Below are 72,089 nucleotides of genomic sequence, written 5' to 3'. Positions count from 1 at the left end.
CAGTAGGAAGCGACAAGAGGGAAATAAGTTATTCTGGTCTGGATGGAACGGCTGGGGCAGTATGAGATTTCCATTGTATTCCTACAATCGGAATATCGAAATGCAGAAAACACGGACTTTTTAGCCCACCTCAGTTACGTAAGTGTAGATGTCTATCCTCAAATATCCCCTTGGCCTGAATGGGTAAGGTAAAAATTATATACATGTGTTCATGAGAATTTCTTCAGTCATAGTCACAATGGCATGGCTGTGAGTAAAATTTGCTGGGGCAATTAAATTAACTTTCGGCAGAATAAGCAGAATTTGGCAGAATCCGGCACAGAGGGCGGCCCTGTAGCTCAGAAGGATAGGGATAGAAGAAAGAGGACCATAGTAATAGGGGACTCGATAGTAAGGGGTTCAGACAGGCGGTTCTGTGGAGGTGATCGGGAGTCCCGGATGGTAGTTTGCCTCCCTGGTGCCAGGGTCCGGGTCGTTTCTGATCGCGTCCAAGATATCCTGAAGTGGGAGGGTGAGGAGCCAGAGGTCGTGGTACATGTAGGTACCATTGACATAGGTAGGAAAGGGGAAGAGGTCCTGAAACGAGAGTATAGGGAGTTAGGAGGGCAGTTAAGAAGAAGGACCGCAAAGGTAGTAATCTCGGGATTACTGCCTGTGCCACGCGACAGTGAGAGTAGGAATGGAATTAGGTGGAGGATGAATGCGTGGCTGAGGGATTGGAGCAGGGGGCAGGGATTCAAGTTTCTGGATCATTGGGACCTCTTCTGGGGCAGGCGTGACCTGTTCAAGAAGGACAGGTTACACTTGAATCCTGGGGGGACCAATATCCTAGCGGGGAGGTTTGCTAGGGCTACAGGGCAGACTTTAAACTAGTAAGATGGGGGGGCGGAAATCAATTTGAGGAAACTATGGGAGAGGAGGTTAGTTCACCAGTAGAGCAAGTAAGTAGACAGTGTGTGAGGGAGGAAAGGCAGGTGATGGAGAAGGGATGCGCTCAGCCCAAAGATGTCGGGGAGAAGAAAAAATAGGATAATAAATTTGAATGCATTGCTAGGGATGAAAAGAGAGGAGGAGGTGGAGAGTATCTTAAATGTATCTATTTTAATGCTCGGAGCATTGTAAGAAAGGTGGATGAGCTTAAGGCGTGGAAAGATACCTGGAATTATGATGTTGTAGCTATTAATGAAACATGGTTGCAGGAAGGGTGTGATTGGCAACTAAATATTCCTGGATTTAGTTGCTTCAGGTGTGATAGAGTAGGAGGGGCCAGAGGAGGAGGTGTTGCATTGCTTGTCCGAGAAAATCTTATGGCGGTGCTTTGGAAGGATAGATTAGAGAGCTCCTCTGGGGAGGCTATTTGGGTGGAATTGAGGAATGGGAAAGGTGTAGTAACACTGATAGGAGTGTATTATAGGCCACCTAATGGGGAGCGTGAGTTGGAAGAGCAAATGTGTAAGGAGATAGCAGATATTTGTAGTAAACACAAGGTGGTGATTGTGGGAGATTTTAATTTTCCACACATAGATTGGGAAGCTCATTCTGTAAAAGGGCTGGATGGTTTAGAGTTTGTGAAATGTGTGAAGGATAGCTTTTTGCAACAATACATAGAAGTACCAACTAGAGATGGGGCAGTGTTGGATCTCCTGTTAGGGAATGCGATAGGTCAGCTTACAGATGTATGTGTTGGGGAGCACTTCGGGTCCAGTGATCACAATAGCATTAGCTTCAATATAATTATGGAGAAGGACAGGACTGGACCTAGAGTTGAGATTTTTGATTGGAGAAAGGCTAACATTGAGGAGATGCGCAGGGATTTAGAGAGAGTGGATTGGGTCAAGTTGTTTTATGGGAAGGATGTAATAGAGAAATGGAGGTCATTTAAGGGTGAAATTATGAGGGTACAGAATCTTTATGTTCCTGTTCGGTTGAGAGGAAAGGTTAAAGGTTTGAAAGCGCCATGGTTTTCAAGGGATATTAGAAACTTGGTTCGAAAAAAGAGGGATGTCTACAATAGATATAGGCAGCATGGAGTAAAGGAATTGCTCGTGGAATATAAAGAATGTAAAAGGAATCTTAAGAAAGAGATTAGAAAAGCTAAAGGAAGTTACGAGTTTGGTTTGGCAAATAAGGTGGAAGTAAATCCGAAAGGCTTCTACAGTTATATTAAAAGCAAGAGGATAGTGAGGGATAAAATTGGTCCCTTAGAGAATCAGGGTGGTCAGTTATGTGTGGAGCCGAGGGAGATGGGAGAGATTTTGAACGATTTCTTCTCTTCGGTATTCACTAAGGAGAAGGATATTGAATGGTGTAAGGTGTGGGAAACAAGTAAGGAAGTTATGGAACCTATGACAATTAAAGAGGTGGAAGTACTGACGCTTTTAAGAAATTTGAAAGTGGATAAATCTCCGGGTCCTGACAGGATATTCCCCAGGACCTTGAGGGTAGTTTGTGTAGAGATAGTAGGAGCTCTGACGGAGATCTTTCAGATGTCATTAGAAACGGGAATTGTGCCGGAGGATTGGCGTATTGCTCATGTGGTTCCATTGTTTAAAAAGGGTTCTAGAAGTAAGCCTGGCAATTATAGACCTGTCAGTTTGACATCAGTGGTGGGTAAAGTAATGGAAAGTATTCTTAGAGATAGTATTTATAATTATCTGGATAGACAGGATCTGATTAGGAGTAGCCAGCATGGATTTGTGCGTGGAAGGTCATGTTTGACAAACCTTATTGAATTTTTTGAAGTAGTTACGAGGAATGTTGACGAGGGTAAGGCAGTGGATGTAGTCTATATGGACTTCAGCAAGGCCTTTGACAAAGTTCCACATGGAAGGTTAGTTAAGAAGGTTCAGTCGTTAGGTATTAATGCTGGAGTAATAAAATGGATTCAACAGTGGCTAGATGGGAGATGCCAGAGAGTAGTGGTGGATAATTGTTTATCGGGATGGAGGCCAGTGACTAGCGGGGTGCCTCAGGGATCTGTTTTGGGCCCAATGTTGTTTGTAATATACATAAATGATCTGGATGATGGGGTGGTAAATTGGATAAGTAAGTATGCTGATGATACTAAGGTAGGAGGTGTTGTGGATAATGAGGTGGGTTTTCAAAGCTTGCAGGGAGATTTATGCCGGTTAGAAGAATGGGCTGAACGTTGGCAGATGGAGTTTAATGCTGAGAAGTGTGAGGTTCTACATTTTGGCAGGAATAATCCAAATAGAACATACAGGGTAAATGGTAGGGCATTGAGGAATGCAGTGGAACAGAGAGATCTAGGAATAACAGTGCATAGTTCCCTGAAGGTGGAGTCTCATGTAGATAGGGTGGTGAAGAAGGCTTTTGGAACACTGGCCTTTATAAATCAGAGCACTGAGTACAGAAGTTGGGATCTAATGTTAAAATTGTACAAGGCATTGGTAAGGCCAAATTTGGAATATTGTGTACAGTTCTGGTCACCGAATTATAGGAAAGATATCAATGCAGAGACGATTTACTAGGATGTTACCTGGGTTTCAGCACTTAAGTTACAGAGAAAGGTTGAACAAGTTAGGTCTCTATTCATTGGAGCGTAGAAAGTTGACGGGGGATTTGATCGAGGTATTTAAAATTTTGAGAGGGTTAGATAGAGTTGACGTGAATAGGCTGTTTCCATTGCGAGTAGGGATGATTCAAACGAGAGGGCATGATTTGAGAGTTAGGAGGCAAAAGTTTAAGGAAACACGAGGGGGTATTTCTTTACTCAGAGAGTGATAGCTGTGTGGAATGAGCTTCCTGTAGAAGTAGTAGAAGCCAGTTCAGTTGTGTCATTTAAAGTAAAATTGGATAGGTATATGGCATATATGTCAAACTCAAGGCCCGCGGGCCAAATCCGGCACGCGGTGGAATTATCTTTGGCCCGCGAGATAATATCTAATTACTATTAAAGCTGGCCCCAGTAATCGAAGCGCCTATGGCGTATGATATGGCTAATGCTGAGTTTATTCAGGTACCAGGTTTTCAGGGTTTTTAGTGTTTATTCGGCAGTCTTGCTCGGCAGTCTTCTTCATAAGAAACGGAATTTGTAAAGTGAAACACTTTGTAGTTATAGCAGAGACTGAGACACATGAGAGCAGGCTGAAAAAACGGAGGCAACGAAAGCTGCGTTCGCACGCGTCCGACTGATCCGGCCCGCATGAAGCTGCATTTTGCTCAATCCGGCCCGTGACCTAAAATGAGTTTGACACCCCTGGTATATGGACAGGAAAGGAGTGGAGGGTTATGGGCTGAGTGTGGATAGGTGGGACTAGGTGAGATTAAGAGTTCGGCACGGACTAGGAGGGCCGGAATGGCCTGTTTCCGTGTTGTGATTGTTATATGGCTATATGGTTAATAAAAACCAATTGCCCTGTTGTGAACATGAGCAGCCGATCACTTTCAGAAACTCCAGAGCGATCGATTCTGTGGATTTCAAAGAGAAGAGGGCTTCACCAGTTAAAAAGGGTTATTTAACCAACATCAGGTGGTGGAACAGGAAGAAGTAACACCAGAAAAATTCAAATAAAATAGGGATTACTTAGACCATTTTATAACGCAACGATTTTAAAGTATTTGTTTTTTCCCTTCAATAGGATGGCCAGAAATTCAACAACACCGATTTTACCTCGGACTTATACTATTTATTATCAGGCAATAACCAGGCTACTTGTCAACTTCTTCGCTGAATGCCTCTCTGTAGTTGTACAATCTGACCTTTCAATGAACTTTAAACACTCGGAAAGACAAATAGTCCTTATGATAATATTGTTGTTGTTGTTGTTGTTGTTGTTGTTGTTGTTATTATTATTATTATTTCCTATTAATATTTATTACTATTACCATTAGAACTAGTATAATCATCATTACTAGTGCCTTACATTGAGGATGTTGGATCATAGAAACGATACCACTGTTACACTCTTGGTTCAAGCAAAACCATTGGATCAGCAGGCAAACATTTCAACTATAGATCAAACCGGGAGACAATCTCGAGCGTAAAGTTACAAAATTAACAAAATAAAATTATAGTTGCTTACCAGGGACACCAATAATTGCAATTATGATATAATATATTTTCCTGATACTGTGGAACGTCTCCAGCATTTTCTGTGTGAAGGATTCGATCGTCGACTTACAAGCAACTACGCTGATATATTTGTTCCTGCTGTCTCTAGTATAAACCCCCTCCACATCCCCACAGGGACAGTCAGGTTACAACATCATTCACATTCAGAATTGTTTTAATTAAATTGTGTGTCAGTAAAGTTCGAAACCGCTTGCATGTACTTAGTGATGAATGCCCCAGAGTACCGACAATGCTAAATGAAAAGGCGAATTGCTTTCAATCAAAGATGAGGCTCTTCATTAAGGCAGGCTGCTGCTAATCAACAGAGACCATATTATTTCACTGTGGGCTTTTGCTGAGTTGCAGCCGATATTTAGTACTATTTGGTACAGTCACTTCTTATTCTATTAATACCGAATGTGATGATTGACCCTCTTTAACTGAGAGATTTCCAATTAAAAACGTAATTTCATCTCAAACATGAAACTATATTGGCCATAGCTTGAAATATTAATAGATGTCGTCAATTTTACCGGAGTTACACGGTTAATAATGTTTCAATTGTTAAAAAAATTGTCATTAATTTATTCCAGTATCTAACTTCCGATATAAACTTCAAATAAAATTTATTTTAAAGCCGCACAATAATACAACACGTCAACTTAGTTCCGAAAAGACACTCCTAAGAATGTAATCTTCAAAGTGGTTTGCTTAGTTAAAATAATAAAAACACTTCTATTAATATAATGCCTTAAATCACATCAACCATTTTAATACATGGTGATGTAAATATTTGAAACGGTACTGTCCTCAGTCATTACATTACTTTAAATAATACTGTTAATCACATTAATGGCGGGCTTCATAGGAATCATGCTCTGCACTCAAATCAACTATACTCCACTCGAACACCTCTACCACACATTTATACAATACTGACAGCTTTATAGCGGCCTGTTTATCCACAAACCCAGAGCTTTTTGTAAAGTGCAAGGATACTGGGATTCTCATCGGAAAACGAGTAGACACCAGAAATGTCCCCCACTCCGCGAGTTCTCTCTAAAATAGTCCTGAAGCTGATTAATGATTACCTAGCCTTACTAGTGGCCATTGTTTCAGTATAATAGTACTATGTAAAATAATGGAAGGCATTAAAGTAAATTGATATTTAAATTGTGTGTATATATATCTGTTAGACGTAAGGCCTGTAAATGGGCAGAAGACCCAGTTAACATGACTTGATATGGTGTTGTGTTAGGCTTTTTATATTTATCAAAATATTTTCCCTTTGCAGGGCTTTTATATTTTAGGGCTGTATCTTGTCTTTTTTGTAACTGGGGGAGGAATTAAGGAAAGCTTTTTAAAACCACTATTATAAAATGGGCAGCTTGCACAGTCTCTCTCTCTCTCTCTCTCTCTCTCCTCTCTCTCTCTCTCTCTCTCTCCTCTCTCTCTCTCTCTCTCTCTCTCTCTCTCTCTCTCTCTCTCTCTCTCGCTCTCTCTCTCTCTCTCTCTCTCTCTCTCTCTCTCTCTCTCTCTCTCTCTCTTTTCTCTATGGGGAGCCATTTCGGCTTATTTTCCGAATTTCGGGTTTTTGGGGTGGTGTGAGTATTGGGGTTAGTTTTGATTTACAGGATTAATTGTAAGATTAATTTTAGTTTTCTTTTTGGTATTTTTTCCCATTATGGAGTTCCAGACCATGCACATTTTGCATATGGTTGTATTTGTCACCGCCAGTGTTTATTAGCCTGCGCTGGTATGCGTCCATTTATGTGTTAAATAAAATATTTTTATGGCAAATAAACAGATAGACGTTATAAGTTGGAAAGTACGTGGTTGGAATCATCCTATTAAGCGGAAGAAGACTTTTAAAATCATTAATCGATTCCAACCCGTTACAATTTTTGTTCAAGAAAATGCATATCAAAACGGACGATCAAAATAGATTTTTTTAAATGCGGAAGGGCCTTGAATTTCACGCTACTTGTCAAAATAAAACAAAAGGAGTATCTATTTTTTATTAAATCTAATATTTTTATTTATCCATCAAGATATTGTGTCAGATATTAATGGTAGATTTTTAATTGTTAAAGGAACAATTTGTAATAGAAAAATTGTTCTGGTTACCCTATATGGACCTAATGATCCTTCAACTTTTTGAAAAAATGTATTTGCTTTATTGCCGGACAAATGAATATATGTTGTTAATGGGTGATTTTAACTGTTGTTTAAACCGTTTGATTGACAAGAGTTCAACCAATCAGCGGCTGCCGAGTTGTTCTGCATCACTTATTAACTCCTTTCTAATTGATTTTGGCCTGATTGAAATTTGGAGACATTTACATCCTAATGATATAGATTATTCTTTTTTCACACGTTCACAAAAATATTCGAGAATCGATTACTTTATAGTTGATCCCCGATTTTTGTCCAAAGTGCAGAAATGTGAATATGATGCTATAGTTCCTTCGGATCATGCGCCTTTAAGTTTAGCTTTTGAATTGAATGATGTCGTTATTGCAAATTTGCTGTAGCGTTTTCCAGAAATTTTATTACAAAGTCCGGACTTTGTCAAATTTATTGAGACTCAGATAAAAAGATTTTTTTCTTTTTAACAACACGGGAGATGTATCGAAATTGATTATATGCGACACGTTTAAAGCATATTTGCGCGGTCAGATAATTGTCTATTCATCTAAGCTTAGGAAACAGACAAAAACAGAGTTAGCTAAAATTTCTAAACAAGTTAAAGAGTTGGATAATATTTATGCAGTCTTTCCTAACATTGTTTTATTTAAACAAAGAGTTGAACAATCACAGTATAATGTATTATTAACTTATCCTATTGAAAGAAATTTACTTAAATTGAAAAGTCAATCTTATGTGTTTGGTGATAAAAATAATAAGCTATTAGCATCTCAATTAAAAGCAGCTAGAGCTAAAAGACAAATTTTAGAAATTCGTAAGGGAGATGGTAGTTCAGCATGCAATTATGAAGATATTGACAAAATGTTTCAAGACTTTTATATTGAACTTTATAAATTTCAGTTTCCAGTTGATTTTTCTAAATGGAATGCCTTTTTACAGAAGATTGATTTTCCCTCAAGTTTCTGCTGAAGATCAACAAACTCTGATGCTCCTATTGCTGAAAGCGAAATTCAGAAAGCTATTTTTCAATGCAATCTCGTAAAGCTCCTAGACTGGATGGTTATTCTGTAGGATTTTATTTTAAAAATTGAAAAATTGCTCTCTTCATATATGTTGGAAACGCTTAAAGATTCTTTTTTTTTTGATAAGAGAGTTAGCTCCTACATTGTATGAAGCCTCTATTTCTTCAATTATTAGGATAAAGTTTCTACTGGACTGTACTTCATATACACCTATTTCATTATTAAATGTGGATGCTAAAATGCTCTCAAAAATAATGGCTAATAGGCTGGAAAAAAATTTAGCTAAAATTATTTTCTCAAGATCAAACAAGTTTTGTAAAGGGCCGTTATTCCTTTTCTAATGTTCCGAGATTGTTAAATGCTATATATTCATCCTTCTCTAAGGCTCGCCAATGTGTTGTTTCCCTTGATGCTGAAAAGGCATTTGATAGAGTTAAATGGAAATACTTATTTAATGTTTTAGAGAAATACGGCTTTGGTATTAATTTATTAAGTGGATTAGAATGATATAAATAAGCCACGTTGCTACTGTATTACTAACCATTGCAGATCTCAATTTTCGGCTTTCCACGTGGTCTGTTAAGGATGTCTGTTAAGTCCTTTGTTATTTAATTTGGTGCTGTAACCCTTGGCTACTGCACTTCGCGAAGCTAAAGATATTCATGGATTTTTATAACTGAGGCTGTTGATAAGATCTCTCTTTATGATGACGACCTTTTAGTTTATATTTCGAATCCTGAAGAATCCATTCCTACCTTATTGAAACTCAAATGATTTTGGAAAGTTTTCGAGATATAAACTAAACCTTCATAAAAGTGAATTATTTCCCCTAAATGATTCTTCTTCTATATATGATGATATTGCGTTTAGAGTTACGGACTCATTAAATATTTATGTGTTATTATCACTAAAAATTATAAAGATCTTTATAAAGATAATTTGGTTCCTTTAGTGGATTTTATGAACAGGTTGACTCCATTATTTCATCTTTTGTTTGGAATAATAAAAGACCAAGAATTGCTAAATATCTTTTACAAAAATTAGAAAAAAAGATGGACGTCTTGTTTTGACTAATTTAAGAATGTATTATTGGGCTGTTAATATACGTTATATGTATTTTTGATTATATTAGGCAGATAGAGACGAACGACCACCTTGGGCTGATTTAGAACAGAATGCTGTGAAACAGTTTCATTTAACCTCATTATTAGGAGCTTCTTTGCCTGTACAACTGTCCAAAATTAATAATTTAAATTTATATCCTGTGATTAAGCAGTCATTACAAATTTAGTTCCAGTTTCATAATTTTTAATCTTAAATAATTTAAACTTTAGGTTTAATTTATCAAAATGATTTATTTAAACCTTTATTATGTGATCCTACTCTTCTTTTTTGGAGGAAGAACGGGGTTTATTCCTTCACGGATTTGTTCCAAGATGGCCGACTGATGTCTTTTGAGAAATTAGTCACTCAATACTCTATCTCATATTCACATTTATTGCAGTATCTTCAGGTCAGACACTTTTTACAAAAATACTTAAGTAATTTTCTATGTACAAGATTCTGGCCTGTTAGATGTTATTTTTACAATGAATCATTTTGTGAAGGGTTTTATTGGGAAAATTTATAATTTATTGTTACAGCAACTCAATTACCCTTCACTTAAGATTAAGCAAGATTGAGAGAGAAAGCTTAAACATGACCTTGATAGCAGAAGATTGGTTGCGGATTTTGAAGTTGGTCAATTCTTCTTCGATTTTTGCCAATTACTCTTTAATTCAATTTAAAATTGTACATCGTTACTATTTGACAAAGGAGGGACTGTCCACAATGTTCCCTAATGTTGATAGACAGTGTGACAGATGTAAAACTGAGACAGCCACACTGACACATATGTTTTGCTCTTGTTCCGTATTGAAACATTTTTTTGAAGTCTATTTTCTCTACAATTTCTAAAGCTTTAAAAATTAATTTACAGCCTAATAAATTGACGGTTTTATTTGGTATAATCCGTCAATATATTCATGGTATTTTTCCATCAGACCAACATGTAATTACGTTCGTTACATTATTGGCCAGAAGGGCTATTTTGTTGAAATGGAAAGATACTTCTGCTTCTACTTTGATATAATGGCTTTCCCAGGTGATATTATGTCTTAGTTTGGAGAAAATTAGAAGTCGAACTTTTCATCCTCGATTCGATTTGAGAAAAGGTTCATTCGCCCGCTACTATCATCTGATTTGAGTTTAATAATATGGTTTCCTTCCGATTTTTCTCTAAGTAGATTTGAGCTGGGGGATTGATGTTTTTTATGGAAGCTTGTATGATGTATAGCTCCGGGGTTGTGCTCACATGTTTTTTTTTTGTTTTGTTTTTTTTTAGTTAGTAGTGTTCTTTTTTTTCTTCTTCTTTCAAAGAAAATATTCTTAAACACTTATTTTCTCTTATTATTGATATATTGCTTAGCTTTGTTAATCAGTTATTTTCTGTCAATCTTCTATAATAAATAATAAAAAGATTTTTGAAATGAACAATACGTGGTCTGTTCATGGTGGGGGGTCCTGACGGGGTAACGGGAGATGTACATGGTCTGGGTGGTGGGGTCTTGATGAGGTAACGGGAAAAGTACATGGTCTGGGTGGTGGGAGTGCTGATGGGGTAACGGGAAACATACATGGTCTGGGTGGTGAGGGTCCTGATGAGGATAACGGGAAAAGTACATGGTCTGGGTGGTGGGGATCCTGATGGAGTAACGGGAAAAGCAGATGGCCTGGGTGGTGGGAGTCACAATGGCGGTAACGGAAGAGTACATGGTCTGAGTGGTGTGTGGTTCCTGATGATTCACGTTCGTTTCCTGTGACAGCGCTCTGTGTAGAAAAATGGCGTAGTGACAACCATACACATTGTTCCAAGGGGATCTCACCAAATCTTTTGTAACTGCAGTATAACATCCTAACTTTAATATTTAATACTCTGACTGATGGAACGCCTTCATCACCGTTCTGTCTGATTTTTAAGCTACTGTAGGCCAACTATATTCTTGTGCTTTTGGTTACCTCCGCTCTGTAACTCTTCCTTGTTACGCACCACACACTGTGCACGTGTCTTTTCCCAAAATGAAACAGCTAACCTTTATCTTAACTTAACGTCACTTGTGATGCTTCGGTCCATTCACCAACTGATCAAGAAATTCCCTGTGGTTTTGATCCCCCATTGTCCCTCTCTGTACATAAAACCATCTGCAGGAACCTATAAAAATACCCTTAAAAACAGCTAAATCGACTATAGCTGGGCTCAGTCTACAGTAACTCACATCAAATGAGTGTGGGGCATCTCTGCGAAAAGGTCTGGGTTTCACACCCACAGATTGGATAAAACTGGCTTTTCACGTCAGCTGGGCACCACGACGTAATAACGTAAAGGACGCCTCGGTATTGACGGTAATTATGAAATAAACATTGTTCAGAAATAGTATGCTTCTGTGTGGTCGCTGAGGTTCAACATCTTCAAATGTCCTGCAAAGTCCTGATACACAAGGATTTTTATTTGCCGTGTAACCCTGAAAGGTGCCTCAATTTTGATACATCTATGTCAAGGGCATTTAGTGAGAACATAGAGCATTACAGCAGGGCAGGGACCCATCAGCCCACAATGCTCTGTCTACCCTTTATCCTATTCTAAGATCAATCACCCTTCCCCACTACATCAAAGTGTTTCTCGTTTCTGGTTGCACCTTTATTTGTTGTATTTCTGTGCGATGATGATCGGGCCGGACTGGATCTACGGCCTGAGGACATCTAACGACACAATGGCAATGACTTGAACTGAATTCAGGAGTTCTAGTCAAGGACTCGGTGGTTTGATATTTTATATTCCGTGTGTTCTTTCATTCGATTCTATTTTGCCATTTTAGCTATTTTTTGCACGTTGTTTTTCTGATGCTTTTTGGACCGGGTTCCATGGTGTTTCTTTGTTTCGTGACTGACAGCAGGAAGAGAAATCTCAGGGTTGTATGCTACAGATATACTTTCATAATAAACGTACTTAGAACTTTGGTCCTGGTGTTGAATACTGCAGACATGCTGTATAACAAATGTACTTTGAACTTCGAAATTGCAGGTGGCATGCAGGCAAATGGCTAAATGTTCTGCGGAACTCGTTAATGAGAAGCAGTGGGAAATATAACGGGTCGACGATGGGATGATGTAAATGGGCGGATAATCGCAGGAGCTGACTCGGTGGACACAGGGTCTGTTTCTATGCTGTAAGTCTCGATGAATCTATCACTCGAAATCAACAGGACCTGATCAAGCTATATCATACTTTAAATCCAATGACTAGGTTGGCATAACTCATCGCAGAGAACCCCAAAATAACGTGAGCTCGGCAATAGAGGCTAGCCGAATCTGACGCTCATGTCCTCCGGGAATACCACTTCAAGTTGTAGTTTAATAGTGTGCTCACTGTAGCTCCATCTTTATCCAAACTAAATTAAGTTTTTACAGAATCAAGATTCACTTCTCTCACAATCCGCGTTCTTAGCTTTGAAGCCAACCACAATCCGGATTAAATGTCATAAAATCCGCCTGGAATCTCTCATTTGTAACAAATACCAAACATCTCTGATTATACTTTGGTTTAACATCTCTCCCTCTCCATTTCTCCCTGATGCACCTCGACAATTTCTGGACGGGCCACAAATTCTCCCATTGTTGAATTACAATTCTGCCTACTAAGTTATGTTTCATTGTTAACAGCCGCATGTTTGCTGGTGTCTCAGTTGTATCAGTGAAATAATTAAATTTCAACACAATGAAGATGCCACGATGCTGTCGTCATCTTTATTTCTCAATGCTAAATTTATTGAACGATGTTGCAATTGAAGATTCCCGGAGGAGATCTCAGGGTTTATAATTGTGATGATCCAGGAAAGAATGCGGATCCGGAGCTTCAATCAGAAAGACCGCCAACAGCGTGCGGGCCGAAAATGCTGGAAACATTTAACAGCGCCCGGAGGATCTGCTATTTGATCATTGCCATATTGGCTTGCCCGGTAAGTGACTGGGAATGATGCGTTGTCGGCCAGTAATTTGCTCCGTTTTGTACCTGGAATTATTGCCGGATGATCCAGCGGTTAATCCCATGTCCCATCATAGTATTAGCAGTGATATTCTGTAAGATATTCTGAACAGGATTTTCTGTTTATTCCATTCTTTCAACTGAGACTAAACCTGAATTCTATTGTGTAAAGTGACAAACTCCACGCTCAATATCTAATTCAATGACGAGCGGCAAGCAGATGATACCTGAAAACCGTAACACATCGATTCAAAATGGCGCCTCTCGGTCCATTGAGTCTGTTCAGCTATTCAATCATGACTAACTTATTATCCCTCTCAAATCCATTCTCCAGACTTCTCCCCGTAACATTTCACGCCTTTACCTAACACTTTAAATATCCCCAATTTCCCCAATAACTTGGTCTCCACAGCCGTATGTGGCAGAAAATTCCACAGATTCACCACCTTCTGGGAAAAAAATCTCCCATCGTCTTCATTCTAACGTGACTTCTCTCTATTCTGAGGCTGTGCTCTCTTGTTCCAGGCTCCCCCACTACAGATAACACCCTCTACACCTCCACTCTATCTGAATATTTAATATTTGACAGTTTTCGGTAAGATCCCCATTATCCTATTATTCTAAACTCCAGCGAGTAAAGGCCCGCATCTATCACCCGATCCTGATACGTTAACCTTTCACTCCCGGATCATTCCCGTGAAACGCCTCCGGACACTCTCCAATGCCATCGCATTCTTTCGTCAATATGGGGCAGAAACCGGCTCTGAACGGGGTCTGACTAACGCCTTATAAACCTCAGCAGTACATTCTTCTGGTTATATTCTGCTCCTTTCGATAAGTTCACTTTTACCGGCCCCTACACAAAGGCGCTTTGCCCCTTTGATTTCTGAATTTGCATCTTTGCGTCCCATCGTAGGATCAGCAAACAGTGTTTTTGTTAAGATATTGTGAATAATATTTACTGTTCATTCCGGTCTTTCAATTGAGACTAACTATGAAATTATAAATGTAAAAATGGCGATTTTCACGTTCTCGATCGGACTCACGGTCGGGTAGCAGACATGTTGTTGCCTGTATCAGGACCGTCTGTCGGTGCCGGTCATCCATCTCTGAAGCGGTCTCCATTCCTAAATCACGCTTACACAGTAATATAATTGCTCCAGTGAAAACTGTTGTTTTATAGGGACAAGAATTATAGGACCCGGTTATGTGTAAACGAGGCTTGAGAAACAGAACGAAGTTTGTTGTAAAGAGGCAGAGCAAATAATCAGTCGATTTAAACAGATAGCGGTAATCAGGATCTGGTGAGCAAGGTCTCACCCTCGAAATCACCCGGGGCTCCGAACAGTCGAATAGAGAATCGACGAAGTTTATTAAAATGTTTCATTCTCTTTTATTCTTCACAGTGAATTTGGTGGCGATCGCGATCCTCTCCGGGGAAAGTGCGGCCTCTCCACCTGCACCACCCGCTACCTGGTTGTCATGGCAGCGGCGGACCTGCTGGCTGTCGTCACCGCTGTCATCCTGAGGCGGATCAGCTTTTACTTCTCCGGATCCGTTCTGGATATCTATCCCGTCTGCAGCGTGATCTTTTTCCTGATGTGTGCGGCCAGGGACTGTTCCGTCTGGTTCACCCGTCGCTTTCAGCTTCGACCGCTTTGTCCTCATTTGTTGCCAGAAGCTGAAAACAAAATACTGCACCTTGAAACTGCGGCTGCGGTTCTGGCGATAACCGGCGTCCTGCTGTGTCTGAAAAACGTCCCCTTCTATTTCTCTTCCGAACCCAAATTTATCATCGGTAAAGTACCGTGGTTCTGTAAACGGAAGCGGGTTTATTACACCGACCCGCTGTGGGTGGGGTTCAGGATGTTTGATAAGGTTGTGACCCCCCTGCTGCCTTTCGCTTTTATTTTGCTGTTCAATGTTCTGACGGTCAGACACATTTTACTGGCCAGTCGTGTGCGGAAAGCCCTGAGGGGTCAGAGCAAAGGGCAGAATCAAAGTGACCCGGAGATGGAGAGCAGGAGGAGGTCGATGATCTTACTGTTTACTATATCTGGCAGCTTTATCCTTCTGTGGTTAACAACTGTCCTTGACTTCTTATATTACAACATCGCCGGAACAACTCCCAGCCAGTACAACAATTCCGAGTATATCTTTGGCCAAGTCGGCTATATCCTACAGAACTTCAGTCTGTGCACCAACACGTTCATTTATGGGGTGACTCAATCGAAGTTCAGGCAGGAGTTTGTCAACGCCGTGAAGTATCCGGTTAACTCCATCCTCCGAATTATTAAGAAATAATATCTCGCAGTGCTGTCCGCATTGGGGGAGTGGGGGTGGGGAGACGGTTATTGAATTAACTGAATAAAAATAAATGCGCCAAAACTATTCTTGTCATAAACTCGAACGCAAATTATCTTGCTCCGTCATTAACATAATTGTGACTGTCAGATAAAAAAATTCTCAGAGTAATAAAAAAAATCTTAAGATATTATTATCCGGATAGTTGATAAAGATGACAAAAACAATGGGCCCATCACGGATCCCTGGCGGTACAACACTGGTCTCAGGCTTCCCAGAAGAAAAGCCACCATCCACTACCACACTCGGGCATTTCCCGTAAAGCTGATGTCCAATCCAATTCCCTGCCTCATCAGAGCGATTCTCAGATATGTTTAATAATTTTTACTTTGTTTTCCAGTGAATCCGTGATCCTAACCCAAGGGAAGTGTGTTCCCTCCCCACCTTCCTGCATCACTCCTTACTCGATGGCCATGGCAACGGCAGATCTATTGACCATTATCACTGAGATCATCCCGAGCAATTCACCATATCGCAAAATGTAGCTTTCGGCTGGAAAATGTCCGCTGAAATTTATGAAAAGGGCACTTTCACGCTCCCCCCCCCCCCCACCGCCGCATTTCCGCCGCTTTAACAAGGACAAAGCTTCTCCTCTCCACCCCTTCCACTCCATGAGCCCCCGTATCCAGCACACCATACACCGCAACTTCCACCCTCATCTTCCCTCCACACCCCCCCCCCACACACACGCCGCATTCCGCCGGGATCACTCTCCCCGTGACTCCCTTGTCCATCTGGCCCTCCCCACTAATCTCCATCCTGGCTCTTAACCCTGCAAGCGCCAGAAGCACTACAGCCGTCCATTCACCCCAACCCTCATATTTATTTCATAAGACCATGTGACCATGAGTGATGGGGGCAGCCCAATGTCATTCGGCCCGTCGAGTCTGTTCCACCGTTTTTCAAGGTAAATCTAGTTCCCCTCTCAACCCCATTCTCCTAAATTCTCCCGGAATCTGACACGCCCTGACTAATGAAAATCTATCCACCTGCGTGTTGAATGCACCCAATGACTTGTCTTCCACAGCCGCAAGTGGCAACGAATTCCACAGATTGATCACCCTCTAGCTGAAGAAATTCCTCTTCACGTCCGTTCTAAATGGACATCCCTCTATACTGAGGCCGTTCCCTCCGCTCCGAGACCCTACCCCCTCCCCACCACCACTACAAGAAACTCTCTCCATATCCGCTCCATCTAGGCCTTTTAATATTTCAGTGAGATCCCCTCTCATCCGTTTAAATTTCAGGGCTACAGGCTCAGGTCCAGCAAAAACTCTTCATAGGACAACGCTTTCATTCCTAGAGTCATTCTGGTGACCGTCCTCTGAACCCTGTCCAATATCAGCACCACCGTGCTTACATAAGGAACCTAAAACATCTGACAATATCCCATGTGAGGCCTCGCCTCTGCGTATAAAGCCTCAGCATTAATTCCTCACTTTTATATTCTGGTCCTCTCAAAAGAAATGCTACATTGCATTTGCCTTGCTCAACGCCGATTCAACCTGTACGTTATCCTTTAGGGAATCTTAAACGACGAATCCCATAACGCCATAAGATAGAGGAGCAGAAGAAGGCCATTCAACCCATCGAGTCTGCTCTGCCATTCAATCATGGGCTGATCTAATTCTTCCAGTCATCCCCACTCCCCTGTCTTCTCCCGATACCCTTTGATGCCCTGACTAATCAAGAACCTATCCTTGCCTTACCTTAAATGCACAGCCGCTCCTGGCAAAAAATTCCACAGCTTTACCACCCGCTGACTAAGTAATTTCTCCGCAACTCAGCTCTAAATGGACGTCCTTCAATCCTGAAGTCGTGCCATCTTGTCCTAGAATTCCTACCATGGGAAATTAACTTTGTCATATCTAATTTGTTCACGCCTTTTTAACATTCAGAATATTTCTATGAGTTCCCCCCTCATTCTCCTGAACTCCAGGGAATACAACCCAAGAGATGCCAGACGTTCGTCATACGATAACCCTTTGATTCCTGGAATCATCTTTGTGAATCTTCTCTGAACCCTCTCCAATGTCAGTATGTCCTTTCTAACATGCGAAAAGACAGTGGAACAGCAATGGCAGGTATTCTTGGGAATAAAGCACAAGGTGCAAAATCAGTTCATCCCCCGGAGAAGGAAGGATTCAAAGGGGGGAAAGGGGTCACAGTGGTTGACAAAGGAAGTCAGAGATTGCATAGCATTAAAAAAAGGAAGTATGACAGAGCTAAGGTGAGTGGGAGGACAGATGATTGGGAAGTTTTTAAGGAACAACAGAACTTAACTAAAAAGGCAATACGGGGAGAAAAAATGAGGTACGAACGCAAGCTATCCAGGAATATAAAGGAGGATAGCAAAAGCTTTTTTAGGTATGTGAAGAGAAAGAAGATAGTTAAGAACAATGTTGGGCCCTTGAAGAATGAATTGGGTGAAATTGTTATGGGAAACAGAGAAATGGCAGAAGAATTTAATAAGTACTTTAGATCTGTCTTCACTAGGGAAGACACAAGCAATCTCCCAGATGTATGGATGGGACAAGGACATAGGGTAACAGAGGAAATTAAACAGATTGACATTAAGAAGGAAACGGTGATGAGTAGACTGATGGGACTGAAGGCTGACAAATCCCCAAGTTCGGATGGTCTGCATCCTAGGGTACTAAAGGAGGTGGTCCCGGAGATTGCGGATGCATTGGTAATCATTTTCCAATGTTCCTTAGATTCAGGATCAGTTCCTGAGGTTTGGAGAATGGCTAATGTTATCCCACTTTCTAAGAAAGGAGGGAGGGAGAAAACAGAGAACTATCGTGCTGTCAGCCTAACATCAGTAGTAGGGAAGATGCTAGAGTCCATTATTAAAGATGAAATAGTGGCATATCTAGATAACAGTGATAGGATTGGGCCGAGCCAGCATGGACTTACCAAGGGCAAATCATGCTTGATTAATCTATTGTAGTTTTTCGAGGATGTAACCAGGAAGTTAGACAGGGGGGATCCAGTGGATGTAGTGTACCTCGATTTTCAGAAGGCATTTGATAAGGTCCCACATAGGAGATTGGTGGGTAAAATCAGAGCTCATGGCATTGGGGGGGGGGGGGAATATTGACATGGATAGAAAACTGGTTGGCAGATAGAAAGCAAAGGGTAGCGGTGAATGGGTCTTTCTCGGAATGGCAGGTGGTGACTAGTGGGGTGCCACACTGCTCGGTATTGGGACCACAGCTGTTTACGATTTACATCAACGATTTAGATGAAGACATTGAGAATAACATCAATAAGTTTGCTGATGATACTAAGCTGGGTGGCAGTGTGACATGTGATGAGGATGTTAGCAGAATTCAGGGTGACTTTGATAGGCTGAGTGAGTGGGCAGATACTTGGCAGATGGCGTTTAATGTGAATAAGTGTGAGGTTATCCACTTTGGGAGTAAGAACAGGAAGGCAGATTATTATCTGAACGGTGTAGAGTTAGGTAAGGGAGAAATACAAAGAGATCTGGGAGTCCTTGTTCATCAGTCACTGAAGGTGAATGAGCAAGTGCAGCGGGCAGTGAAGAAGGCTAATGGAATGTTGGCCTTTATTACAAAGGGAATTGAGTACAAGAGCAAGGAAATCCTTTTGCATTTGTACAGAGCCCTGGTGAGACCACACCTGTAGTATTGTGTACAGTTTTGGTCTCCAGGGTTAAGGAAGAACATCCTGGCTATAGAGGAAGTGCAGCGTAGATTCACAAAGTTAATTCCTGGGATGTCCAGACTGTCTTACGCAGAGAGGTTAGAGAGACTGGGCTTATACACGCTGGAATTAAGGAGATTGAGAGGGGATCTAATTGCAACAAATAAGATTATTAAGGGATTGGACAAGATAGAGGCAGGAAATATGTTCCAGATGCTGGGAGAGTCCAGTACCAGAGGGCATGGTTTGAGAATAAGGGGTAGGTCATTCAGGACAGAGTTAAGGAAAAACTTCTCCCAGAGAGTTGTGGGGGTCTGGAATGCACTGCCTCGGAAGGCAGTGGAGGCCAATTCTCTGGATTTTTTCAAGAAGGAGCTAGATAGGGATCTTATGGATAGGGGAATCAAGGGATATGGGGACAAGGCTGGAACCGGGTATTGATAGTAGATGATCAGCCATGATCTCAGAATGGCGCTGCAGGCTCGAAGGGCTGAATTGTCTACTTCTGCACCCATTGTCTATTGTCTATTTTCTATTGTCTATAAAGAGCCCAGAACTGCACACAAAACTCCGTGTGGTCTCACGAGTGCCCGATAGAGCCTCAACATCACATCCTTGTTCTTATATTCTATACCTCTAGAAATGAATGCCAACATTGCATTCGCCTTGTCACCACCGACTCAACCTGGTGGTTAACCTTTTGTGTATCCTGTACAAGGACTCGCAAGACCCTTTGCATCTCTGCATTTTGAATTATATGCCTATCAAAATAATAGACTACACGTTTATTTCTTCCACCAAAGTGCATGATAATACACTTTCCAACATTGTATTTCATTTGCTACTTCTTTGTCCTTTCCCTACGTTATCTAACTCTCTCGTTTTCCTCAACACTACCCGCCCACGCACCTGTCTTTGTATCATCGGCATATTTAGCCACAAATCCATTTATACCGTAGTTCAAGTCATTGACATACATGGTAAAAAGCAGCGGTTCCAACACTGACCCTGTAGAACTCCACTAGTGTCCGGCAGCCAGCTGAATAGGATCCCTTTATTCCCACTTTCTGTATTCTACCGACCAGCCAATGCTCCACCCATGCTAGTAACTTCCCGGTAATTCCATGGCCTCTTATTTTGCTAAGCAGCCTCATGTGCGGCAACTTGTCAAGTGCCTTCTGAAAATCCAATTACACATCTACAAATTCTCCTTTGGCTCTCCGGCTTGTTATATCCTTAAAGAATTCTTGCAGATGTTCAGGCTGCAAGATGTCAGATGTTCCCTTAAGGAAACCATGCTGACGTTGGCCCATTTTTTCATCGGCCTCCACGTACTCTGACATCTCATCTTTAAAAGCCGACTCCAATATCTTCCTAACTATTGAGATTAGGCTGATCTGCCTATTATTTTCTTTCTTCTGCCTCCTTTTCTTCTTAAAGAATAGAGCGACCTTTACAATTTTCTAGTCCTCCAGGAATAAACCAGAATCCAGTGATTCATGAAACATCATTAATAATGCCTGCACAATCTGTTGCGTTACCTCTTTCAGAACCCTGGGATGTTGTTCAGGTGCCTCATCTACTCTCCGACCTTCCAGCTTCCCAGGCACCTTCTTGCCAGTAATCCAAATTGCCCTCACTTCTGCCTCCTACTAGATTAACGTAGCAGCTAAATTATTATAAATGCTTAGTTGCTTGTTGGTCCACTGTAGACACCTGGCGTCCCTCGCTGCAACAAACATTTAATGCAGTCATAGAATTTTACAGCGTGGACAAATTCGTCCATGTCGACGGCATTGTCCAGCAAGCTACTCCTATCGGCCTCCGATTGGCCAAGACCCATCTAAACTTCCCCAATCCGCGCACTGGTCTCGATGATGCTTAAAGTTTCAGAGCTAATCACAATGGTTGTTAACGTACCCCGCGTGTAATTAGGGTGGGAGGTATTGCGTCTTTTCTGAAACTGGGGCAACCTCTATCCTTGTTATTTGGAACCCAGATACGGTCTCGCATGTGATGCATCTTCGTTTCTCTGAAACACACGGATCACCCGCTTCCCGCCCTCAGTTTCAATTTATTGACAAGTTCTTCACAGCACTGGGTAACATTATGTTTTAAAGTGTTCTGCCACATTAGTAACATCCACTAGTCTGGGAGACCACCTGTCCGGCACCACCAATGTCTCGATCATATTGGATTATCGGAAATTCGATGGACAGCGGCATTGTAGCAAATGCAGCATACACAGTCCAGCTCAGGGTTGTTCGCGCTACAGCATCTGTGCAACCCCTGATGTAAATTGAAGCCAATCGTGCCTGTCCAAAACTCTCCAATCTGTGCCTGTGCGTGCGTCATACCTAACACGTCTTTAGCCAATTTGCTTCAGCTCTTTCCCCTGGCACCGCGTCGCTCAAACGCCGCTGACTCAACACCGCGGGCAAGGTAAATTGCCCTCTTTGTTCTAAAAAAGTTGCCCAGAAATCACTTTTAAACTCAATCCCACTACCCCAAACCCTAAAGCTGTTAGCAATTGCGTGCTATGAATCTGAAATGCCGAATCTAGATATTCCTTACGGTGTCTGATTCGACTATTGATTGATTTTCAGCCAAGATGTTAGAATAAAGCAGAAAGGGAATGCCTGGATGAACAATAGACAATAGACAGTAGGTGCAGGAGTAGGCCATTCGGCCATTCTAGCCAGCACCGCCATTCACTGTGACCATGGCTGATCATACATAATCAGTACCCCGTTTCTGCCCTCTCCCCATATCCCTTGAACCCTCTATCTATCAAAGCTCTATCTAACTCTCTCTTGAAAGTATTCAGAGACTTGGCCTCCACTGCCTTCTGGGGCAGAGCATTCCACATATCCACCATTCTCTGGACGAAAATTTTTTCCGCATCTCTGTTCTAAATGGCCTACCCCTTATTCTTAAACTGTGGCCTCTAATTCTGGACTCACGAATCAGCGGGAACACGCTTCCTGCCTCCAGCGTGTCCAATTCATTAATAACCTTATATGTTTCAATCAGATCCCCTCTCATCCTTCTGAATTCCAGCGTATACAAGCCCAGTCGCTCCAATCTTTCAACATATGACAGTCCCGCCATTCCGGGAATTAAACCTTGTGAACCTACGCTGCACTCCCTCAATAGCAAGAATGTCCTTCCTCAAATTTGGAGACCAAAACTGCACACAATACTCCAGGTGGGGTCTCACCAGGGCCTGTACAGCTGCAGAAGGACGTCTTAACTCCTATACTCAATTCCTCTTGTTAAACAGGCCAGCATGCCATTAGCGTTAAGTTCCTCCCGATGTCTGCGCAGAAGTTGCTGATCCAGGTCGAGTCGCTTGTAACGAAGGCAGATACACTGTCACCGTTCATTTCGAGATGACCAGGATATTAAAGCAAGGATGTAATGCTGAGGGCACTGTTGAGGTCTCCTTTGGAGTATTGTGACCGGTCTTGTCCTTTCACTTAAAAAAGGAAGTGTTGACTTTGCAGAGGGTTCAGAGAAGTTTCAGGAGAATGATTTCGGGAAGGGAAAGCATATCGTATTGGGAGCGATTGTTGCTCTGGTTCTTTACTTGCTTGAATTTGGAAGAATGGCGGAGATCTACTGAAACACATCGAAGACTGAAAGGCTTAGATAGCGTGGGTGTGCAGAGAATAGTTCCTATGTTGGGAGAGTCCAGGCACAGCCTCAGAATAGAGGGACTTCCAATGAACTTCCTTCCAGTTTCAGCACATCTTTTCTAAGTTAAGGGACCCAAGCCTGCTCACAATACTCCAATTGAGGCCTCACCTGTGTTTTATAAAGTCTCCACATTACATCCTTGCTTGTAAATTCTAGTCCTCTTGAAATGAATCCTCGCATTGCATTTGCCTTCTTCATCACTGACTGAAACTGCAAATTAACCCTTACGGAATCCTGCACAAGGACTCCCAGGTCCATTTGCACCTCAGTATTCTTTGTATTTTCCCTCCATTTAGAAAATTGTCAAGCATTTCATTTCTTCTACCAGAGCGTATGAACATTCACTTCCCCACATTGTATCCCATCCGCCATTTTTGTCCGTTCTCCTCATCTGTCTTAGTAATCCCATAGCCTCTCTATTTCTTCAGAACTAACAGCCCCTCCAGCTATCTTCATATCGTCTGCAAACTTTGCAACAACGCCACCAATTCGATCATCCACTTCACTTTTCATTCTTTCCTCATCGTTTCTCGGGGAGAATTGGAACTGGTGAAGAGTCTCAGCCCCTAACAATCGGTTGCTTATTCCTCTCCACAGATGCTGCCTGACCTGCTGAGTTTCCTCAACATTGTGCCCATTGCTCCAGATTTTCAGGATCTGTGGTACCTGTTTATGTTACTCTCAGAATTGCTTATTTACTTGTTTTGTCATAGGGTGGGCGTTGGGAACTAACCCAAATGCAAGACACAGACACTGAAGTACTAGGGAGAGGACTAGGTGCATCAAGGAAGCAAGGGAAGAGGGGAAGACACGACGCTGGACAAGACACAGGTCCTGGTTAAGACTAGGAGACAGCACATGGGCTAGGAATAGAGTAGGAAAGTGGGACCTGGACGAGGAACTAGGAACTTGGAATCCGGACAAGGACTTTGAGCCAGAGACTGGACAGGGACCCGGAACCTTGGTCTTGACTCAGGCTTGGACTCCAGATCTAGGCGAGGACAAGACATGGCAAGACAACAGGACTGGTCGTGGGGGCAGGACGTGGGTTCCTGGGCTGGACGCGGGACATGAAGCTCAAACTTGGTCGACGGGAGAGCAGGAACGCAGAGCCTTGGTCGAGGGGAGCAGGAACACAGAACACAGAGCTGCGTCCCCTCCTTGGGAACAGGTCGTAGGGCTAGGACTCATACAGAGGAAGCTGCACACGACGAGACAGATCCCAACGCTAGGTAGCGGCAAACGGCCGTACCTACCTAGCGAAGGCGTGGACACAGAGAGACAGTTCCAAACAACAAAAGGCGGTTCCTTATCTGAACACAGGAAGGCTCTGTTCTTGCTCCGGCGGTAGAATTTGACAGCGAGAATAGGCAAGAGGTAGCAGGCGAGGCTCCAGCCAAGGGCTACAGAATGATGGGGAAGGGAAAGGAACAGTCCAGCCTCAGGGTAACGGTAAGACCGCCTGGCTTACGCAGAGACAAGGACAGGAAGGGACAGATCCAACCGCAGTGTAACGGCAAAGACGGCCTGACTTAACCACAAAGGCGAGGACGGGATACTGACAAGACGAACCAGCAACCACACTCGAACCCAGGGCCACTTATATTCGCAGCCTCAAGATGAGTATCAGGTGCCTATGATTATGCCCAACTGAAACAAGGGACAGCCGGAAGACCCGGAGTCTGTCGTACATGGACCGGACTGTGAACCGGAACTCAGACTTCACGGACCGGACCATGACACGCTTGTTTCATATTATTATTCATGGTATTTTGACTTTGCACAGTTTGTCAGACTTTGCGTCTAGTTTCATTGATACCATTGTAATTCTTTCTTGTACTGCGCATGTCAGCAAGGTAGTGCGTCTGAGGGTTCTATACGCACTTTGACAATGAATTCACTTTGAACGTCCTTCTATCTCTTCCCAGTCTCTACCACTCCGCCTAACACCAGGGGCAAGATACTACAGCTGATTTTCCGACCAGCTCGCACGTCTTTAGGATCTGCTGGAAAACCGGGATACCGAGAATCTGGAAGCTCCACAGAGAAGAGTCCGAATCGAGGCCTGAACCCTGGTGTCCCGGCACTGTGAGGCAGCGGCTCTGCAGGCTGTGCCTTCTACATCACCATCGCCATCACCGGGGTTCCTGGTGAGTGACTACAGCCGTTCAGTTGTTACACATGCGAACGCAAGCAGACAAGCGGCTTTGCTCCCCCTGCATTTGTGGAGTGCGGGGGATTTTGGGGGATAAGTGCATTCAGTCTACCTACAGACAGCGGTGGAATTGAACCTGGGTCGATGTCACTGTAATCGTGCTAGGCTACCCTGCGGCCAGACATGTTTCCGTTGATAAAACATGGCGTTCCTTTTCTGAGATTAGGCAAGGAGACCTTCCTGTGAGCCATCTTCATTTTGTTTGATTCGTCGCTGTAAATTTAGTGGTGAATACGATCCTGTCCCAGGGGAAGTGCGGCCTCTTCACCTGCACCACCCGCTACCTGGTGGCCATGACAACGGCGGATCTATTGGTTGTTGTCACCGCCGTCGTACAGAGGCGCGTCAGCTTTTACTTCCCCGGGTCCTTCCTGGACATCTATCCCATCAGCCCGGTGATCTTTTTCTTCATGTGCACGGCCAGGGACTACCCCGTCTGGTTCACCGTCGCCTTCACCTTCCACCGTTTTGTCGCCATATGCTTCCGGAAGTTGAAAGCGAAATATTGCACCGGGAGAACCTCCGCTGGGGTTCTGGCGGCAACGGGGGTTCTGCTCTGTTTGAAAAAAGTCCCCTTCGGTTTTATATCGGAGCCCAGAATCATCATTAACCAAGTGCCTTGGTACTGTGACCGAAAGCCGAGCTATTACGCGGAGCCAGGCTGGGTGGTCTTCAGTAGGCTGGATAAAACCGTCACTCCTTTGCTCCCGTTCGCTTTCATTTTACTGTTCAACATCCTGACCGTCAGGCATATTTTACTGGCCAGTCGTGTGCGGAAGGCGCTGAGGGGTCGAGGAAATGAAGGCAGTCGGGGTGACCCGGAGATGGAGAGCCGAAGGAGGTCTGTGATTTTACTCTTCGCCGTATCCGGCAGCTTCATCCTCCTCTGATTAACAACTGTTCTCGATTATTTATATTATAACATTGCAGGGACAAATCCCAGCAAGTACAACCATTCCGAATATATCTTTGGACAACTTGGATACATGCTGCAGAACTTACGTTTGTGCACCAACACGTTCATTTATGGGGTGACAAATGTAGGTCCCTTACAGCCAGAAACAGGTGAATTGACCATGTGGAACAAGGACATGGCAGAACAATTGAATAACTACTTTAGTACTGTCTTCACTAAGGAGGACATAAATAATCTTCTGGAAATAGTAAGAGACCGAGGGTCTAGTGAGATGGAGGAACTGAGGGATATACATGTTAGTAGGGAAGTGGTGTTAGGTCAATTGAAGGGATTAAAGGCAGATAAACCCCCAGGGCCAGATGGTCTGCATCCCAGAGTGCTTAAGGAAGTAGCCCAAGAAGTACTGGATGCATTAGTGATAATTTTTCTGGATTAGTTCCTGAGGATTGGAGGGTGGCTAATGTAACCCCACTTTTTAAAAAAGGAGGGAGAGAGAAACCGAGGAATTACAGACCAGTTAGCCTGACATCAGTGGTGGGGAAAATGCTAGAGTCGGTTATCAAAGATGTGATAACAGCACATTTGGAAAGAGGTGAAATCATCGGACAAAGTCAGCATGGATTTGTGAAAGGAAAATCATATCTGACGAATCTTATAGAATTTTTTGAGGATGTAACTAGTAGAGTGGATAGGGGAGAAGCAGTGGATGTGGTATATTTGGATTTTTAAAAGGCTTTTGACAAGGTCCCACACAGGAGATTAGTGTGCAAACTTAAAGCACACGGTATTGGGGGTATGGTATTGATGTGGGTAGAGAATTGGTTGGCAGACAGGATGCAAAGAGTGGGAATAAATGGGAACTTTTCAGAATTGCAGGCAGTGACTAGTTGGGTACCGCAAGGCTCAGTGCTGGGACCCCAGTTGTTTACAATATATATTAATGATTTAGATGAGGAAATTAAATACAGCATCTCCAAGTTTGCGGATGACACGAAGCTGGGCGGCAGTGTTAGCTGTAAGGAGGATGCTAAGAGGATGCAGGGTGCCCTGGATAGGTTAGGTGAGTGGGCAAATTCATGGCAGATGCAATTTAATGTGGATATACGTGAGGTTATCCACTTTGGTGGCAAGAACAGGAAAACAGATTATTATCTGAATGGTCACCGATTATGAAAATGGGAGGTGCAACGAGACCTGGGTGTCATTGTACACCAGTCATTGAAAGTGGGCATGCAGGTGCAGCAGGTGGTGAAAAAGGCGAATGGTATGTTGGCATTCATAACAAGAGGATTCGAGTACAGGAGCAGAGAGGTTCTACTGTAGTTGTACAAGGCCTTGGTGAGACTGCACCTGTAGTATTGCGCGCAGTTTTGGTCCCCTAATTTGAGGAAAGACATTCTTGCCATAGAGGGAGTACAAAGAAGGTTCACCAGATTGATTCATAGGCTGGCAGGACTTTCATATGAAGAAAGGCTGGATCGACTGGGCTTATACTCGCTGGAATTTAGAAGACTGAGGGGGGATCTTATTGAAACGTATAAAATTCTAAAGGGATTGGACAGGCTAGATGCAGGAAAATTGTTTCCGATGTTGGGGAAGTCCAGAACGAGGGGTCACAGTTTAAGGATAAAGGGGAAGCCTTTTAGGACCGAGATGAGGAAAAACTTCTTCACACGGAGAGTAGTGAATCTGTGGAATTCTCTGCCACAGGAAACAGTTGAGGCCAGTTCATTGGCTATATTTAAGACAGAGTTAGATATAGCCCTTGTGGCTAAAGGGATCGGGGGTATGGAGAGAAGGCAGGTACAGTGTTCTGAGTTGGATGATCAGCCATGATCATACTGAATGGCGGTGCAGGCTCGAAAGGCCGAATGGCCTACTCCTGCACCTATTTTCTATGTTTCTATGTTTCTAAATTCAGAGAGGAATTTGTGAACGTGGTGAAATATCCGGTTACTCGCCTCCTTCGACTCATTTCTAAGTTAGAGCACTGAACACAATGACAAAGCGGATGTAGGTCAGTGGAACAGGAGTGTGGTGGTCGGCGGGGTGTATCACCATATTTAGCTCAAGTTTGTCCGGGACTTGAAAACGTGGCCAAACACGCGGTATCTCGGCAATTAGTGTCTGGTTGCCTCTCAGAACACGCTCTGTCCACCTGACGTCACCTCGGCAACATTAGAAAAACGGCCGCCTCCTTGATCCTATTGTCCACATCTCCCTCAACATCATTCATTCACATTGGCTTCCGTACCAGCACATACTATTGTATATTATTCGGGACATGTTCTGTTTGTTTATCTCATTTGTATCGAGTTACAAAGCGGTAACTGTACATTCCACTCTGTTTTATTCGGGACATGTTGTGTTTGTTTATCTGAGTTATATTGAGGTACAACGCGGTAACTGGACGTTCCATTGTATTTTATTCGGGACATGAGGTTAGTCCTCTGATTGGTGAAAACTTTGAGAAATGGGGAATGGACGGACAAAGTGGAACAAGATTTCCTAATGCTGACTTCTAATTTAAGGCTGTTTAACTGATTTCTGGATTCCTCAGTTGAATCAATCATTCACCAGACACGAAGCAGCTTGGGAGGTACAGTTACTCAACTGTCCAATTAAAGCTTCTGCGCTTCTCTGTATTCTGATAAATCTCTGAACATTTCGACCAGTCTTCTGAGGCCAGGAGTAAGGTGGGTGTGGCGCCTCGTGCTTTGCACCGAAGCAACGATCACACGCTCAACGTGAATGGTCAACGATTCGCTATGAACAGAGAAGATACTTGGTTTCACCGGGAATGACGAATTTTTGGAATTCACGACACAAGATATCTGTGGAGGCTCAGTGAGTCAGTATGTTAAAGGACAAGAACTGCAGAGATTGCACACTAAGGCAAGCATAGGGATATGAGGGAAGGGAATTGCAAGTGGCCCTCTAATAAAATTTTTCGATTGGCTTGGCGTTGGTAATGGGTTCCTATCCAATTTTATTCTCGCGATCTCGATTGCGAGATTCAGAGTCTGGGCACAATGCTTTGGGTTAACCTTAACAAAGACGCTGTGGGGTTTACTTTTAATTCAAAGCTTGGCAAAAGATGATCATTTCTGAATGTTGTCTTTGTGAAACGTGTAGACTAATTTTCTTGCCTTTGGCGTTAACACTTTTTTTCCCGTTCCTAATTTCACTGTCATTATCTTGTACTTCAAGCTCAACAACCTGATTAAACTTTCCTAAAACGAAAGTTTATAAGTCTCCAGGTAAGATGCAACATGACAGAGTTTAGACATTTCGCCTATCGCCGAATCCCTCTGGAATAAATCATCCATTCCCTCCTCATCTCGTCCGCATAGTATTACCTCTTGCAAAAGGGTGATGTGATGACGCCTGGAACAAACTTTTACCCACAATTTATTGTAGAGTATTGCATCATCACGATTAATGTAACATCAATGCCGATTAATGCCTAATTCGTGGTCCAATTTTCCGTTTGCTAAACACAAGACAGTCTGCAGATTCTACAGAGAAAGAGACAAAATGCTGGGGAAATCAGCAGGTCGGGCAGCATCCATGAAGAGGAATAAAAAGTCGACGTTACGGGCCGAGAGGTAGTTTCGAGTGGTTAGTTGTTCTACGGCCCGACCTCTGTTCAGATATTCCTCTACGTTTTCTACAAAGCTGACTGTAAATATTTCTGGTGAGTTCTTAACTATATATCAATAATTTAAAAAAACACTCGGATTCTCATCCCGTGATCCCCTTTAAACTCTCCCCTTCTCATCCTAAATGCATCCGCTCCAGCCCTTGACATGCGTACCCTGGTGAAAATATTCCGACTGTCTGTCCTAAATGTGTCTGTCAAACTGTCCTTGCAGAGAATACTGTCTCAGCCATGATTCAGCCCGGTAAGCCACTTCCGAAACCTCACCAACGGCACCACGCTCTCCCTGTAATGGAGCGCTCAGAGCTGTACACAACACTCCCAGTGCGGCCCGGACAAAATTTCAGAGAGCTGCAACATTACTTCTCGATTCTTACATTGAATGTCCCTATCGGTGAAAGTTATCCTACCCATCTCCATTTTTATCCAAGTCATTTATAACATATCACTTTTAACAGGGGCTCTGTCTCCAATACCTGCCAAGTATTACTGGTCACAGACATCCAGCCAGAAAAGTATCCTACTAAGACTTTACAAGCATTTGGGACACTGACCTTAATCGGTCAGTGCACAGAGTGTGGATTTGGGAAGTGATGTTGCAGCTACATAAGATATTTGGAGTTTGAGATAAGTAGGGTCCATGCAGGCTCTTCCCCTCCTCCTCTTGCTGGTTTAGATTAGAACGAGGTGTCACGGTTTGCGGGTGAACGGTGAAATGCTTAATAGAAACACAAGCCCAAATTCGTCACTCGGGGTGGTGCGAGTGTTGATCCAGTAGTCACATTGAAGGGACTTTTGTGTAGGTACATGGGTGAAAGCAGTTTGGGGAACAACGGTTCGTGGGCAGGTGGATGGGGCGAGACAGAAAACTGGAGAGTGTCGAATCGGTAGAACTGTTGCCTCAGTCGGCTATGGAAGCGAAGTTACACGTCATATTTAAAGCAGAGGTTGATTGGCTCCTGATTAGTGAAGGCGTCAAAGGTTAAGGGCAGTGGGAGGGATAATGGGATTCAGAAGGAAAAATAAAACATCCATGATGAAATTGCGGAGTGGATTCGATGGGCCGAATGGACAGTTCATCTTCTGTGTTTTATTGTCTGAAACACCTCAGAAAAATCCACTATCCTAATCTCATTAGTCACCTTCGATGCTTTATTTTTTTAATTTCTCAGTGCACGCAGTCATCCTAGCAAAATGAGCCCTGCAGGGCACAAAACAATAATGACTGTTCACAATCTGGCTATATATATATGTACACACTTAAATTCCAAATGCACAAAAATGCCGCCGATATAATTACCTCCAGCAGCTCTCCTGAGGTGAGGCTCACTGACCCACAGTATGTTATGGTGTTATGGTGGAAGTCGGCTTGATCACGAGGGACTGTGTGTCTTTTGTCAAATTCGGTTTTATTTCAGTAATGTATAATCAATCATCTGGGATGCTCTTTAGAGTGGAGGTCGGGACGATGCGGACTTGTCGGCTCACTGCAGATCCCAGTGACTCTCAGAGTGGAAACATACACATTGTCCTTCACAAATTAGAGTAGAGACCACGGAAGTTGTGATGTTATGGTGTAATTGTTTTAGATGCTGATAAAGGCCCGATATGGAGGGCTGTGTGCTAACGTGGTATGTCAAAGGTCAGCCAGATACATGTGCCGTGTCCTCTGGACTGGCAATGGATGAACTGAATCTGAAATATAGGGTCCATATCAATGTGAGTACTTTCTGCATAATTACACTGCATGCTAAATTACCCACTCTAGAAATCAGAGTCACGTCCCTACAACAGAGAAGCAGGCTTTTAGTCACACATTTAGTCCACACCGATCTATTATTCTGACTAGTCCCAAGGACATGCACCTGGCCAATTGCCCCCGCATACCCTCTCCATCCACGTACTTACCCAAACGTCTCCTAAGTGCTAAAACCGAATCCGCATCCATCACTTCAGCTGGAAGCTGGTTTCCCCTGTGAGTGAAGAGTTCCCCCGGACAATTCATGCGTTTGGAGTGGAAAAGCTGTCTGTCATGGGACGGAACTGAATGCGGCGATGAGGAGACAACCTGCGATATAAAGTGAGCACCTGAACAGGGACTTGAACCCTGGACCCTCAGATTAAAAGTCTGATGCTCTACCGACTGAGCTACCCAGGCTCTGTTATACTGGAACCAATTATACTGGAAACACTCTCTCTCTCTCTCTCTCTCTCACACACACACACACACACACACACACACACACACACACACACACACACACACACACACACACACACACACACACACACACACACACACACACACACACACACACACACACACACACACTGACAGACACAGAGACGCAAAGTCTCTACTCAATCCCGCAACACGGAAGGCAACCGGTCACTGTATTTACCACCCTGTCTATTGCGTTGCCCCTCTCAGAGAGATGTGCTGTAGATTAGGACGACATGGTCCCTCTGTCACTTTCTGAGTGCTACCGTCTGGCACTCGACTACACAGAGTGCAAAGCCTCACACTGGTCCGGTTAAACATCATCTGACATCCCTCTGCCTCCGTCTGCTGTGACTGTTGACAGCTTCCTTCTCTATACACGACTCCAACGTTTTTATTCCGTCACCTGCCAGCTTATTGATCAACCCGTGTACATTTCACTCCAAGTCATGTACCGTATCACAGGTACCGAAACAGGCAGGTGGGAGGATAACGCGATTCAGGAGGGATGATGGGATATCTGAGAGTGTTGTTTACAACAGTTCATTCAGTTCCATATATCGCATGAACCTCATTCGTTTGAACTGTTGATCTGCAATGAAGATCAGTACCGACTGAAATATATGAATGCAGAGTTAGCCGACATAGTTATTCAGTGTGTTAATCTGCGCTGAATGGTCGTGATATACTAAATTAGTTCTCGGGTCAAAGGGCCAACTCTACGCCATCCATTTCAAACTTACAAACAGCATTAGATGTCATGTGGACAGATACCTGTCTCGGAAAAGTTGAGAACGATATTGACCAAACTCAGGCCCCTTGGACGAAATGTGTTGAGCGGCCACTCATTCTGTGCTGAACTGCCGTTTGGTTCTACGACCATTCGCAGCCGTGTGGCCTGAGGAAAACCTTGGCGTCTGGAATTGCAATGCTAACTTATTCCCTGCGTCCCTCTGTTCCTCCTGGAAATTCAGCGGCTGCCTTTATGGCCTCACAATCCCTAAGAACATCTCCAGCTTGCACAGGATTGTGGAAGATGCTCGTCTAGGTTTAAACGACTTTCCACAGACAGTCATTACCGTCCAACCATCCGGCTCCTGATCCACCGTGGATAACTTCACTCACCTCAACTCTGAACTGCCTGCACAACCTATAGACACACTTTCAATGACTCTAACATCATTTTCTCAGTTTTATTTATTTACATTTTTATTATTATTTCTTTGATCTGTCTTTTTGCAGATTGTTTTTGTCAAATCTTTTCTTTATGTTGAGTTTAGACTAATTATATTATATTTCTTTGTTTTCCTGTGAATGCTTGCAAGAAAATACATCTAATAGTGTATGATGACGCTTATGAATTTTGATTTTAAATGTATTTTGAATTTGCCTCTAACCTTATTTAGTTGTTTAGTACCTGCAAGATGAACTCAATAACTGAAGTTCATCCACTTTAATTTCTAGAACACAGGAACACAGGAAAATGGAAGCGGGGATGAGCCGCCTCGCCCCTGCGAAGCTGGCTGGAGTAGTTATAGGACTTCAGGCAACAACAGCAAGTGGAGCACTGACCCGCAAACAATAGAGCTGACAGCGGACATCAGACCGCTGGAAAACGATGCCTGAGAGTAGTAATGGGGGCAAGTAAGTAGCGGGCGAACTGAATTAGTATTGTGTATCAGCCTTCACGGTGTAAGACCCTGGCAGTATGGTGGAAGTTCCAGGTGTCAGGGGGCACGAAGTCTGTGAAGTTACCTTAACCAGAGAGAAGGGTCTTGGGAAACTGAAAGCTGAAGGTCGATTAGTCAGCTGGACCAGACAGTGTATACGCCAGGGTTCTGAAACACATGGTTGAAGAGACTGTGGGGGGATTGGTAATGGTCCTTCAAGAACCACAAGATTTCGGAATGGTTCTGTAAAGCTGGAAATGTGAAAATTTCACTCGAATCTTCAAGAAGGAAGGGAGGCAGAAGAAAGGAAACTCTGGGGCAGTTAGCTTGACTTCTGTTGTTGGGAAGAAGTTGGAAGCCAATTATTCAGGATGATGTCTCGGGGTACTTGGAGTCACATAATAAAATAGGCCGTGGTCAGCATGGTTTCCTCAAGGGAGAATCTTGCCTGATAAACTTGTTGGAATTCTTCGAAGAATTAACAAGCAGCATGGACAAAGGAGGAGCAGTTGATGTTGTGTACTTGGATTATCAGAAGGCCCTTGACAAGGTGCCACAGCCAAGGCTCCTTAAAAAGCTACGAGCCCATGGTATTACAGGGACGAGTCTAGCATGGATAAAGCCGTGGCTGATTAGCTGGAGGAAAACTGCGGGAATAAAGGCAGCCTTATCTGGCTGGCTGCCGCTGATTATTGGTGATCCACAGGGGTCTATGTCGGGACTGATTCTTTTCACGTTATTTCAGTGGTTTGGATGATAAATTGATGGCTTTCTTGCGGAGGTTTGCAGACGATATGGAAATAGATGGAGGGGCAAGTAGATTTGAGGAAGAGGGAAGCAGATGAATACAGCGAGGGGTTTAGATGGGGTGTCGTTTGATAGTATGTAGATACGCCTACAGGAGGAGAAGCTGGACTTGATTTGGTATTGGGAAATGAACCTGGTCAGGCGTCAGATCTGTCAGTGGGAAAGCAGTTTCGAGATAATCATCAAAATTCTATTTCCTTTACAATAGCACTGGAGAGGGATCAGACAAGTTAGAAGAGCGTTTAATTCGAGTAAGGGGAAATATGAGGCTATCAGGCATGAATTTGGAAGCATATATTGGGAGCAGATATTCTCAGGGAAAGGTACGGAAGAAATGTGGCAAATGTTCATGGGATTTTGCGTGAAGTTCACGCAGTAGGTACACTCCACTAAGACAGGGAAAGGATGGTAGGGTACAGGAAACGTGGATAACTAAGGCTATTGTAAATCTAGTCAAGAAGAGAAGCAGAACTTACAAAAGATCTGAAAAGCTAGATAATGATAGAGATCTAGAAGATTACAAGGCTAGCAGGAAGGAACTTAAGAAAGAAATTAGGAGAGCCAGAAGGGGACAAGAGAAGGCCTTGGCGGTCAGGATTAAGGAAACCCCAAGGGGTTCTACAAGTATGTGAAGAGCAAGAGGATAGGAAGTGGGAGAATAGGACCAATCAAGTGTGACAGTGGAAAAGTGTGTATGGAACCGGAGGAGATAGCAGAGGTACTTAATAAATACTTTGCTTCAGTATTCACTACGGAAAAGGATCTTGGCACTTGTAGGAAAGACATACAGCGGTCTGAAAAGGTTGAGCATGTAGATATTAAGAGAATGGATGTACTGGAGCTTTTGGAAAGCATCAAGTTGGATATGTCACCGGGGACCAGACGAGATGTACCGCAAGCTACTGTGGAAGGCGAGGATGGAGATTTCTGAGCCTCTGCCGATGACCTTTGAATCGCCAATGGGGGCGGGAGAGGTTCCGGAGGATTGGAGGGTTGCGGATGTTGTTTCATTATTCAAGAATGTGAATAGAAATAACCCAGGAAGTTATAGACCAGTGAGTCTTACTTCGGAGGTTGGTAAGTTGATGGAGTAGAGCCTGAGAAGCAGGATTTATGAAGATTTGGAGAGGTATAATATGATTAGGAATATTCAGCATGGCTTTGTGAAAGGCAGGTCGTGCCTTACCAGCCTGATTGAAATTTGTGAGAAAATTACTAAATACATTGATGAAGGTAAAGCAGTAGATGTAGTGCATATGGATTTCAACAAGGCATTTGATAAGATACCCCATGCAAGGCTTATTGAGAAAGTAAGGAGGCATGGGATCCAAGGGGACATTGCTTTGTGGATCCAGAACTGGCTTGCCCACAGAAGGCAAAAAGTGGTTGTAGACAGGTCATATTCTGCATGGAGGTTGGTCACCAGTGGAGTGCCTCAGGGATCTGTTCTCAGATTCCTACTCTTCGTGAATTTTATAAATGATCTGGATGAGGAGGTGGAGGGATGGGTTAGTAAATTTGCTGATGACCCAAAGGTTGGAAGAGTTGTGGATAATGTGGAGGGCTGTTAGAGGTTACAGCGGGGCATTGATAGGATGCAAAACTGGGCTGGATTGGGGGGCATGTCTTATGAGAATAGATTGAGTGAACTCGGCGATGGAGGATGAGAGGTGACCTGATAGAGATGTATAAGATGATGAGAGGCATTGATCTTGTAGATAGTCAGAGGCTTTTTCCCAGGGCTGAAATGGCTAACACGAGAGGGCACAGTTTTAAAGCGCTTGGAAGTAGGTACGGAGTAGATTTCAGGGGTAAGTTGTTTTTTTTTTATGCAGAGAGTGGTGAATGCATGGAATGAGCTGCCGGCGACGGTGGTGAAGGCGGATACGATAGGGTCTTTTAAGAGACTGTTGGATAGGTACATGGAGCTTAGAAATATAGAGGGCTATGAGTAACCCTAGTATATTCTAAGGTAGGGACATGTTCGCCACAGCTTTGCGGGCTGAAGAGCCTGTACTGTGCTGTAGGGTTTCTATGTTTCTACAAAAAGACAGATTTGGAGAATAGGTAAAGAAATGGCAGCTGCAATACAGTGTTGGGAAGTGAATGATCATACACTTTGGTAGAAGAAATGAAAAGAGTGACTGTTTTCTAAATGGAGAGAAAATACAACTTAAATCTGAGGTGCAACAGGACTTGGGAGTCCTTGTGCAGGTTCGCTAAAGTTTAATTTGCAGCTTGAGTCTGTGGTGTGGAAGGCTATTGCAATGTAGCATTCATTACAAGAAGACTAGAATATAAAAGCCAGGATGTAATGTTTATAAAGCACTGGTGAGGCCTCACTTGGAGTATTGTGAGCAGTTCTGAGTCCCTTACCTTACCTTAGATCTGAAACTGCAGAAGGTTCAACGAAGGTTCACAAAAATGATTCCAGGATTGAATGGCTTGTCATATGAAAAGCGTTTAATGGCTCTGGGACTGTTCTCGATGGAATTCAAAAGAACAAATGGCAACCACTTTGAAACCTATCCAATGCTGAAAGGCTTTGCTGAAGTGGATGTGGTGAGGCTGTTTCCTGTGGTGGGAGAGTCTAAGACCAGACTGGGGTTGAGAAGAACACTGGATCAGCCATGATGAAATGGCTGATCAGACTGGATGGTCAAATGGCCTAATTCTGCTCCTATATCGTGTGGTCTTATGGTCTAATATTCTCATTGCTGGAAGAACGCCACTCCACATTTTCACTCATTAACGTGTCATATTTTCCATTCTTTGGAGTTTCGCAATTAATCCAAACAAATGGAAATCTCAGCAGGGAATTGGTTCGGCCGATGTTTTCTTTAAAACACACATTTCTAAAATGACTGTTCTTAACTGTTGAAGCCTCCATGTCCCCATGGAGATCTCAGTGGGTATAAAAACTTTGAGATTGTAGAGCCTCGAAGTTTCATTCAGAAAGGATTACCTGTAGTGTTGTGCGAACACCGTATAATACAGAGAATGCTGTACATCTATCACAGTGTTGAGAAAATAGTCTATGTTATCATTGCCGTCATCGGTGTCCCTGGTGAGTGAAGGCAACCATTCAAATTGTGTTACTCCGGTTGTGATTTTATGACTGTTAATGTGGAAACAGATTTTTTTAAAGAAATACTTGGAATATTCTGCTCATTTCCGGTCGCCTCGTTGCAGAAAGAACATGAAAGCTTTAGCGGGGCCAGATATGATTTCCCAGGATTCTGCCTGAAATAGAGAGAAACTCTAATGCGGAAAGGTTGAGTGAGCTCGGGCTTTTTTCATCGGAGAGAGAGGACGATGAGAGGAGACTTGACAGGGGTGCACAGGATGGTAAAAGGCAGAGATCAAGGGGATATTCAGAGACTTTTTCGCAAAGCGATATGGATAATACGGTGGGGGCATAATTATAAAGTGAATGAAGAAAATGCAAGGAATTTCAAGGGTATTTTTTTCACGTGGAGAGTTGTGAGTATATGGAACGGTCTGTCAGAGATAATGGTAAAGGCAGATACTTTAGGAGCTGACACAAACATGAACGGAAAAATATGGTGGTCATTGTGGGAGGAAAAGGTTTGACTGATCTTGCAGTGGGTTAGAACGTCAGTACAAGATCGTGGGCCGAAGGGCCTGTATTATACTGTACTTTTGCCTGTTCTATTTTATATTCAAAATTAACCGTGACCGGGCGTTCTGTACACTTACCACTCTATGTAAATAAAGATGCCTCTGCCATCCCCGTGTACTTTCCTCCATTCGCCTTAAAATTATGCCGGAAAACCCTTAAAATGCGGATATTTTCCCATTTTTGTCTGCATCCCAGATGCTTTCGTCCTCTTCTTCCAAAATTACAAATATTATGGAACGATAATCGTTGCGATTTCAGAACAAAATAGTTCTTGACACTATGTCTGTGCGAAGTATATCTTTCTGCTGGAGAGTGAGGAAGTGAGAGACTGAGAAAGCGCAGGTAACTGGTTATCCGTTGCCTGGGATCAGCCACAGGTGTGGAGTTCACTTCTTTATAAGGAAAGAGCGCACAGATACCTGGCAGAGACTAGAAAAGGCCAGCGTTGCTGTGTGGGAGGAAGGTCATGTCTGACAAGCCGGTGTGCGCGTTGACGTCATAACTCGTGGGAAAGCGCATCACTCACTGACAACAGTCACTCCGGCGCAGCAAGCGGTGACACCGTCCCCGTTACGTTGTCCCTCATTGAGGGAACTTTTCACAGCAGGACAAGTGTATCCAAACTGCATCTGTAGAGAGCCGGAGTAAAACCATCCCGGACCGCTGTTTACAGCTTTGTACCCTTGATTGAAATTTTGTCAAGTACCCTTGACAAAACGGCGAACGCCCCGTCGCTGGGGTTGCCACCTCAAGTGCGCATCAGGATGGTTGGGAAGAAGGTGGCTGACATGTGAATTTCTATCGTGCAAAAGGCGACAGTCGCCCGCTAGCAGACACTCTTTCCATGGGGGTTAGATAGATTTCCCGCGATAAAAGCTTTGCTGATAGAATAGGGTTTGGTATTGCCCTAGAGAAACGGCAATTGTTGCACTGAATGATGCTGGTGACTCCTAATCGGATTTTGAATGCGTCCACCTTATTTCCTATGTGTCGGGTATTGTCTGTGTGTCGTCTTCACTAATTCTATTATATCCCATTGATCCACTGTAAACGCCCGCAGGAAAATCAATCCCGGGATAGTGTACGGTGACATATTCGGACTTTGATCATAAGTTTACTTTGTACTTTGAACTCAATTACGTGGCGAATTTTATCAGTCTTGATACAGAGACACGATCTTCTCTGCTCGGTGGAGAACAGACGCTTCGGCCGAATGGTTAAGACCGGGGAATGCAAGTCCATTCTGCGATCTACGCCTGGGTTCGAATCCGATCCCTCTCCGGTTTCATAAGTATTACATAGCTTGACAGTATTGCAGTTCGGGGTGTCGGACTTCAACCTAAATCCACACAACCTCTTCCTTGAGGGTTTCCCACCTCTCCAACGTTGAGTGGAACACGGCCCCTCCTGCTCCGTTCAACACATCCCTTCCTGTCCAGCGTCTCAGGATGGCGTCGGTCCGTCGGGGAAATGAGGTACTGATTTTGAGATGTGCAACGATGCCAGGCTGGAACTGCTTCCAGAACTCCCATTCTCCTCTGAGGAAATTAGCTCCTCCACTCGAAATGGAAGAAAGTTTGAGCGAACTGGAGCCTTCCGCTTTGCAGTGGAGGAGTGTGAGAGGGACACTCGATGGAGGTGATGGGCAGAGTACCTGGGTGTCAACATCTCTGAAGATCTACCCTGATACCAACATATTGATACAATTACAAACAGAGCACGCCAGCGAGAGTATCTCATGAATATGAGGAAATCTGATAGTCACCAAAGTTTTCTATAGTTTCTATAAATGTCTATCGATAACCCATGGAGAGCGTTCTGTCTGGTCCCATCACTGTCTGGTATGGGTGAACACTAGAGAGCATCGGAAAAAGCTGCAGAAGGTTGTAACCTCAGCCAGCTCCATCATGGACACTAGTGTCGCCACGAGCGAGAACATCTTCAGTCTGCGATGCGTCAAGAAGGCGTCATCGATCATTAATGGTCTATTAACGCCCCCCATCCCCATCCAGGACGTGTCCGGTTCTCATTTTATCATCAGAGAGTTCATACAAGAGCCTGGAGACACACAGTCAGGTTTCGGAACCGCTTCTTCTCCTCGGCCATCAGATTTCTGACCGACCATGAACCCATGAACACTACCTCACTTGCTGCTCTCTGTTTACACGGCTGGTTTATTTTTCATGTCTATCTCACCGTAACCTTTACACATTGGACCGCACTGCTGCCGGAGAACAGCAAACTCTACGGCACACACTGAGTGACACTTTATCAGGGAGCTCCTGTACCGGTTAACCCGGCCACTGAGGTCTCCTGCTGCCGCAGGCCACCCGTTCCAAAGTTTGACATGCTGTGTGGTCGGAGATGCTCTTCGGCAAACCCCTGTTTTCACGCGTGGTCATTTGACTTGCTGCCACCTAGCGGTCAGCTTGAAACAGCCTTTCCATCTTTCTGCGAGTCACAGAGTCACAGTCATCCCGTCTCCTACACAGCTCGGAAACAGGCTCTTCGGCCCGTCCAGTCCGTGCTGAAACCATTTCAACTGCCGAGTCCCATCAACACTAACAACTATTCTTCAGAAATCGCATTTATTCACCATTATGATATTTGTTCTGATCACCAACAGTGCTTCTCTACCATATCTACATGCTTTTAAGGGCTGAGCGGCTCCCCCGTCATTGGTTGATGAGATATTTGTGTTAGTAAGCAGGTGTACCAGTGTCCCTAATAGAGTGGACACCGAGTGTATGTTGTGTGCTCTAACACGAGTTCATTACTTCCCCCGTTCTGATCCCTGCTCTCTCCCTCCAGTGAATTTGGTGGCGATTGCCATCCTGTCCGGGGAAAGTGCGGTCTCTCCACCTGCACCACTCGCTACCTGGTCGCCATGGCGGCGGCGGACTTGATGCTGATCCTCACCGAGGTTATTCTGTACCGAATCAACTTCCATTATTTCCCGGGGTGTTTCCTCAACATAACCCCCGTGTGCAGTGTCATCACCGTGCTGCGTCGCTCCGCCGCCGACTGCTCCGTCTGGTTCACAGTCACTTTCACACTCGATCGGTTTGTTGCCATCTGTTGCCAGCGGCTGAAAACAAAATATTGCACCGGGGAGACTGCGGCGGTGGTCCTGGTGATAACCGACGTTCTGCTGTGTTTGAAAAATGTCCCCTACCTTTAAACGTACGCCAAGACCAACCTAACCCTTCCTTGCTACAAACAAGAGAAAATCTGCAAACGCTGGAAATCCGAGCAACACACACAAAATGCTGGAGGAACTCAGCAGGCTAGGCAGCATCTGTGGAAAAGAGTCCAGCCGACGCTTCGGGCCGAAACCCTTCGGCAGGACTGGACATGTATTTATCTGTCATTTCTGTATGTAGCTGTGAGCTTCATAAATTCCTCTAATATATCTGCCTCTACCAGGTACGCACACACCAACCACTTCTGACATTCGCATCCCCTTCCCACACAAACTTTCCTCCGATCGATCAGCTTACAATTATACCCCTTATACAAGGCATTTACACCATGGAAAAATGTATTTGCCCACCGACGCGATCTGTGCCTCATCATCTCATACAGAACTCATAGATCCCGCTGCTCTCTTGCTGGCGAGGTGAGTCCCGATCTCCATTTTATGGTCTTATAGAGAAGGCCGGGGACTGGGGCTGAGGTGGGAGAAAGGAATCAGCCATGATTGAATGTCAGAGCAGACTCGATGGGCCAAATGGCCTAATTCTGCTCCTATTCCTTATGGTCTTGTACTCCCATATGTGATGTTTGTAAATACCTTGAGGATGTGACCCCCAGGTTTGGAGTCCACACCGAGACCATAAGACATAGGAGCAGAATGAGGCCATTCCGCCCATCAGGCCTGATCCGCCATTCCATCGTGGCTGATTCATCCCAATCCCATCCACCACTTCCGCTCGCATTGAGTTCCACCACCCTCCGAGTGAAGAAACTCCCCCTCAGAATCCCCCTTAACTATTTCACATTTCACCCTTAACCCATGACCTCTGGCTCCAGCCTCAGTGGAAAGGGCCTGCTTGCACTACCCCTGTCTATAACCCTCATAATTTTGTATACCTGGATTGCTCTAATTCTCCGGATTTCTCAGTTCGTTTGTGAAACTACGAGGTTATGTTTACCACACTCTGCTTGGCAAGAACGTCTCCAGACGTTAGAGAATGTTGTAAGATGTTCATCTACTCAATCACTATTTTCCATGTTCACTTTCTGTATTTCACTTCAATGTAGAGAGTATCACACTCAGGACACCTGTTCCTATCGATAGAGCTGAATTTCAGTAATACAAGAACACAGGATTGTAGGAGCAGGAATTGGCTACTCGGCTTCACAACGCTTCCTCACCTAAATATCTCCCATCATTCTTCGGCCCTCCACTGACTGAAGGTCTAAAATATACCATTCAGGGGGCTCGTCCGGGATTTGAACCCGGGACCTCTCGCATGCTCGCAAATTCAGACCCAAAGCGAGAATCATACCTCTAGACTAACGAGCCTGTTCAATATTTATGACATCAACTGACGCCTTTCACTTTTTCAGTCACCTTCTACAACACATCTGGTGGTAAATTTATGACCAAATTAGATCAAAGAGCAAAGACCGTTACAGCACACTTCAGGCCCTTCGGCCTATGATGTTGTGTCCACCTATGCGGACCTACTCTGCCATAAATATAACCATTTCCCTTTACACGGCCACCACAATCTGCTATTTTCACTGCAGCCACCCGTCTTTCTAAGTATCTTTTTAATGTCCCTATTGTGTCAACCATGACCAGAACCCCAGCAGTGCGTTCCCAGAACTCACCACACTGTACAAACTAAAACAACTTGCTCTTACCTAAACTTTCCTCCACTGATCTTCGACGCATGTCCTCTCGCATTGTCCGCTGTCACCCTGGGGAAAAAGTGCTGTTGTCCACTCTGTCTGCGTCTCATGTAATCGTGTACACCTCCATCACGCTCCGTAGCTTCAAAGAAAAAAGCTCCTGTTCGTTCAACCTTCCATCACTAATCCAGGCGACATTCCGCTGAACCTCTGTACCTTCTCCAAAGGATTTTTAAAAGTTTTTCCCACCACTCGCCCAGACAGTTATTCCGATCAACCATTCTATTCAGCAGCACCACCCCTCCCCGAAGTGCCCTCTATCTATCACCCCAGTCATTGCACCACAATGTAAACACTTTAAGCCACATTTGTATCATGCTGTTTACTTTGTAAATACACGTTGGTGTCTGTGTTATTTATGCACATTCTGTTCCATATCCGTCCTGTAACCGTGAACGTTATTTATTTAATTGTTTACGCTTTATCTGTAAATGTTGTTTTTGTTGCATGCCATCCCAACACACCACGTCAACTTACGAATACAGCTAAATGTATCGGGGAAAACGCTGATCATTGACCCCTCATCGTTGACGTTTCCTATAACGGGACGAGCTGAACTGAACACAATACTCCAAGTGCGGTCTACCCAGAGTCTGACAGAGTTACGTTACCTCACGGCACTTGACCTCAATCTCTGACTAATGAAGGTCAGCACACCACGTGACTTCAGAACCACCCTTTCAACCTGTGCCGTTTGTGTAACATGGGTCTAGTGTTGTTTGGGTGTCAATTATAGTTGTCCCCATTACCGGTGAGAGCCAATGGATAACTCTTCCCTTCTTCTCTATCCAGCGGGCGTTTAGAAGAGTGCACAGCCCCTTAAAGCAAACGGGGAAAACGAACAGCTCGGGAACTGGAGAGAAGTGGATGATTAATAGAGAATGGTCAACGTTGGGGGTCGAGATATACAATATGCATTTTCTCTGCAGTGTCAGGCCGCCAGCACCTCATCTTTTGCAATGAGCACATGGTTCGAGGCAGCACCGTCTGCTACCCTGAATTTCTTCGCTTCCATAATTGAATTGAATTATCTTTATTGTCATTATTCATAGGTACAATGAAACTCTGTTTAGCTTCCTCTCAGGCAATTAAATAAAGCGGTAGATAAAAACAAGGCAGTAATTAATGAAAAAAAAAGGTAGTAAATAGATCAGTAGCAGAAAATAAGTTGCAGCAGCGCCAGAATATCACAGTAATGCACAAAGTGCCGTTAGTGCAAGTATTTGAGTCCTTGAGTTTGCTCACAGTTTCAGTCATTGTTCTGTGGGAGTGGTGTGATGGAACTCACAACTCTGGGGTAGAAGCTGTTCCTCAGTCTATTTGTTCTGGTTTTTAATTCTGAACCTTTTGCTGGACGGAAGCGGGTCAAACAGGGAGTAGCCGGGATGTGTGGTGTCACTGGTTATACTGATGGCTTTCCTCCTGAGTCTGCTGGAATAGATGGTGTCCAGTCCTGGGAGCTCCATCCTGACAATTCTCTGGGCTGCCTTCACCACGCGATGCAGGTCTTGTCGCTCAGCGGCTGTGCAGCTAGCATAACACACTATGGCGCTGTTGATCAGAATGGTTTCAGTTATGTTTCTATAAAAGTTAAGCAACAGTTTTTGTGAGAGTTTGGTCTGTTTCAGCTTTCTGAGGAAGCAGAGTCTTTGTTGTGTCTTTTTTACAAGCAGCGAAGTGTTGGTGGGCCATGTCAAGTTGTAGGAACAACACCTTATATAGCGGCTGGGTAGCCTCCAACCTGATGGCAAGAACATTGACTTCTCTAACTTCCGTTAATACCCCTCCTCCCGTTCTTATCCTATCCCTGATATATTTAGTTTTTGCTCCCCTTTCCCTTTTTTCTTTCTCTCTCTGCCCATTCTCTGCCTGTTCTCCATCTCCCTATGGTTCTCCCCTTTCTTTCTCCCTAGGCCTCCCGTCCCATGATCCTGTCCCTTCTCTAGCTCTGTATCCCTTTTGTCAATCATCTTTCTGGCTCTCAGTTTCACCTCACCCCCTCCGGTCTTCTGTTATTTCGCATTTTCCCCTCCCCGTCCTACTTTCAAATTTCTTACTATCTTTCCTTTCAGTTAGTCCTGACGAAGGGTCTCGGCCCGAAACGTCGACAGTGCTTCTCCCTATAGCTGCTGCCTGGCCTGCTGCGTTCCACCAGCATTTTGTGTGTGTTCCCGTAACTATAACTCTTTCCTCCTACCCAGGCCATAATCCGACATTTTAACGCCCACCTGTCTACCTAAGTGCCTTTTGAACGTCGCAGTTACACAAGCCTCTACAACACTGTTCCAAAAACCCACCACACTGTGTAAAAAAAAACTTACCTCTGTCAGCTCCCCTAAACTTTCTTCCACTCTCCTTGCCGCTACCTGCAAGGAGTTTGTACGTTCTCCCCGTCTCCACGTGGATAGTCTGATCAACTATTTTAGTTAGACCTCCCCCACCTCCTCTATCTACTACCTCACCCACGTCACTGCACCGTCAGCATCTTAAACCGCTTTTTATATTAGAAATGCATTTTACTCCATATCTGTACTTTAACCTCTAACTTTATTTTAAACGTTCTTTATTCTTCAGCGTTGCTGAATGTTGGATTATTTTTTCGTGTGTTTTACTTGTTGAAAACCCCACCTCAGAAATTCCTTATACAGTAATTTGAACGAGTCTTAGGCTCGGAAGCCTGAGATTTTTGCAGAGTACTGTAGTAATTTTATGTATTGCATTATACTGCTGCCGTCGAAAAAAAATCATGACATATGTGAGTGATGACAAACCTGATTCTAATATGAGTCCCTGTAGTGGACTATATAGTCTCTATAGTGGGAATGGGGCAGGGAGAGGGAAATCATGTTTGGGAAAAGGCAAAGGAACAGGGGAGGGAACGGGAAGCACCAGTGATTCATTCTATGATAATCAATAAACCAATTGCTTGCAATAATGTGACCTTGCCTGGTGTTTCAGTGCTGGGTGCATCTGCACCTATGCAACACCCACCCGCCCCTGGCACTCCTTCTCTGCCAGCTGTTCCACACTTCCTCGCACGGCGCTCCACATTCGCCATTCCCAAGTTCATTTTTCAATCCTTCTATTCCCTTCTACAAGTTCTGCCTGACCCTAAATTATATGCCACAAATACAGCTACGTCCCAGCTCTCGGTGATAACCTAACATCCTCTGGAACTTTGAGAAATTTACACTTTTAATGCCACGTTTGTTTCAACTGGTGTTTCGACCGACGTTCTGGGCTGGAGACGGTTAAATGAGTGTGTTTGTTCAGTGACTGTAATTAATGACGGTCTCACTGGAAACCGCTGACGTTTGGGGACTTTTCCTTCGCTCCCGTTCATCAGCAAATATGGCTCTTTCCTTCCCACAATTCCGTGAGATCGTTTCCATCGGTACTGCCGGGACAACGGCGCCGCCCCGAAGCAGAGCGTGGCATTACAAGTGAAAATACAGAGCTCGGTTTTGTATTCTCGCTGCTGCTGTGGTGCTTGTGGTTGTATCCAGGTATTGATGCTCTAAACCACGCATTTGGTCCTTCTGTACACTCAGACTGAGATGTAGCTATTTTTTTTGCACTGAGTACAATATTGACTCCTAAGGGTGACGTTCTGGGTAAGATGCTAACAGCACTTAACATTCTACTTTTCAGAGACGCGCAATCTCACTTTCACCTCAACTTCCACCTGTATTGATGTTAGCTTCATTTCCATCTCTATTGATCTATTTATTTAGAGATACAGCACGGTAACAGCCAATGAGCTCACACCGCCCAATTACACCCATGTGACCAGTTACCCTACTGACCCACACGTCTCTGGGATGTGGGAGGAAACCGGGGCACCTTGAGGAATCTCACGTTGGGACGTACAAACTTACAGACAGCGGAACTGAACCCAGGTCGCTGGCGCTGTGAAGCGTTACACTAACTGCTATGTACCGTGCCAACACCAAGGGTCGTCGGTGATTTTCACTGGTTACCACGTGAGAGGTATTGCTTAGCCTGAAGTGGATAAAATCCCCAGGGCTACAGCAAGTTTACCTTCGGACCTTATGGAAAAGTAAGGAAGACATCGAGTAAACACTTGCAAATTGTTGCTTCATCTTGTAATGCCCTGGTTAACGATATGTTTAATTGTATTTCTACAGTGCTGTACCGGGGGGATACCTGAGGAATAGAATCTACCAGCATTTGGATAGAAGAAAATCTTATTAGATGGTTTTGCGCATGGGGAATCGTGTTGGAAAGAAATTATTGGGATTTTTTTTACCAAGAGGGCATGAGGACGGAGGCAGTCCCACATACAAGACGTGTCTGGGAGTTTGAACCGAATGGGATCCAGGGAGAGATGGATATCAGGTGGATGCATAACTGGCTCGATGCTCGGACACAAAGGGTGAAGGTTGAATGTGATTTTCTCGGACTGGAGGCCCATGACTAGTTGTGTGCCACAGGGATGGGCGTTGTGACCTTTGCTCTTCATTATTTATTATTTGAAGAATATAAACGGTGTGATTGGTAAAAGTTTTCACATGATACTAAAGCAGGTAGTATTATAAACACAAGAGACTCTATAGATTCTGGAAATCCATAGCAACACACACAAAATTCTAGAGGAACTCTGCAGGTCAGGCAACGTCCATGGAAATGAACAAAGTGTCGATGTTTCGGGCCGAGACCCTTCTTTAGGACTAAAATAAAACCAAAAGATGCCAGATGTGGGGGAAGGGAAGGAGAACTAGCTGGTAGATGATAGGTGAAGTCAAGTGGGTTGGAAAGGTAAAGGGCTGGAGAAAGAGGAATCTGTACATGGAGGGCGGGCTGTACCTAAGCCGGAGAGAACCGATATCCTCGCAGGGAGATTCGCTGGTGCTACTCGGGAGGGGTAGAGCGAACCGGGCGGTGGTGGGGAAAGATGATGACATCACAACATCACAAGTGAAGGCGGGAAATGGCTGCAGCCGTGAAGAGTTCCCAGTCCCCTTGCATTCAGAGCCACTGGATCTGACCACGATCTGTCGCGGACCGTGCATCAACCTCCCCACGCTGAACAAAGTCACGCACAAGCATTCTCCATTAAGGGAACCTGTCCTGAGGTCCCAGTTAGGTAGGTCCCGGATCGGCCTCTACAGCCAACTGAGGAGCTGCCGATAGACAACCTCTTCAGAGAACATCATACCCGACTCGTGGTTGCACAGTGGTGGTGTTGGTGGTGAGAGGTGATAGTGGAGGGATGGCGGAAACAAGAGGAACTGATCAAGGCCTGGGAGAAATGCTGTGGCTTCGTCAGGTTAGTCTGAAAGGAAGGAGAAACGGGGACAAGTGAGCAAATAGTGGGGCTTATGTACTGGAAGGTGATTATTTCAATGTAAGGATTATCACCAGTAAGCTACGTATGAAACACTCATCGGTGTCCTTGTGGGTGCGTGGAGAGAGAGAGGAAGTGAGGGGGGTTACACTCAGATAGTTATGATCTATCCACTCACCTGTGTCCCTGGGAGAACTGGTATTTGTGAGGGTGAGGGTGTGGGGAGAGACAGGAGAGAGGAATTGAGGGGGGTTTCAATCAGAATACTAAGGTCTATCCACTCACCGGTGTCACTGGGAGGACTGGGATTTGTGAGGGTGAGGTTGTGGGGGAGGGCTGAAGATGTGAGGGTGATGGGATGGGGTTGTGATTCAGGGTATTCTGGGCCTCCGTGGATACGGACTGGAGAGAATTGGGGAGGAGGGAGGTTTGTCAGTGGGGAGGAGAGAGGACAGAAGACCGAGTGGAGGGGTTTACGGAGGGATGAGGTCCGGGCTCCATGCTGATGGGTTCCTAGAACCTCAGAGCCCACCCAACGGGTTCTGCCAAGGCGACCGGAGGAGGTCGCTGCCTCCGATCCTGGCTGTAGGGCCCCTCCAACAGACCTCTCTCTCCCTTCTGGTTCCCTCCATCATCTCCCTTTCCCCATCACAGAACTGTGGTGAAACACGGGCAGGACTGGTAGCTCAATATTTGAGGATTCGGATGTTTCATTCACTTTAGAAAGGGGTGCACAAAGGAAAGACGGGGGTGTGAAATGTCTAAATGTTTCTGTAACATTACTGTTGTATTTGCTCCCACTGCATCCCTGGCAGTGTGTTCCAGGTTACTGTCATTCTCTTTGTCAAAGAACTTGCCTCGAAAATGTTCCATTAAATTTCCAACTCTCGTCTTCAATCTTTGCCCTCTGGTATTTGACATTTCTACCCTAGGAGAGAAACTTTGACCATCTACCCTATCTCTGCCGGTCATTATTTTACAAACTTCTATCAGATCTCTCCAAGGAGAACTATTGCATTGAGCTTATAGAATCAACGTAGAGCTGGTTAGATGGATTCAAAATGGACAGAGACAGGAAGCAGAGGGTGTTGGTTCAAGTTTGTTTCTCTGAATAGAAGCTGGTCACTAGCTGTGTGCTACAGGGATCAGTGTCAAGACCCTTGTTAGTTGTTATTTATTTGAGCGATTTGGATGTAATGGCAGAAGACTGGATCTGTTACGATTTACACCCAACTGCGCCAGTCACTGGAGTTTAGACTCTCTAACTCTCCACAGTATGAATGGCTGGCGTGGCCCTTTAAAAGTTCACGTAATTGGCAATCATGCATTGGCAGCAAAAATTTAGTATTTAAAGAGCTCAGCTAGAGGTGCTATCTAGTATTTGGTTTGTGTTCAGTTCTCGTTCCAGTTTCAGACCGCGTCTCGATCCTGGCGTCAGATACTCCAGTATTTGGGTCCGAACCATCCTTCATCAAGGTCTCTCCTCACAGGATCAGTACGTCTACGGGTGACACAAAAGCACCAAGTCCTATTCATAGTGAAAAGGGCTACGGTAGATTACCATAAGATTATAACATATAGAAGTAGAATTAGGCCATTGGGCCCATCGAGTTTGTTCCAACATTTCATCATGGCTGATCCATTTTTCCTCTCATCCCCAGTCTCCTGCCTTCTCCCTGTATCCTTTTAGCCTGACCAAATCAAGAATCTATTAACCTCGGCATTAATTATACATATCTGCCCGTGGCTCTGAAATCCACCACTCTCAGGCTAAAGAAAATCTTCCTCAACTCCGTTCTAAAAGGACACCTCTCTATGCTGAGGCTGTCTCCTCTGGAATTAGACACTCCACTCTATCAAGGTCTTTCACTATTTGATAGGTTTCAATGAGTTCAACTCTCATTCTTCCAAATTCCAGTGAATGCGGACCTAGATCCATCAAAAGCACTTCATATGACGAAACTCTAACAGATTTGTCAGGCCAGATTTCCCTTCATGCTGACTTTGACTTATTTTATGATTCATACAGCCAAACCTCATCCTTAATAGTAGACTCCAACATTTTCCCAAACACTGAGGTGAGGCTAACCGGCCTATAATTTCCTTTATTTTGCCTTCCTCCCTTCTTAAAGAGTGGACTGACATTTGCAATGTTCAGGTCCTCCAGGACCTTGCCAGAATCAAGTGATTATTGAAAGATCATCACCAATGCATCCGTTGTCTCTTCAGCAATCTCTCTCAGGACTCTCGGTTGTAGTCCATCTGGTCCAGGGGACTTATCCATCTTAAAAGCTTTGAGTTTGTCTCGCAGTTTTCCCTTTGTAATAGCAATGGCACTCACTCCTGCTCCCTGACTCTCACAGACCACTGACACACTGCTAGTGTCTTCCTCAGTAAAGACAGATGCAAAGTACCCATTAATTTCGTCGGCTAAATCATTGTCCCCCAATACTACCTCACCAGCATCATTTTCCAGTGGTTCAGTATCAACTCTCACTACCCTTTTACTCTTTGTATAACTGAAAATAACTTTTGGTATCCTGCTTTATATTATTGGCTAGCCTGCCCTCATATTTCATCCTTTCCCTTCCTATACCCAGGTTGTTTCTGATGCTGAGCAGGGGAGGGCAAAGTCCACGGTGAGCAGCAACTGTGGGGAATCATCAGTGACAGGAACAGTGAGTAATTCTGCAGCTGACAGCAAGGTTCATCACCTCTCTGGTGTCAGGGTCAGGAATGTCTTCAATCATAGAACAGTACAGCATAGAAACAGGCCCTTCGGCCCCTCAATGTCATGTCAGAAGAAATAAATTAGTAATCAAATGCCAACCTAACTGATCCCTTTAGCCTACACAATGTCCATATCTTCCATTTTCCTCACATTCATGTGCCTATCTAAACATCTCTTAAAAGCCTCTGATGTTTCTGCCTCTACCACCACCCCAGGCAGAACATTCCAGACACCCATCACTCTCTGTGCAAAAAAACTTACTCCACACCTTTCCTGTGACATGACCCCTTCTCGCCTTCAATGCATGCCCTCTGGTATGAGACGTTTCAACCCTCGGGAAAAGGTTTCTCCATCTGCTCTGTCTATGCCTCTCAAAATCATATTAACCTCTATCAGATTTCCCTTCTGCCTCTGCATTCCAGAGGAAACAACCCTACTTTGTTCAGCCTCTTGTAATAGCACATGCACTCCAATCCAGGCAACATCCTGGAAAACCTCCTGCAGTCTCTCCAAAGCCTCAACATCTTTCCAATAATGAGGCGCCCAGAACTGTATACAATACTCCAGATGCAGCCTAACGAGAGTTTTATAAAACTGCATCATACCTTCCTGGTACAGATCCCTGTGGAACACAAGGAATGACAGTCCTGCAGCTAGAATATCTAGAACAACCCGGTCGCAGTGGACAAGCCAGTTCTGAATCCAAACAGAAAATTCACCATGGAAACGAGGAAATAACAAGTAGGTAAACACGACATCAGTGATAGGAAGTTTATTGGAAAGTATTCTGAGGGACCGCATATATCAGTATTTGGATAGACATCGACTTATTCGGGACGGTCAGCATGGCTGTGTGCTTTGCAGGCTAGATCAAGTTTCTCAAGGATGTTAGCAAGAAAGTTGATTAACGTAAGACAGTAGATGTTGTCCACGTGGACTTTAGCAAGGCATTTGACAAGGTATGGCATGGGAGGTTGGACAATAAGATTCAATCGCTCGGCATCCGACATTAGGGAGTAAATTGGATGAGATATTGGTTTTCTGGGAGAAGCCAGAGAGTATCAGTGGATGGTCCCCTCTCTGATTGGAGGCCTGTGACGAGTGACGTGCCAGGGACTTGTTGGTCCATTGTTGGTCATCTATATCAATGATCTGTGTGATAATGTGGTTTACTATATAACCATATAACAATTACAGCACGGGAAAAGGCTAACTCGACCCTTCTAGTCCGTGCCAAACACTTACTCTCACCTAGTCCTACCTACCTGCACTCAGCCCATAACCCTCCATTCCTTTCCTGTCCATATACCTATCCATTTTTTTTAAATGACAAAACCGAACCTGCCTCTACCACTTCTACTGGAAGCTCGTTCCACACAGCTACCACTCTCTGAGTAAAGAAATTCCCCCTCGTGTTATCCCTAAACTTTTGCCCTTTAACTCTCAACTCATGTCCTTCTGTTTGAATCTCCCCTACTCTCAATGGAATAAGCCTATCCACGTCAACTCTATCTATCCCCCTCATCATTTTCAATACCTCTATCAAGTCCCCCCTCAACCTTCTATGCTCCAAAGAATAAAGACCTAACTTGTTCAACCTTCCTCTGTAACTTAGGTGCTGAAACCCAGGTAGCATTCTAGTAAATCTCCCCTGTACTCTCTCTATTTTGTTGACATCTTTCCTACAATTCGGTGACCAGAACTGTACACAATACTCCAAATTTGGCCCCACCAATGCCTTGTACAATTTCAACATTACATCCCAACTCCTATACTCAATGCTCTGATTTATAAAGGCCAGCATACCAAAAGCTTTCTTCACCACCCTATCCACATGAGATTCCAGCTTCAGGGAACTATGCACCATTATTCCTAGATCACTCTCTTCTACTGCATTCCTCAATGCCCCACTATTTACTATGTATGTCCAATTTTGATTAGTCCTACCAAAATGTAGCACCTCACACTTATCAGCATTAAACTGCATCTGCCATCTTTCAGCCCACTCTTCTAACTGGCCTAAATCTCTCTGCAAGCTTTGAAAACCTACTTCATTATCCACAACGCCACCTATCTTAGGATCATTTGCATACTTACTAATCCAATTTACCACCCCATCATCCAGATCATAAATGTATATGACAAACAACATTGGACCCAGTACAGATCCCTGAGGCACACCAACCTGACAAACAGTTATCCACCACTACTCTCTGGCATCTCCCATCCAGCCACTGTTGAATCAATTTTACTACTTCAATATCAATACCTAATGATCGAACCATCCTAACTAACCTTCCGTGTGGAACCTTGTCAAAGGCCTTACTGAAGTCCATATAGACAACATCCACTGCTTTACCCTCGTCAACCTTCCTAGTAACCTCTTCAAAAAATTCAATAAGATTTGTCAAACATGACTTTCCACGCACAGATGCATGTTGACTGCTCCTGATCGGACCCTGTCTATCCAGATAATTATATAGACCATCTCTAAGAATACTTTCCATTAATTTACCCACCACTGACGTCAAACTTACAGGTCTATAATTCCTAGGTTTACTCTTAGAACCCTTTTTAAGCAATGGAACCACATGAGCAATACTCCAATCCTCCGGCACTATCCCCGTCTCCTGCTATTTCTACACGAACTTCCCTCAAGGTCCTAGGGAATATCCTATCAGGACCCGGAGAATTATCCACTTTTATATTCCTTAAAAGCGCCAGTACTTCCTCCTCTTTAATCATCATAGTTTCCATAACTACCCTACTTGTTTCCCTTACCTTACTCAATTCAATATCCTTCTCCTTATTGAATACCGAAGAAAAGAAATTGTTCAAAATCTCCCCCATCTCTTTTGGCTCCACACATAGCTGTCCACTCTGATTCTTTAAGGGAGCAATTTTATCCCTCACTGTCCTTTTCCTATTAATATAACTGTAGAAACCCATTGGATTTATTTTCACCTCACTTGCCAAAGCAACCTCATATCTTCTTTTAGCTTTTCTAAATTCTTTCTTAAGATTCTTTATATTCCTCGAGCACCTCATTTACTCCATGCTGCCTATATCTATTTATAGATCCCTCTTTTTTTCTTAACCAAGTTTCCAATATCCCTTCAAAACCATGGCTCTCTCAAACTTTTAAAGTTTCCTTTCAACTTAACAGGAACATAAAGTTTATGTACCCTCAAAATTTCACCTTTAAATGATCTCCATTTCGCTATTACATCCTTCCCATAAAACAAATTGTCCCAATCCACTCCTTCTAAATCCTTTCACATCTCCTCAAAGTTAGCCTTTCTCCAATCAAAAATCTCAACCCTGGGTCCAGTCCTATCCTTCTCCATAATTATACTGAAACTAATGGTATTGTGATCACTAGACCCGAAGTGCTCCCCAACACATACCTCCGTCACCGGACCTATCTCATTCCCTAACAGGAAATCCAACACTGCCCCTTCTCTAGTTGGTATCTCTATGTATTGCTGCAAAAAAAACTACCCTGCACACATTTTAGAATCTCCAAACCATCTAGCCTTTTTACAGAATGGGCTTCCCAGTCTATGTGTAGAAAATGAAAATCTTCCACAATCACAACCTTGTGCTTACTACAAATATCTGCTATCTCCTTACAAATTTGCTCCTCCAATTCTCGCTTCCCATTTGGTGGTCTATAATACACCCCTATAAGTGTTACTACACCTTTCCCATTCCTCAATTCCACCAAAATAGTCTCCCTAGACGAGCCCTCTAATCTATCCTGCCAGAGCACCGCTGTAATATTTTCTCGGACCAGCAATGTAAATCTTTTTGCCCCTCCAATTCTATCACACCTGAAGCAATGAAATCCAGGAATATTTAGTTGCCAATCACACCTGCAACCATGTTTCACTAATAGCTACATCATATTTCCTGGTATCAATCCATGCTCTAAGCTCATCCACTTTTCTTACAATGCTCCTAGCATTAAAATAGATGCCTTTAAGAAACTCTCCACCTCTTCCTCTCTGTTTATCCCTAACGGTGCAAACAACTTTATTATCTTTTTCTTCCTTCTCCCCTACATCTTCGGTCTGAGTGCTCCCCTTCTCTATCAGCTGCCTATCCTCCCTCACACACTGTCTACAAGCTCCCTATTTGTGAACTAACCTCCTCTCTCCCAGTCTCTTCAAATTGATTCCCACCCCTCAACCATTCTAGTTTCAAGTCTCCCCAGTAGCCTTAGCAAATCTCCCCGCCAGGATATTGGTCCTCCTAGGATTCAACCGTAACCCGTCCTTTTTGTACAGGTCACACCTGCCCCAAAAGAGGTCCCAATGATCCAGAAACTTGAATCCCTGCCCCCTGCTCCAATCCCTCAGCCACGCATTTATCTTCCACCTCATTCCATCCCTACTCTCACTGCCGCCTGGCACAGGCAGTAATCCCGAGATTACTACATTTGTGGTCCTTCTTCTCAACTCCCTTCCTAACTCCCTATATTCTCCTTTCAGGACCTCTTCCCTTTTCCTACCTATGTCATTGGTACCTATATGTACCACGACTTTTGGCTCCTCACCCTCCCACTTCAGGATATCTTGGACGCGATCAGAAACAACCCGGACCCTGGCACCAGGGAGGCAAATTACCATCCGGGTCTCCTGACTGCGTCCACAGAATCGCCTGTTTGACCCCCTAACTATCGAGTCCTCTATTACTACTGCCTTCCTTTCCCTTTCCATACCCTTCGGAGCTACAGGGCCAGACTCTGTGCCGGAGGCGCGCCCACTGTTGCTTCCCCCAGGAAGGCTGTTTCCCCCCCCCCCCAACAGTACTCAAACAGGAGTACTTATTGTCAAGGGGTACAGCCACTGGGGTACTCTCTAGCACCTGACTCTTCCCCTTCCCCCTCCTAACCGTGACCCACCTGTCTGCCTCCCGTAACTCCTCTCCATCAACTCCTCACTCTCCTTGACCAGACGAAAGTCATCAAGTTCCCTAACACGGTCCCTTAGCAGCTGCAGCTCTGCGCACCAGGCGCAAATGTGGACGTCCGGGGGGGGGGGGGGGGGGGGGGGGGCTAGGAGACTCCAGGTCCTCCCACTTCCAACACCAAGAACAACAAGCTGCTCTCACACTGATAATTCCCCCTTTCCTCAAATAACAAGAAAAACTGAAAACTAAATCTACCTTGCCTCGCCCGTTTCCGCCTAGGCCCGTTGAGCCCAAGCCCTTAAGCCTTCACTCTGCTCCCGGCTCACTCCACTGCCCGCTGTATAAGGCTGTGTTCCTCTTAAATCTTCCCCGCTTCACTGCCCGACGTCACACGCCTGCGCAGTCCCGCCTCTCTTAACTCCGATAAGAAGAAGAAAATATTAAAATGGCTCCCGCCGCACTCCCGTTCTGATCCTCCGATTTCCTTCTCCAAATGATCAGAAAATTTTCCGATGACACCAAGTTTGGGAGTGTAGTGGACAGGAGGAAGATTATCAAAGCTTGCAGAGAGGACTGAGAGGCGGAGAGGGTGTTGCTGAGGCTCACTGCGGCCTCCAATGGCAACGGATCCCACTCCTACTGTGTACAAAATTGAGGCGTGTAGATGCAAACACACTTTTCCACTGAGGTTAGGCGAGATTACAACTGGAGGTGATGGGTTCAGGGTGAAAGGTGAAATCAATCCCCTCAGTAACTTTCAATTCCCTGGCCCTGACCGCCTCATCTTCACCATGGATGTTCAGTCCCTGAACACTTCTATCTCCCATCAAGAAGGCCTCAAAACTCTCCGTTTCCTTCTTGACAAAAGAACCGAGCAATCCCCCTCCACCACCACCCTCCTCCATCTGGCAGCGCTGGTCCTCCCCGGGAACAATTTTTCCTTCACCTCCTCCCGCTTTCTCCAAACTCGAGACGTGGCCATGGGCACTCGATTGGCCCCTGCCTGTTAGCTGGCTACGTAGAACAACCCATGTTTGAAACCATCCCCGGTTACACTCCCCCACTCCTCCTCCGCTACATTGACCACTGTATTGGCGCTGCTTCATGTACCCGTGCTGAGCTCGTCAATTTTATCAACTTTGCCTCTCACTTCCACCCTGCCCGTAAATTGACTAGGTTCATCTCTGACACCTCCCTCTCCATTCTCAATCTCTCTGTCTCCATCTCTGGAGACAAACTGTCAACCGAGATCTCTTAAAAACTTACTGGTTCCCACGGTTTTAATAACAATACCGCTTCCCACCCTATCCCATGTAAAAATGCTATTCCCTTTTCTCAGTTTCCTCGTTTTCTGTTCTTTTTGTAATTTATTTTTATTGAAGTTTATCATCAAACAAACATTTCCATAAGATGTGTTTCAGATACTGTATACATCTATACACAAAAGTACACATATATATCATATAGTCATGTAACGCTTACGAGACAGGCGTAAGTCTCGGGGGAAAATTCCAGCCACCCGCCAAACCCCGCCTCCCGTATACTTAAATGCTGTGGAATACAAGTTAATGCAACGTCGTGCACACAATATCAAGCTCACACCAGGTATGGTTACAGAATACACTTCAGAAATCTTACTAGAACTAAGTGATTACTAACAATATAGTATATATGAGGGAAAAGAAAATAAAGAAAAGGCGCCAAAACTTATCAGAGTTCAGTCAATTGAGCGCACATCATTGGAGCTCAACCATCGAACCGTTCGACCACTCTTCGCTCTCCTCCGACCTCCACGACCCCGCACCTGGGACCACCCGAAGTTGTCAACCGAGCAGTGCGGCACACGTCCACCTTCCTCGGCGTCTTCTCCCCAATGTATGATGAGAGGTTGAGTAGATTGGGACTCTACTCATTGGAGTTCCGAAGAATGAGAGGCGATCTTATTGAAACATATAAGATTGTGAAGGGGCTTGATCGGGTGGATGCGGGGAGAATGTTCCCAATGATGGGTGAAACTAGGACTAGGGGGCATAATCTTAAAATAAGGGGATGCCGTTCCAGGACAGAGATGCGGAGAAATATAGATGAGTTAGGCAAGGGTTTTTCATAACAAATAGCACTTTTATTAAACACTGAAAACAAACCCCCTCAAAAGTAAACAAACCCAAACGTAACCGGAACTCAGCTGCTGTGCGACACATTCACAGTTCTTAATAGCGCTGCAATTCAAACAGTTCTTAAAGCGGTATTGAAAAAAAAACAGTTCTTTAAAGCGGTATGCCGAAAGTAAACAGTTTTTTAAAGCGGTATGCCGAAAGTAAACAGTTCTTTAAAGCGGTATGCCGAAAGTTCTTTTAAAAGGAGAGACTTTTTAAAGCGATTTAAATTCTCTTCCACGTCGATGTCCTTCGATTCCCCGGCGTCGAACTTTCCCACGAAGAATTTTATAAAATATAACGGCTTAAAGGAACTGACCTTCTTTCCACACTATTCTCAATCCTTTCTGGTCAAACCCAGGGATTAACAACAAGAATAGTCAACGAAATCCTTCCGAATGAGGATCAAATAAGGTCGAACTTTCCACCGTCGAAAATCGATTCTCCTCGATTTTTATCTTCCAAACTTTTATCTTCACTCTCCACAGCAAAGAAACCGCTGGCAATGACCTTTTAAACTTTAGGCATTATATAAAACTTCATTTTTCAACTAAACTACGTCATCGCATTAAATCACGCAGTAACATGAAGTCAGCTTGGCAAATCCCGCCACGAACTGCCCCACCTGACAGGGTGGGTCTTCCTTTTATACCCTGTAAAAAAAACCTGTCACATGACCTCTACTGGCGGGAAAATGACATCACTCCACCATCACAAGACCATTACCTCAAGTCCAGTATAACTTCAACCCCAGTCACGTGACAAGGGTACCACTGTCACGTGTCACGGGTACGTAACACCTCCCTCCAAAAAAAACATTTTTGGTCTGACAAGAACAAAAATTTTAACAATTACTTACAAGAAAAACAAATGTATAAATTATATAACATACACAATATACAATACAGTAGGAGTGTTACAATCAGAAAAAACTAACCACTCCAAAAAAATATTACATTGTACATTCAACATCGAGATAGACAATCAGCAACCACGTTATCTTTGCCTTTAATATGAGTTATCACAATATTGTACTCTTGTAACATCAAACTCCAATTTAACAATCTTCTGTTTTTGTTTTTCATCTTACTCAGAAAAACTAACGGATTATGATCAGTGTAAACAATAAGTGGTTTTTGAGTTGTACCAACATATACCTCAAAATATTCCAAAGCTAAAACAAGAGATAACAATTCTTTCTCTATTGTTGAATAGTTTCTTTGACGCTTATTAAATTTCTTAGAAAAGTAAGCTACTGGATGATCAACCTCATCACCCTCATTCCTTTGCATCAATACTGCTCCCGCAGCTTCATCACTAGTATCTACAGCTAATGGAAAAGGTTTTTCAAAGTCAGGTGCCTTAAGCACAGGTTGTTGACATATCATTGTTTTCAATTTTTCAAATGCTTCCTGACAAGGCACTGTCCACACAAACTTCACCTTCTTCTGCAAAAGGTTAGTTAATGGAAGGGCAACATTAGCAAAATTCTTACAAAATTTTCGATAATATCCTACCATTCCCAAAAATCTTCTGAGAGTTTTTTTCCCCGTCGGAGTGGGAATCTCTAAAATTGCCTGAACTTTTGCCTGAACAGGAGCTACCTTACCTTGACCTACAACATAACCAAGGTAAGTCACAGTGGCATGTCCAAATTCACTCTTGGCTAAATTAATAGTCAAGTTAGCTTTTGAAAGCTTTTCAAACAATTTCTCCACCGCAATTATGTGTGCATCCCAAGTATCATTTCCTGTCACTAAATCATCAATTTAAGCATCAGTATTTTTCAATCCCTGAATCACAGAATTTATCATCCTCTGGAAAGTACCTGGGGCATTCTTCATCCCAAATGGAAGAACATTATACTCATATAACCCAGATGGAGTTACAAATGCAGAAATCTCTCTACCTCTGTCCGTTAATGGAACACACCAATACCCTTTCAATAAATCAATCTTTGTAAGGAACTTTGCTTTTCCAACCTTATCTACACAATCATCTACTCTAGGAATTGGATATGCATCTGTTTTTGTTACAGCATTCACTTTCCTATAGTCCGTACAAAACCTAATACTACCATCAGGTTTTGGCACCATAACACATGGCGAACTCCAATTCGAGTTAGAATGTCTAATAATATCATTCTCTAACATGTATTCAATTTCTTTCTCAGCAAGTTCACATTTTTCCATGTTCATCCTATATGGATGTTGTTTAATAGGTTTGGCATCTCCAACATCTACATCATGTGAAGCTATAGTAGTCCTTCTCGGAACATCTGGAAACAAATCCTTATACTTAAAAATCAATTCCTTCATCTGTTGTTTCTGCTCTAGCTGTAAATGTGCTAATTTCTCATCCATATTTTCCAGAATGGTCGAATTAGGTAACCTAACAGAAACAATGTTAGATTTAGAATGAAAGTCAGATGAATCATCTATCATGTTCCCAGTTAAATCAAACTCATTCTCACTAACCACAACAGTCACAGTATCAGATTGTTTCCCAAAATATGGTTTAATCATATTTATGTGGCAAAGTTGTGTTGACCTTCTACGATCTGGAGTTTTTATTACATAATCCACATCATTGATTTTAGATTCATAAGGACCATGAAATCTAGCTTGTAAAGGATTTGTCTGCACTGGGAAAAGAACCAACACCTTATCTCCAGGCTTAAACATCCTCAACCTAGCTTCTTTATCATACCAAGTTTTCATTTTCTCCTGAGCCAACTTTAAATTTTCCTTGGCTAAACTACAAGCTTTATGTAACCTGTCCTTAAATTTCAAAACATAGTCCAACAAATTAGTGTGTACCTCCTTACTAATCCACTGTTCCTTCAATAAAGCTAAAGGTCCTCTAACTCTATGCCCAAACACAAGTTCAAATGGACTAAAACCTAAAGATTCCTGTACCGATTCCCTTACTGCAAATAAAAGTAAGTTTATACTCTCTTCCCAGTCACTTTCATTTTCCACACAATATGTCCTAATCATATTCTTGAGAGTAGAATGAAACCTCTCCAAGGCACCTTGCGATTCTGGATGGTATGCAGATGAAATGATTTGCTTAGCTCCCAATTTATAAACTATCTGTTGAAACAATCCAGACATAAAATTACTGCCTTGATCAGTTTGTATTTCCTTAGGCAATCCAAAATAAGTAAAGAATTTTATAAGAGCCTTCGTCACAGTTTTAGCTTTTATATTCCTAAGTGGTACTGCCTCTGGAAACCTAGACGAAGTACACATGATAGTCAACAAATACTGATAACCAGTTTTTGTCTTTGGTAATGGACCAACACAATCTACAATAACTTTAGAAAACGGTTCACCAAATGCTGGAATAGGTTGTAATGGAGCTACTGGTGTAACCTGATTTGGTTTACCCACAATTTGACAAGTATGGCACGTCTTACAAAACATCGCCACATCTTTTCTTAGACCAGGCCAGTAAAAATGTTTTAAAATCTTGTCCACAGTTTTCCTTACCCCTTGATGTCCACCTAAAGGCACACTATGAGCTAAAGTCAAAATCTCATTCCGATAAACTTTAGGAACAACATTCCATTCCTCACTTGCAGGAATTGTAGGCGACCTCCACTTCCTCATCAACACTCCTTTTTCCAAATAATATCCTACTGACACCTTCTCAATTTCACTACCTAGTAAAGCTTGTTCCCTTAATTTTATAATCTCAGGATCTCTATTCTGCTCTGCTATCATCTCCTTCCGAGACAGAGATAAATCTTCATAGTCAGACTTACTCCCAGAATCTTGTTCAAACAATGAAGGTAAGAAAGTCTCTGACACATCCTCAAAACTCAAATCCTGAGTTGAACAGTCATGAGTAGATAGATAGATAGATAGATAGATAGATAGATAGATAGATAGATAGATAGATAGATAGATAGATAGATAGATAGATAGATAGATAGATAGATAGATAGATACTTTATTCATCCCCATGGGGAAATTCAACTAATTTTTTCCAATGTCCCATACACTTGTTGTAGCAAAACTAATTACATACAATACTTAACTCATTAAAAAATATGATATGCATCTAAATCACTATCTCAAAAAGCATTAATAATAGCTTTTAAAAAGTTCTTAAGTCCTGGCGGTTGAATTGTAAAGCCTAATGGCATTGGGGAGTATTGACCTCTTCATCCTGTCTGAGGAGCATTGCATCGATAGTAACCTGTCGCTGAAACTGCTTCTCTGTCTCTGGATGGTGCTATGTAGAGGATGTTCAGAGTTTTCCATAATTGACCGTAGCCTACTCAGCGCCCTTCGCTCAGCTACCGATGTTAAACTCTCCAGTACTTTGCCCACGACAGAGCCCGCCTTCCTTACCAGCTTATTAAGACGTGAGGCGTCCCGCTTCTTAATGCTGCCTCCCCAACACGCCACCACAAAGAAGAGGGCGCTCTCCACAACTGACCTATAGAACATCTTCAGCATCTCACTACAGACATTGAATGACGCCAACCTTCTAAGGAAGTACAGTCGACTCTGTGCCTTCCTGCACAAGGCATCTGTGTTGGCAGTCCAGTCTAGCTTCTCGTCTAACTGTACTCCCAGATACTTGTAGGTCTTAACCTGCTCCACACATTCTCCATTAATGATCACTGGCTCCATATGAGGCCTAGATCTCCTAAAGTCCACCACCATCTCCTTGGTCTTGGTGATATTGAGACGCAGGTAGTTTGAGTTGCACCATATCACAAAGTCCTGTATCAGTTTCCTATACTCCTCCTCCTGTCCATTCCTGACACACCCCACTATGGCCGTGTCATCAGCGAACTTCTGCACATGGCAGGACTCCGAGTTATATTGGAAGTCTGATGTGTACAGGGTGAACAGGACCGGAGAGAGTACGGTTCCCTGCGGCGCTCCTGTGCTGCTGACCACCGTGTCAGACCTACAGTCTCCCAACCGCACATACTGAGGTCTATCTCATTCTGCACATCAATCTTTTTAGCCATAGCTCTAGTCACAACACAGGAAGAATCTGTGTTAGAATTCACCTCTGGTTCCTCTGACTCCATTGTCAAATGCACTTCAGGAAAAACTTGTCCACCTGCCAAGTCATTACCTAACAATAAAGAAATACCCTTCACAGGTAAGCTATGCTGTAATCCTACTTTAACAAATCCTGTAACTAACCCTGACTTTAAATTTACTTTATGTAAATGTACAGGCATAAAATCACTTCCAACACCTCTTATGTAATTCACCTCACCAGTATCACTCTCTTCATTAAACTTCAACACACTATCTAACATCAGTGATTGAGAAGCTCCAGTATCCCTAAGAATTTTTATTGGCACCAGAGTAGATCCTTCTTTCAAGGATACAAACCCTTCAGTTATAAAATGATCATATCCCTTTCTAACTTGGTCAGACTCTAACAAATCCTCATTTGTGTTTACCAAACCCTGTAACTTTACAGGTGCTTCAGTATGTTGCACACAAGCATCTGGAACTGCTTCCTTCTCTTTCTTTTTCAATTTGAAACAGTTAGCTATTACATGGCCAGGCTTCTTACAATAGTTACAAATAAGACCAAACAGTCTTTCCTTCACAGGTTTTCCTTCCTCCTTACCTTTCTCATTAACCTCTGATTTAATTTCTGATTTACCTTGAGTCTCCATATTATTTTTCCTCTAAAAAATTCTACCCTGAGGAAATTTATTCTTATGGATTAAAACATACTCATCAGCTAATCTAGCACAGTCCTGCAATTTATCAGTATCCCTCTCATTTAAGTAGGTCCTTACCTCAACAGGAATGCTTCTTTTAAATTCCTCCATTAAAATCAGCTCTCTCAATGTATCATAGTCCTCATTTACATTTTTAGAAGAAACCCATCTCTCAAAACACATAGCTTTATCATAGGCAAATTCCACATAAGTCTTTTCCACAGACTTCTTCAAACTCCTGAATCTTTCCCTATACGCTTCTGGGACTAACTCATATGCTTTGAGAATATTTGTTTTCACAATATCATAATCTAATGCTTGCGCAGCAGTTAAAGCTGTGTAAACTTGTTGTGCTTTGCCTTTAATCACACTCTGTAACAACACTGACCATTTATCTTTCGGCCAGTCTGACATCCGAGCAATAGTTTCAAAATGTTGAAAATATCTTTCCACTTCTGTTTCACTAAATGGAGGGACCAATTTAATTTCTTGGCTAGCAACAAACGGTTTTTTAGAATCAGAAGAGTGATTCCCAGACCTTAATTTCGCCATTGCATATTCAAAATCTCTCTGCTTTTGTTCAGATTCCAATTTACACCTCTCTAACATCATTTGTTCGATTTGCAACTGCATCTCCAGATTACTTATTGGAAACGATTCTAAAATCGATTCATCAAAAACACCCGAAGCCACAAAATGTGATGCGATTTTTCTCTGTATTACAGCTTTTGATGTAGTCGCCAAAATACCTTTAAGTTGCAATCTCTTAGCAATCTCAGATACTTCAGTTTTTTTCGTCTTCGCTAAAAAATCCGCGGCTGGCGAATCCAGAAACTCATCAATATTCATCGTTGCCGAATACCACTCACAAGCCAATCAAACAAAAGAATCGAGTATTCCCCGTTTCCAAAACACCGATTCAAAATTCAACAAGCATTTTAAACTCAAAACGATCCAATTCCGGACGTAGCCCCCATAATTATGTTACGTATTCAGGCAACAATAAATATAGATGAGTTAGGCAATGGTTTTTCATAACAAATAGCACTTTTATTAAACACTGAAAACAAACCCCCTCAAAAGTAAACAAACCCAAACGTAATCGGAACTCAGCTGCTGTGCGACACATTCACAGTTCTTATAGCGCTGCAATTCAAACAGTCCTTAAAGCGGTATTGAAAAAAAACAGTTCTTTAAAGCGGTATGCCGAAAGTAAACAGTTCTTTAAAGCGGTATGCCGAAAGTTCAAAAGCTCACAGTCCTTTTAAAAGGAGAGACTTTTTAAAGCGATTTAAATTCTCTTCCACGTCGATGTCCTTCGATTCCCCGGCGTCGAACTTTCCCACGAAGAATTTTATAAAATATAACGGCTTAAAGGAACTGACCTTCTTTCCACACTATTCTCAATCCTTTCTGGTCAAACCCAGGGATTAACAACAAGAATAGTCAACGAAATCCTTCCGAATGAGGATCAAATAAGGTCGAACTTTCCACCGTCGAAAATCGATTCTCCTCGATTTTTATCTTCCAAACTTTTATCTTCACTCTCCACAGCAAAGAAACCGCTGGCAATGACCTTTTAAACTTTAGGCATTATATAAAACTTCATTTTTCAACTAAACTGCGTCATCGCATTAAATCACGCAGTAACATGAAGTCAGCTTGGCAAATCCCGCCACGAACTGCCCCACCTGACAGGGTGGGTCTTCTTTTTATACCCTGTAAAAAAAACCTGTCACATGACCTCTACTGGCGGGAAAATGACATCACTCCACCATCACAAGACCATTACCTCAAGTCCAGTATAACTTCAACCCCAGTCACGTGACAAGGGTACCACTGTCACGTGTCACGGGTACGTAACACTAGTCAGAGTCTTTTTACCAACCACCAGCAGTATATCATTAAATATTTATCTCTTTTCAATCGTTCTTGAGGTATATACCCAAAATATATGGTCTTACTTCCTAAGGGTATTTCACATTTAAAGATGTCTTGTAGGGCATTGTGTATCCCACTCCAATAGTCTTTGATAATGGGGAATTCCCAGAAAATATGATAATGGTTTGCATTTTGATTTCCACAATTTCTCCAGCAAACAGGGAGGTTACTATCATAATCGGATTTCTGAGAGGGTGTAATAAAATATCAAGTTTTTTTTCCATCCAAACTCCCTCCATTTCTGTGAAGTGGTACATTTCCATTGCTACCTCCATATTATTGTCCGTCCTTCCTCAGATATAATTATCCCCCCTTCCTTCACCCATTTTGTTTTCATGTATGAAGTTGAATGTGTTTTAAGATTTTACAAACCCTTATACCTGCTTGAAATGATTCTACTACCATTATCTGAATTACATTCTTTTCTAAATAGCTCTATCAAACACTTACATTTTAACCGTCCTATTAACATATTGTCGCATCTGTAAATACTGATAAAAGTCTTGTTTTCCTAATAAGTATTTCTCTTTAAGCATTTCAGAACTGAGCAGTGTTCCTTCTTTCATTATATTGCAAAAAACTGTCATTCCTTTAGCTGTCCAGTCCTTAAATCTATCATCCAGTTTATTCGGCGTAAAATCCAAGTCATATGCACACCATTTAAGAATTGTACTGTCTCCCTGTAGTTTACATTATTTTATAGTAGTTTCCACATTTTAAGAGTCCATTTCACCCATGGGCTATCAATAGTATCTATGTACCTTTGTTGGTTGTTATCAGCCAAAATTGCCTGTATGGGGATGGGAAGTACCCGCTCCTCAATGTTGTTCCATTGAGAGTCATATGACGGGTTGCAGCAATGCATCACAGCACTCACCCGTGCTGCAAAATAATAATCTCTAAGGAAGGTAGGCCCCATCCCCCCCTTTTCTCGGCTAATCACAAAGATTTGAAACGAACTCTAGCCGTTTTACCTTGCCAAATATATCTTGATAACATCTTGTTCTATTCATTGACTCGATTTTCATTCATCTCTATTTGTAGGGTTTTAAAGAGATATAATATTCTGGGCAGTATATTCCTTTTAATCGATTCAGTCCTTGAACTGAAACTTAAAAAAAGTAATTAGGTTCCATCTTGTTATATCTTCCTTAATTTTTTGTATATAGGCTGTTAATTGTATTCTGATTACTTTGCAAAATCTTTTGGCATAATGATGCCCAAATATTTGAAAGACTCTGTTTGCCATGCCCAGGGATATCTACTTTCAATTTCTCTTGGTGGGCTATAGTTATATGAAAGTAATTGGGTTTTATCCATGTTGACCTTGTATCCTGATAATTGACCATATTGTTCAAAGGATTGCATCGATTTAGGTAAAGAGCATGTTGTCCTAGATAGATCAAAATGTCATCTGCGTAACAGGCCAATTCATGCTCTGTCTCTTTAATAGTAATTCCCCTGATATCTTCATTTTGTCTGATGTATTGAGCTAATGGTTCCAGATATAATGCAAAGAGTAGTGGTGGCCATGCACAACCCTATCTCGTGTCCCTTTCCAGAGTAAGACTATTTGATAAATATCCATTGATTTTAATCCCGGCAGTAGGGTAGTCATATAGTGCCTGTATAGTTTTAATAATTGTGTCATGGAAACCAAATCTATGTAAAACTCTGTAAAGAAAATTCCAATTAACCGAATCAAATGCCTTTTCAGCATCCATGCTTATTACTATTGCTTCAATTTTTTTTGTATATGATCCATAATGTGAAGTGTCCTTCATGTATTCATATGCTTGGCGTAGTTGTATAACACCTGTCTGATCGTTATGTATCAGTATGGGTAGAAACTAATCGTTTGGCCATGATGGAGGTAAATAATCTATGATCTACATTAAGAACAGATATTGGTCTAAATGACCCACATTCCATTTTATCCTTGCCTTCTTTCGGTATAGCTGAAGTTATTGCCTCCTTCCAACTGGGTGGCATTTGCACTTTTTTTTTTTAAGAGCCCAGTTCAGTGAGGGGAGTACAACAGGAATTAACTCATTTTTAAATTCTTTGTACCACTCTGCCGTATACTCACCTGATCCTGGTGATTTGCTTAATTTAAGCCTACTAATTGCAGCTTTTAGTTCAGCTTCAGTTATGTCAGCATTCATCGTTCTATGTTGTTCTTCGCTTAAAGTGGGTAACTCTAGAGAATTCAGGAAGGTGTCAGTTTGGGTTATGCTTTCCCCTGGAACTTTGGAATATAGAGTTTTGTAAAGCACTTCAAAAGCTTCTTGAATTTCACAGCTTACTTTTTTTTAATCATTTTTGTTCTTGGATTCCTAAGTCTATGAGTTGTATTTTATCTTTTTTTTTCAGTTTCCACGTCAGTATTTTCATAGACTTAGATCCACTTTCATAATGTCTCTGTTTCAGCAACATTATTTTTTTTCCTGATCTCTTGTGTAGCTAAACTATTAATTTCATTCCAATTTTTAAAAATTTCCTCCAATGTATCCTGTGCCAAATTCAATTTGTGTTTATTTTCTAGTTCCTTCATCCTATTTAGTAATTCCTCTAATTTTTGATTCCTTTTTTTTCTCTTATATGAATATATTGCTATAATTTCCCTCTTAAAACAGCCTTCAGAGTATCCCTTAGAATGGGAGGTGAAACCTCTCCTTATTGAATTCCAAGACAAATTACTTTTTTTTTAATTGTTCCTTTAAGTAGGGATCATTGAGTAGACTTGAATTTCGTTTCCAAGTAGTATTCTTTGGTTGTAGGTCAAAATCAACAGATAAATATATAGGTGCATGGTCACTTACATCTATTGCCATAATTCCACAGGTGTTTATGTTATCTTTGTCTTTTCCAAATGTTATTAAGTAGTCTATTCTTGTATATGCAGAATGGGGGGCAGAATAATGAGTATAATCCCTTCTGTTGGGGAAAAGGTCCCTCTATATATCAATTAGAGCAACATCCTCAAAAAGTGTATTAACTTTCTTATGTAAGGATTTTGTTTCATAAGTTATTCTATTGGAAGAGTCTAACTTTGGTTGTAATTGATTCTCACCATCTTAATTGTGATAGAGTTCTACTTGTCCACCCCACCAGTCTCCACGTCCAACACATTCTCCTCTGCAACTTCCGCAATATTGCCCCTACAACCCCCCATCTCTGCATTTCGCTGGAATCTCTTCCTCCACGATCCCCTTAACCATTCGTCCCTCCTCACTCATCTCCCTTCCTCATTATCCCTGCAAATGACCTGAGCGCTACACCTACTAACACACCTCCCCCCTCACCTCCATTCAGGGCCTCAGACAATCCTTTTAGGTGAGGTAACACTTCATCAGCTTCTATTGTGACCGGTGCTCCCGGTTTGGCCTCCTCTACATTGGTGAGGATTGTGGGACTGCGTCATTGAGCACCTCCGCACCATCCGCCGCAAGCGGGACTTTCCGGTGGCCAAACATTTTAATTCCGATTCCCATTCCCATTCCGATGTGTCAGTCCTTGGCCTCCTCCTGTGCCAAGATGAGGCTGCCCGCAGGGTGGAGGAACAACACCTTATATTCCGTCTGGGTAGCCTTGAACCTGAAGGCGTGAATATCGATTTCTCCTTCCGATGAAGAAATTCACCCCCCCACCCCATGCCCTTCCTAAATTCGCCACTCTTACTGTTACCTCTTCTCACCTATTACTTTTCTCACTATGTTCCCCCTCCCTTTCCTTTCTCTGACTGTCCACTCTCCTGTCATATCAGATTCCTCCTCCAGCCCTTACCTTTCCCACCCACCTGGCTTCACCGTCTACAAACTCTATATTCTGAAATATTCCATCTTTCTTCTCAGCCCTGAGAACTAATAGTACAGACTGATTACTTTTCCCCTCTCCCAGCCTGGTGGATTAACCCCTCCTCCTTTGACCTGGTACATTACCACCCTCCTCGTTCACCACGAGCCATTAACACACTCCCCTTTAGGCTTTGGACATTAACAATCTGTTCCCTTGGCCCCAATACATTAACCTCCTCCTCCTTTGGCCCTGGACATTAACACCCCGCTTTTTAAATTAACGCCTCCTCTCACAGACCGAGTCCTTAACCCTCTCTCAGCGGCCCCGTGTAGGGAATTGGCCAGGGTGCCAGATGTGGACGGATCCTGGAGATCATCAAATCCCAGAGGAAGTAGCTGAGGATCCAGGATCACTGGCGCCATCCAGGCACTACCCCTGCAGGGGCTGCGCCGGGGGAGTGCCGAGTTGGAGGGGGTGCTGAGGCTCGCAGCGGGCTCCCCTGAACTAAGCACAGCAGGTGGAGAGAGGGAGAGGTGGAGAGGACGGGAGAAGAACAGGGGACGAGGGGTGGAGAGATGGAGTGGAGAGGTGAAAAGATGGAGAGAAGCTGGAGAGAGAGGGAGTGAGATACTGGGAAAGGGAAAGATGGAGTGAGGATGGGATCTGGAGACAAAAAGATGGGAGAATAAGATAAAGTGAAGATAGAAGAATGAGGAGGAGGGAAGATAGTGTGTGAATGGGAGAGGAAAAAAGTTATGAGAAAGGATAGAGTGAGTGGTTGAGAAAATTAGAGGAAATATATAGTGAGGTAGGATGAGAGGGTGGGAATGGTGGAGGGAGGAAATGGAAGCCTCGGACCAGAGGACAGGGTCAGACTAAAGGGCGCACATTTACCAAGGAGGTAAGAGAGAATTTGTTCCCTCCACACCTGGTCTGAGGGAGGTAGGGTGAGGGGAGAGAATGCAAACTTCACAAAGACAGCACTGGGGACGGGGATCGAACCGGGTCTTCAGAGAGTGACGGAGTGAGAGAACGAGAAAGAGATGCAATGAAGGAGAGAAAATGGAATGAAAGGGATGGATGGGAGATAAAAGGAGTGAAAGAGAATGGGAGAAAGAGATAAAATGATAGGGAGGGATGGGGTGAATGTATGAAAGGGAGAATGAGAGAGGGTGGGAAGGGTAGAGAGAACATTGGAGGAGAGAAGGGAAACAGGAGGAAAAGATTAAGACAGACAGTGTGCAGATATGAGGATAGAATAATGTACTCTTCCCTATACAGGGATATAGTGCCATGGGGTGGGGGGGTGGAGAGGGAAGGACAGAATAAGCTTACAGGGAGGAGAACAAAATAGGTATCTGAGAGAGTAAGGGTCCAGTTTCCTTCTCCACCTCCTCATTATCATTCTATCCACTCCAACCCCGTCAGGACACACACTGCAATTTCCCCCAGGTCCATGAAGGGTTTTGAGCCCCCCCCCCCACCCTGACCACCCACCCGAATAATCTGTACTCACACACCCTGACCTCACACCACCCACTGTTTCTGCCCTGCCCACTCTCTCGCGCTAATGCTCAGCTCTCCACATTGACCCACAATTACAGATGATATAAAAGGAACACATCTCTCAGAACCTTGTGTTCGGACAGTTCCATGTTTATTGAGCAGCACAACAAGCAATAACAATGCAAATCATCAGCTTCACACACAAATAATATTCAGGAATGTCAAAGATCCCTTGGATTTCAACCCTTCAAACCCTTGCAGACTGAGGACACATTATACCGTCTCTGCACTTTGTTGTCCAACGTCCTGTCCCAATCTCCCTCTCTCCATTTGTGGGAATCTGTGGTTAGAGATTGACTGACTTACTCGATGTGAGAAATGGAAATGAGAGTGTCAGAGAGAGAAACAGATGGAGAAGAAGAGTATGTCAGAGTGAGCGATGGAGATCGGGACTGTGTCAGACGGATGTGTCGGGGTGTCGTGCTGATTGGGTGGGTATGTGCAGGATTGTCCTGTGCTCTGCGAGTGTACACAGATGTCTGCAAAGGTGCACAGGATACTTTCCTCAGAACCTCTGGAGATCAGGGATCTTCCTCACTACATCCACAGACCATGATGTCTTCTCGGTTCTGCATTTTTATCAAAAAGCGATTCATTATTTCACACATAATTTCAGTTCAATCAATTCAGAGCAAAGTAATGATGATATATTAATACAATGAGGCCCACCATCAGCTAATTTTCCCATTTTATTGTAAACCCAGATGTGTGTTTCACACTGACCCGGTCCTGTAGTGAGGGGTGTCGGTGTTTACAGACCGTAGACTGTGGAAGGTGTGTGACGTCTCACACTGACCCGGTCCTATAGTGAGGGGTGTCGGTGTTTACGGACCGTACACTGTGGAAGGTGTGT

At 43.4% G+C, this 72,089-nt stretch overlaps 2 non-coding genes across 2 annotated transcripts; both read right to left on the bottom strand.

Moving 5' to 3' along the window:
* Positions 1 to 31,936: 31,936 nt before the first annotated feature.
* trnak-uuu (transfer RNA lysine (anticodon UUU)) lies at positions 31,937 to 32,009 on the bottom strand. The gene has a single exon. It is a non-coding gene; the product is annotated as a tRNA-Lys (tRNA).
* A 10,623-nt stretch (positions 32,010 to 42,632) lies between these two features.
* Positions 42,633 to 42,720, bottom strand: trnap-ugg (transfer RNA proline (anticodon UGG)). Its single transcript is given in 2 exon segments — positions 42,633 to 42,668; positions 42,685 to 42,720. It is a non-coding gene; the product is annotated as a tRNA-Pro (tRNA).
* Between the last annotated feature and the right edge of the window lie 29,369 nt (positions 42,721 to 72,089).

This window comes from Hemitrygon akajei, unplaced genomic scaffold, assembly GCF_048418815.1.
Source record: "Hemitrygon akajei unplaced genomic scaffold, sHemAka1.3 Scf000063, whole genome shotgun sequence".
Taxonomy (NCBI): domain Eukaryota; kingdom Metazoa; phylum Chordata; class Chondrichthyes; order Myliobatiformes; family Dasyatidae; genus Hemitrygon; species Hemitrygon akajei.
This window is presented reverse-complemented; position numbering and strand designations above follow the sequence as displayed.